Consider the following 64,895-nt stretch of genomic DNA (forward strand, 5'->3'; position numbering starts at 1 on the left):
CTCTCCTCATTCACGCATCTCGTTTTAGATATTTGGCCGATCTATTTCTTCTCAATGGGAAACTATTGACTTTCACTGTTTATGTATATGTCCAATGGAGATAATAAATGTTTTTGATTCAAAAGTACTATATAAAGGAAAGGTATTATTATGGGATTATTACATTATTTTTCAAGGATATCTGCATGGGAGAAGGGCCAGATGCTTCTGTTTCCTTTACCGATTCCCTGTAAGCTATACCCTGTCATCTGTAACCTCCCACTCAACATGCATTGATTTAACATAGAATTGAGCAAGATTGATTACTCCTATAGAGACCCAACCTTAAGTAAATGAAGCTAGGAAGTATGAAATCTGAAGCAGAATGCATCTTTAGGGAGAATCGGAAGGAAATGAACATGAAAAAAAAACTATCAGTGTCCGGCTAGAAGGGCCAGAGGAAGGTCTGTTGCCCCAACAGCACTTATCACTCATCAGATCAGCTCGACTTCAGAAAGCCAGTGAGGTCAAAAGCTACAAGTAAAATGAGCCACAACCACATCTCACTGCATCCGAAATTCTCTTTAGAGAATGCCTCTTTGCACCGATTGGAAATCTCTAGAAATATTGCAGTCCTCTCTATCTTAACGAGGCTTCTGTTGTGCAAGCTACTGTTTCTATAGAACAACTAGAAGTCTGGAGCTCTGTTCAAGACCCCCCCACCCTCCTGAGTACCTCCGTAATCAGCAAAAAGAGAAAAACTATATTCCAAGAGAAGAACTTGGGCTGTGAAAGAACGTGATGCAGCATTTCATGTGATTTCTTTTTCTATGGCCAGGATTTGCATCAGGTCCACAGCGTGGCATGCCTGTTACTTGTAAGAGCACATCACATAAGAATTGGCACAGAATACCATAAACGCGATTCGAATTTACAGGACAGTTGCGAAGTCATAATCATATAACACCTTGTAATAATGTCATTCCTGTCCCTGTAGGAGCCTCTGGAGCCTCATAGACATTTCTCTGTGGTCAGCTCCTGCTCTGCAAACTAGCACTGAGCTTTCTTCACCTCACCTCAGTAGGGTAAGTGAAAGAAATTTTGTCTTCACTATTTTTTTAAGAGATTTTATTTATTTATTTGAGATCGAGACAGAGCACAAGCAGGGGCAGCGGCAGGCAGGGAGAGAAGCAGATTCCCTGCCAAGCAGGGAGCCCGACGTGGGGCTTGAACCCAGACCCCTGGGATCATGACCTGAGCAGAAGGCAGAGGCTTTAACCCACTGAGCCACCCAGGCCCCCAACCCACCCCTGTCTTCCCTATTCTTTTTTTTTTAAGATTTTATTTATTTATTTGACAGAGATCACAAGCAGGCAGAGAGGTAGGCAGAGAGAGAGAGAGAGAGAGAGAGGAAGAAGCAGGCTCCCCGATGAGGAGAGAGCCCGATGCGGGGCTCGATCCCAGGACCCTGGGAACATGACCTGAGCTGAAGGCAGAGGCTTTAACCCACTGAGCCACCCAGGTGCCCCTGTCTTCCCTATTCTTGAGCCAGCCCTCCGGAGCAGAGGTTCTGGTACGAGTTCTCTGGTTAGGTAAGAAATTACCACAAATGGAGCAGCAGCTGAAAACTATGCAAATTTAGTATCTCACAGTTCTGTCGGTCAGAAGTCAGGCATAGGGTGGCTTGTTCTCTGCTCACAGTGTGACATGGTTGAAATCAAGGTGTTGACCTGACTGAATTCCTGTCTGGAGACTCTGGGGAGAAAATCCACTTCTAAGCTTATTCTAACTGTTGGCAGAATTCAGTTCATTGCAGCTTTAGGACTGAGGTCCCTATTTCCTTGCTCATTCTCAAGTGGGGGCTATGCTCCCCTCTTCGAAATTCACCTACATTCTTTCTCACACTGCCCCCTTCATCCTCAAGCCAGCGACGGTGCATTGAATCCTTGTGCTTCAAATCTCTGCCTTGCCCTTTTGAAGGGAAGGACCTGTTTTTTCCTCTGCTTTTAAAGGGAACACCTGATTAGGTCAGCCCTACCCAGGATAATATCGCTTTTGCTATGTGACATAATATCAGCAGGGGCCTATTATCTTTCATTCACAGGTTTTAACCACCCTCCAAGGCGAGAAGATTATACAAAGACGAGGTTCATCGGGAGCCATCTTAGAATTCTCCCTACTTGGGCCCACAGGGACAACGGCGGTGGAAACAGTGGATGTGGGCAAATAGGGGGCATAACAAGCCTCCAAGGTCACTTCAAAGACACGAAGTCCTTCAGCTTTCTCATTCCTCTATGTCTGCTCACCACCCTTTTAAGGGGGCAATACTGAATTCACAACACAGTTCGGGTGGCAATGCTTTCTCTAAAAATTGTGCTTAGTACGGAAACTTCCTCCAAGCCCCCAAATTCAACATAACCTCTCATGTTCACCTTGTCACACATTTAATCACCAAGGGGCTCTGACAGGCTTTTGTTACATTTTCTACAAGATTCCAAGTTACAGGTAAGACTGCATATCTGTCATGGCCGTATCCTCATATCGCTCCCTCACCCCTACCCCCGTGCTTGTAGACAGTAAATTCTGAATGTATGGCTGCTAAATGGACAGTATACATAATGATAGTATTGTCCTGCGATTCCTCCATGACATACTCATGACTGATCGAGTTTACTGGCTTCACTAACCATTGTTTTTGCCAGTCGGTGTGGTATTTATAAAACCCTGTTTCCATGAACCGGCATTTATCAAACGTCTTTTATGTGCAAAATTTCATGAGGGATGCAAAAAAACAATGAATATAAAATCCTTCTCTAGGAATTGGCTCTCTCCTCGGAAAGACTGGCATATAAGCAACTAGAACAATAACATAAATCTGACCGTGCCACTCTACTGATTAAAATTCTCAGATAAACCCCAGCTGTACTTGGGTGAAAATCCAAAAGACTCGTTATGGTATTCAATGCCTTGTATGCCTTGGTCTGCTCCACCCTTCAGTATGGTCCTGCCCTACTAGACTCAAGGTCTTTTTGGACTCAAGGCCTTCCAACTCATGGTATACTGGTTGAATGTTTAACAATTGCCTCTCCAGACAAGCGAAGAAACAGACTCTGAACTCTAGAGGACAGACAGACAGCTGGTTACCAGAAGGGAGGTGGCAGGGGGAACAGGTCAACAGGTGATGAGGATTAACGAGTGCACTTGTCTCCATGAGCACCGGGTGATGTCCAGAAGTTTTGAAATCACTATGTCATACACCTGAAACTAATACAATACTGTATGTTAACCACCTGAAATTAAAATAAAAACTTAAAAAGAAAAGCCTCTCCAAAAGAAAAATAACTAAACCCGATTTGTAGCATTTGGCAGTTTCCATGGTGTAAATATTCATTCCCATGGTGCCAATTTCAAGCTACTGATGCAAAATGAACCAGATAACAAAATGGCTAAAAACTTGACAATCAGCTCTTCCAAGTGGGTTCAAACCAGCTCCAGCACATCACTGCTTCGAATGTATTATATCTTCCAGTCATCTTCTGTAATGGATTGCATAGTGCCTCCCCCATTCATCTCTACTCAGAATCTCAGAGTATGACCTTATTTGGAAATAGGATCTTTGCTGGTGCAATGAGTTAAGGATCTTGTAAGGAAATCATGCTAGATTTCATGGAGGACTTACATCCAGTCACTGATGTGGGATGAGAAGAGAGGACAGAGAAAAGACCACGTAAAGACGGGGACAGAGACTGGAGGGATGTTGCCACAGGTCATTGAGAGCCTGGGGCTACAAAAGCTGGAATTAGCCAGAAAGGATGCTTCCCTAGAGCCTCCAGAGCAAGCCTGACCTTGCTGTACCTTGATTTCTGACTTCCAGGTGCCAGGAGTGTAAAAGAATAAAATTCTGTGTTTTTTAAGGCACCCAGTTTATGGTATGTCATTATGGCGGCCCTAGCAAACTCATACATCCCCCACATTTTATCTTGGATAATCCCTTTTATCCTTCAGGCTTTAACTTAAATATCACTTCTTCAGAGGAAGCCATACCTAATTAAAGTAGATCCCCCCTTTAAATATATTCGTTGTGCCTTTTCTTTCTTTTTTGTAAAGATTTTTATTTATTTATATGACAGAGAGAGAGATCACAAGTAGGCAGAGAGGCAGGCAGAGAGAGAGAGGGGGAAGCAGGCTCCCCGCTGAGCAGAGAGCCCGACTGGGGGCTCGATTCCAGGACCCTGAGATCATGACTTGAGCCGAAGGCAGAGGCTTAAGCCACTGAGCCACCCAGGTGCCCCCTTGCCTTTTCTTTTTTAAAAAGATTTTATTTATTGGGCGCCTGGGTGGCTCAGTGGGTTAAGCTTCTGCCTTTGGCTCGGGTCATGATCTCGGGGTCTTGGGATCGAGCCCCACATCGGGCTCTCTGCTCGGCAGGGAGCCTGCTTCCCCCTCTTTGCCTGCCTCTCTGCCTACTTGTGATTTCTCTCTCTCTCTCTCTCTGTGTCAAATAAATAAATAAATAAATCTTTAAAAAAAAGATTTTATCTGACAGAGACAGAGACAGAGAGAGCATGCACACGCGAGGGAGTAGCAGAGGGAGAAGGAGAAGCAGGCTCCCCACTGAGCAGGGACACCCCCTCCCCCAACACCGGGCTTGATCTCAGGACCCTGAGTTCATGACCTGAGCCGAAGGCAGAGGCTTAACCCAAGGATCGGGCTCCTTGCTTGGTGGGGAGCCTGCTTCTCCCTCTCCCGCTCCCCCTACTTGTGCACGCTCTCTCTCTCTCTCTTTCTCTCTGTGAAATAAATAGATAAAAACCTTTTTAAAAATAAAAATATTTTTTATCGGGGCGCCTGGGTGGCTCAGCGGGTTAAAGCCTCTGCCTTCGGCTCAGGTCATGATCCCAGTATCCTGGGATCGAGCCCCACATCGGGCTCTCTGCTCCGCAGGGAGCCTGCTTCCTCCTCTCTCTCTCTGCCTGCCTCTCTGCCTACTTGTAATCTCTATCTGTCAAATAAATAAATCTTTAAAAAAATATTTTTTTATGATTTTATTGTATTTATTTGAGAGAGAGAGAGAGAAAGATCACAGAGGCAGAGGGAGAGGGAGAAGACTCATTGCTGAGCAGAGAGCCCAATGCGGGGCTCGATCCCAGGACCCCGAGATCATGACCTGAGCTGAAGGCAGATGCTTAACCGACTGAGCCACCCAGGTGCCTCTAAAAATTATTTGTTTTTAGTGAAAAATAATGAACAACAAGAACAACAAACCCCTCCTGATGTTGAGCCCCTCACCTGCTCCCTATTTTCCCCTGTATTTGGCAGTTCTATTTTTCCAGCTGTTTAGGGCAGAAAGTTCGGAGTCAGCCTTGATTTCTGACACTCCATGTCCAATCCATCAATTCTCCCACTCTGCTCTACCTTCGAAATACATCCAGAATTTGACCTCCTCTCACTGTTTCCCAGTGGGAACCACCATTATCTTCTTTTCTCCCTCTGCCTGCCAACAGTCTGTTCGCAACACCATAGTTTTGTCACGCCTCAACTCAACACCTTCCAGGGACTTTGCATTCCACCCTGAGTAAAAATCCAAGTCCTGCTCCTAGTCTGATCTTATCTCCTCCAACTTTCCCCCTCACTCACACCACATCCTTGTTTTTCCTTGTTTACTTCTCAAATATGCCAAGCACAGTTCTGCCCTAGGGCCTTTGTACTTGTTCTTCCCTGGGCTTGAAATGTGATTCCCCAAAAATCATTGCATGCCTCACGCCCACCCGCCCTTCAGATTTTTGCTCAACTGTCACCTTCCCACCAAAGCATTCCCCAGCCACGCAATAAAAAAAAAATAGTAACGCATCTCCCCACCCCCTCTCCAGTAGTCCCTACCTCCCTTACCTAGCTTTGTCTTTCTCTCAATACTAATTCATTTATTGTCTGTCTACACCCACTAGAATATAATCTCCAAGAGACTGGAGGTTTTGTCCCATGTTCTACACCTGGGCCTAGACCAGTGCCTAGCATGTAGTGGGTACTCAACAAATAAATGAAACCCACAGGCAGATTTAAATTAAGCATTGGAGGAGATGTATAAAGAAACAGGTTTAAGAATGTTGAAGGCGTGGGGTGCCTGGGTGGCTCAGTTGGTTAGGCAACTGCCTTCGGCCTGGGTCCTGATCCTGGAGTCCTGGGATCAAGTCCCACATCAGGCTTCCAGCTCCATGGGGAGCCTGCTTCTCCCTCTGACCTCCCCTCTCATGCTATCTCACTCTGTCTCTCTCTCTCTCAAATAAATAAATAAAATCTTAAAAAAAAAAAGAATATTGAAGGCGAAGGAATTTCTTCTGATACCTGTGGAGAAGTAGAAATCAACAATGTCTCATAAAGAAGTAGTATTTGAACATAGTCTGGGAACATGAGTAGGATTTCCATTCTCTGAGAAAGGATAAAAAGCATTCCGTAATTCCTATACGAGCAAAAATAGACTATGACTTGAAAACAAAATCCCGAAATAAATAAAAAGAGAGAGATGGATTGTCTCATATTATAAACCAGGACCTTTCCCTACCAACTGTGAGATTAACTGAAGATACAGGAGAGGGTTCCAGGCTGGCTCTTGATCGGGGGTTGTGAGTTCGAGCCCCATGTTGGGTGTAGAGATTATTTACAAATTTTTAAAAATGTTAAGAAAATAAAGGGTAAAGCCTATGCTGGATTAAACAATCTCAAGTAATATATAACTCTTAATAGAATCTGTTCAAGAGCAAAAAATTCACCAACTTAACCGTCAGTGTAAAAACATGTTAAAATTAGACGAGCAACGCCTCTCAAACTTCAGCTGATAAACCTGCCTCAATCTGGTTTCAGTTTATTCTAAGCCTGTGCCTATAGGAAAACAAGTTTTTTTGACTACTGGGTTGAATTGCAGTTTCTTATATTAAAAGTAGACTTTAAAAAAAAAAACAGAAACGTTGATAAACGTGTCTACTAAGATTTCTAGACCTAACACTATAAAAACTGACTTCTTCAATTTTGTATGTGTTTCATGTGATGTAACAGGTAAATACGAGTGCAGACAATGCAATGTCAACATTTCTTTGCTGTACTACTATTTGTAAGAAAAGGCATAAAATGTAAGACTGAATGACTCTACAGTAGACTCCATTTGATAAATGTTATCACCACCAACTCGAACAGTTAAGGTGTCGGAAGGGAGGGAACACCAAGGAAACTTGTTCAGATGACAAAGCCCTGCTTTCTGATATTCTGGTCTTGGTTTTACCAATTATTAGCCTGGGCAAGCAAGTCACTGGGCCTCATTTGATCTATACTATTTACAAAGTCAACTCCTGCTTTCATGTTCTATCTGTAGGAGATAAATACATTTGGAATTAAGTCAAGCAGGCATCACGGAAGCTCAGATGTTTCGAAATGCTGGTACAGAAAATCACACACTTTCCCAAGGTAATCTGAGATTCAAGAGGAAGTTATTTTAATTAGCACAGATTCTGATTTTGACGTGCCTCTGGCTTACACCATGGGTAATTGTTTCCCCTTCTAAATTCATTCCACCATGAACCATGGAATGTTACCATCCATCATTCAAGTATTAAAATAATCAATTCACAAGCCAGGTAAATCAATTGTGAATCTGAGACATCCTATAAGATCCAAATAAATTACATGATACCAGCCTATACTCAATAAGATCCAAGTAAAATTATGAGCTATTTTTCTTCTAGTCCATTCTCATGTGACAGGAAAGGAGGGGAAAAAAACCCAAAACACCACCACTTCTTCATCTTGTGCCTCTACGAATTCCTTCCTAACTGGTATTGAATCATGGATGGGGGAGCCATTCTTCAAGCCAACAGCTACCATTTCTTTCTCAGTCTGCTTACAGGATAGCACACGCACACCGCCTAAAATCTGACCTCAGACACCGGTCTCTACGTGACCCTGTGAACCTTGCCTGGAACAGTTTGCTTATACACATTCATGAATCATGGCTATCACTTTCCCCTGTCACAGCTGGTTAACCTCAGGGAATTACCATGGGAACCCTCGTGCCCCATCAAGCACTAACAAGATCCGGTGTAGATACCGTGTACCTGGCTGAACTAAGTTCCCTGGGAAGCACTCCTCTTTTCTCCCCCAGCCTCCGTCTCCCCGCAGTGAGAGAAGGACTTATGCTCCCACGGACCCTGAGAATTGCACATCTGTAACAAATTGCAAACCCAGGAGACTGACTCCCTCACTTTCCTGATGTTTATATTTGAACTGGGATCTTTGAAACCTAGAAGTTTCCTCATTATTATATTAGCTCAGGAATTCCAAAGATTTTAACCCAGGTGTAGGGCAGGAGTCATTTGAACATTGAGAAAAGGACTCTCCTGGACGCCAGGGAACCCAGGGTCATGCCAGTGGCTTCAACATGCTTAGGGCTCGTTCTGGAAATTCTACTGGTGCTTCTGGAGGGCTCCTAGTGCAAGAGAAAATCCTGAAGTTCTACAGTTCTCTGACAAATTGCCTGGGTCTGGAAATACTCAGCAGACTTGCAGCCTTTTGCTGTTGGAGTTAAGAATATGCTCAGAAAAGTGCAGCCTTCAGCCCTCAAACAGAATGATGTAGGCTCTAAATAGCTCCCGTGACAGTCTGTCTCAAAAAAAGAATGCATTTCACAGACATATTTGGGGATTCCATTTTAAAGAGTTCTTGCGAGCTGGGAAGAATCACGCACATAAGATATTAGAGAGAAAACAAAGCATGGGAAAATCTCCTTTAGAAGGCACTCCTGAGAAAGGCAATTTGAGGTTCTTAAAAAAAAAAAAATCACTGCTACCATTTGCCAACCAGAGAGCTGGTGGGGAAGAGAGGGTCAGGCTCACAGGGAACTTCAATTCACTTCCAGAACATAAGACAAACATCAATATTAGTAGCACAGGTGTTTGCTTAAGCTCACTGACATCATTGGTATAACACTCACTGAGCATTAAATGCCCACAACAAATATGCAATGGCAACTTTCTCAGCGAGTTGGAACCAAAAAGTACTCAGCTACTGTTCTCACGCTCAAGACAACTCCGAAAAGTCAGCCAAACACGGTGCGCATGGGTTAGGCCATTTCTGAATTCACAGACTTTCACTGCTGCCTGAATCAACAAGGCTTTTTGGAAACCAGAAGAACAAAAGTCAAGTCCAGAGGAGAGCTCCTTATCGACACACAAGTGTCTAACAGCTGTAGGTCACTGGAGAGGGCCTGTAAACTTCTCTGTTCATAGAGAAGGCACTAAACAAAATTATCGTCCTTCCCCCGTGATGCAGACTTCGAGAACAATATCTTGCTGTTCATTCTTAGAAGGCCAGAGAAGAAACAGTGAGGGCAGTTCATGGGTAGGGATGAGGTCTGGGGTGAGAAAGAGAAGATGTGGGTCCAGATCACAGAAGGAACAAAAAAGCATTACCTCTTCTAGAAACTATTTTCACTTATGTCAAGTTTATTAACTCCAAAGCTAGGCATGTGAAAATTCACTCAAAAGGAGAAAACAACCTATTCCCCACTTCATCATAAATTGCAGGAAATGCCAGGCACTTTGAATATTATGGCCCATATGCCATGAATTCATTAAAACACAGACCTGTTTAAGTTACAGGAAACATGGATTTCTGGAATGAGTGCCAGAGCGCGTCCTGGCTGGGCTGTTCTCGTTTACATGATGCCAGGCAATTCGCTTAGGTCTTTTTCTGTTTTCTAACTTGCAAACTGTTAAGAAGTTTCGTGGAGAAAGAGAGAAGGGCAGGAAGGAAAGAAATTCTCCGTTTCTCAGACTTAGCATTCAGAGATGCTGTGAGAATCGATAAATGGCATCCTTAGAACACTGAGGGACTTCTGGAAGCCCCATGTGGGGAATCTCCCAGAGCTGAAGACCTGGAGCATGGCCTCTATCACCAAAGGACTCCACAGTGGCTGAGATGTTGAGAGGTTCATGCTACAAATTTCCTCCTTCAGGAAGTCCCACTTGTAAATTATGGCTCATTTGTATTCTCTGATGTTCCTTGTGTGGGAGGTAGGAACTGACTGCCTCTTTCTAAAATAATTTCCTTCCTAAGAGGGATTTTTTTTAATACCAAGGCATTTTAACTGGGGAGAAAAAGGGAAGGAAATGAAACATCTCATTCAATGGTAAGTGGATTGATTCATTTACTCATTCCACCAACATGGATGGAGCCGCTCCAATGTGTCAGAAATGGGGCTAGACTCTGTGAATGCAAAGCCGAATAAGGCAGGGCTCTGGCCTCAGGGAGTTTATGGTCTCATAACAGAGTAAAATGAAGAGTCTGCGATCTCGTCCTATGTTGAGGGTAAGGCTGCGGGCTACAAACCCATTGCAGCCGCGTCTCAACTGCGGTAGTGATGGACAGTCGCTGGACTGTGAAGACATAGAGGAATTAGCTCAAGAAGAAGAAAAGGGTATTCCAGGCAGAAGGAACAGCACCTGCGAAACGAGGGTATGAGCCAGCTTTCCTACAGTGTAAAGACATAAGACCTGAGATCTGTAAGGAGCACCTAAGAAAAAGTAAGCATTCAACAAATGGGTTAAACAAATAGTGTTGGGCCAGTGAAAGGCAAAAAAGTGTTAACCTTAAAAAGAAAATAGCCAGCTATCTTAGTAGCAAAAAAAAGGGGGGGGGTATTCCAAAGTAGGTGAAAATCATAATTTGGGACATGCAAGCGATGGCAAAACCACAGGCAAGTCCAACAAATGGAGGAGAGAATCCTATTTTTTGGAGAAGGAGGAAATTGGGAGAGGTTGTTTGGAATGAAAGTCCACTGAAGAAAAGCAGGGGTGCAGGGAGATGATGGTTTCTCCTTGGTTGAGTGGCAGGGATAGTCAGTTTCTAACAGAAGGCTAAAGCACATCTTTTCCTCTTGGGGCCTCTAATTGATCATTCTTTCCTGTCGAGGACTCTTCCATTAGGATCTGTAATTGACATTGAGTGGTATGCTCCCCCTTCTAGCTTTGCTGTTTCACTTGGGGGAGGTTTCCCCTTTTAATCTTCACAAGAGTGAAGGCAGCTGGTGCCCTCATGAGTGCCACACCTCATCCAGGAGACCAGTGTTTATAGCTGGTAGGGGAACAAGCAAGACAGATGGAGTAGTGGGCACAGGATTGCAACCTTACCCTCCCACCTTCAATTCCCACCCCCAGACCTCCAACTGTAGTTAAGGTGCTGGCACCATATAGATTGTTAACCTTAAAAATAAAACAGCCAGTTATTTTACCAGCAAAAATAGGTTTATTTGGGAAGAGCAGAGAACTGCAATCCCAAACAAACAAGGTTTGGCAAAGCCATATGCAGGTCCAACGAAGAAAAGAGAAGAACATTATTTTATGGAGAAGAAAGAGGGAGTTGGGAGGGGTTGTTTTGAACAAAAGTCCATCCGAGAGAAGCAAGAGTTCAGGGTGTGATGGGTTTCTCAGGGGCTGAGTTGCAGGGGCAGTCTGTTTCTTGTAAGAGATGCAGTGTACATCTTTTCCCTACTAGAGCCTGTAATTGATCATTCTTTCTTCCCGCAAATTCTTCTGTTAGGGGTCTGTAAATGACAATTTCCTGTAACTGACATTCCTGGTAGGCTTCATCTACCGGTCGCCCCTTCTAGCATCGTGAGTCTGCTTTAATGAGGTTTTCCTTTTATTAATTTTTATAAGTAAATAAAAAGTAGCCATGCCACATATGCTTTCTCAGAATCACCGATTTTTGTTTGTTAAGTTCCTTGAGAAGCTGGGAACTGAATCCCGTCAAATTCACAGCCTTAGAACTATAGAAAAGGTACAGATCTGCTAGACAGTGTGAGTACCCTCAGCTGAAAAGATGCAGGTCCCTCTGGATGCGGTGGTCTGAAAGCTTAGAGATTATGCTTTGTTGAGTTGGAGCAGTTGCCTTCTAAAAACACTAATGACAACCAAAATTTATTAAGCTCTCAGGAGATGCCAGGCTGCTATGATTGCCCTGAGGCTATCCAATGACTGAGAAATAGTCCCTCGCTTTTGGTGACCTCTGAAAAACTAGCCACTTAGGGGGTAAAAATCAAGCTCTTACCCAACCTCTTAATTAACACGTGAGGTCTCTGTTGTTAGTATTTTAAGGACAGTCCTTTCTCTCGCTTTAGCAGTCTGGAAAAGACATTTAAATCAAAGAAAGTCATGTGTATGATGGCTCCATTTACTACGGTTCTAGGCGAGAAAGCTAGAAAAGCTAAGTGTCTGCTGCCCCAGTGTGGCCACAGTACAGCCTTTGCTATCACAACCACATGAATGTAGATTTCCTATACCAACATCAGACATGTGAAATTAACTAGTTTGGGGGAATAAGGCTACAATGTTGGGTAAGGTTGTGGGGGGGGGGGAGGTTCTCCTTTACCATGTCCCAAGGGAAGTCCTATGATAAAAACTGGAAAAAAAAAACATTAAATCTCTCCAGGACAACTTAAGAGATCCCAGTATTAAATTCTGGCTTAACCTTTTTAAATTGAAGACCCTTGTTCTGGCATTCTGATTTCTGTTTCTGCAGTGTCCAAACTGGCAAGAAAAAAAAAAAGGTTCATCCTGGAATTCAGTAAACAAATTTTGGAAACCAATTTTGATCAATGTCTTAGCTATGAGCTGTGCGAATTGTGAGGAATTTCAACCGAATTTCAAACTGGTTAAGTCTTCTTCAACTAACCTCTCCATCTTCCACCCACTCTTTTAAAATCTGCTACAGAATAAGGTTAGCCAAGCAAATGCATTTGTTCTTCTCCATACACAGTCCAACAACAACTGAATCAAATTATTCTCCAATATGTATTTCCCTTTCCTGGAACATTTACTTTATGCTTTTCACCATACCAATTCCTTCCACTCCAGGAAATTTCTACCCGTAAATTCATCTTTTCTGCAAAATGTTTCCAGACTCCACTCAGAAAACTTAGTCAAACCAATCATTTCAGCATCTCCTACTTGGAGGGGGAAAAAAAACCAGAGACTGAGATAGAGACAGAGAGAGAACGGCGGGGAAACCGCTGCTCTTCTCGTACTTAGATATAAACTACCCAGAAGCAAGCATTCCATCTAGTCTTTCCATGTAGTCTTCTACACTATTTCAATGGTAGATAGATAATGGATGGATTAACAGATAGAGGAGAGAGAGAAAGAGAGAGGCTTAATATGAGAGATTTCAGGATGCTGTTATTTAAATCCACCTTTTCCAAGGAGAAGGTTGGACTTTGAGATCAGGTGTGAAATATAATTAGAAAACTATAACGCATTCAATACATTTCTATAAACGAAATTAGCTCAAAATATAACATCTGCAGATGTGTCTGTCTCTTCTGTTAAATGTCAGGCACCCAGCATCTTATGGATAAGAACTGGGCCCACTTTGACTTTTTTTAAAAAAAACAGCTTTATTGATGAATAACTTGTATACCGCAAAACTGGCCCATTTAGAATGTATGACTCGATGATTTTTTTTTTTTAATTTACAGAGTTGAAAAACCATCAACACAATCCAGTTTAAGAACATCTCTGGGGCACCTGGGTGGCTCAGTGGGTTAAGCATCATAACCTACCGTGGGCTCAGGTCATGATCCCAGGGTCCTGGGACAGAGCCCCGCATCGGGCTCCCTGCTCAGCAGGGAGTCTGCTTCTCCCTCTCCCTCTGCCCCTCCTCCCTGCTCATGCTCTCTCTCACTCTCAAATGAATAAGTAGATAAAATCTTTTTTAAAAAGAACATTTCCATCACTCCAAAAATATCCTACATGGTGTGTGCCATCCCCACTCTCACCACCCAGTCCCAGCCAACCATTAAGCTGCTTTCTGTCCCTATAGATTTGCCTCCTCTGGACTTTTCTATATAGAAATGGAATCACACAGTATATGGTCTTTGCCTCCGGCTTCTTTCTCTCAGCATGTTTTTGAGATGTATCCATGTTCTAACATGTATCAGTACTTCATCCCTTTTAATTGTCCATTGAATGGATATAACACATTTTATTTATCCATCTGTCAATTGATGGACATTTTAATTCTTTTCACTTTTTGGCTATTACAAATAGTGTGGTTATGAACGTGGGCGTACAAGTCTTTGCGTATTATGTTTTCATTTCTCTGGAGTAGATACCTCAAGAATTGCGCGGTCTTATCGTAACTTTGCTTATTTAAGAAACTGCTAGGGGCGCCTGGGTGGCTCAGTGGTTTAAGCTGCTGCCTTCGGCTCAGGTCGTGATCTCGGGGTCCTGGGATCGAGTCCCGCGTCGGGCTCTCTGCTTGGCGGGGAGCCTGCTTCCTCCTCTCTCTCTCTCTCTCTCTCTCTGCCTGCCTCTCTCCCTACTTGTGATCTCTATCTGTCAAATAAATAAATAAAATCTTTAAAAAAAAAAAAAAGAAAGAAACTGCTAAACTGTTTTTCCAGAGTGATTGTCCTGTTTTAAGCGTCCCACCAGCAATACATGAGGCTTCTGATTTTCCCACATCTTCACAAACATTCTGGGTAGGAAAGGTGTCACGTTGTGGTTTTTATTTTCATTTCCCTAAAGATGAATGGTGTAAGGCATCTTTTCTTGCACTTACTGGTCATTTGTAGATTTTCCTTGGTGAAATGTGCATTCAAAATTTTTGCCCATCTTCTCTCTGCTCCGCGGGGAGCCTGCTTCCTCCTCCTCTCTCTCTCTCTCTGCCTGCCTTTCTGCCTACTTGTGATCTCTGTATGTCAAATAAATAAATAAAATCTTAAAAAAAATTTTTTGCCCATCTTTAAGCTTTTTGTCACATTATTGAGTTGTAAGAGTTTTTTGTACACTCTGGACACAAATCTTGTGCCAGAAATATGATTTGCAAATATTTTTTCTGGTCTGTGGATTGTCTTTCCGTTTTCTTCACAGTGTGTTTTGAAGCGCAAAGGTTTTATAACTGTGATAAAGATGAACTTATCAATGTGTTCTTTCATGTACTGTGTTTGGTATTACACCTAAGAAATTTTTGCCTAATCCACCATAAACCACAATATGCTCCCATGTTTTTTCTCTGAAAGTTTTATAGCTTTAGCACTTACATTTATTTGGTTTGGTTTGGGTTTTTTTGTTTTGTTTTTAATTTAGTTTTATTTTTTCAGTGTTCCAAGATTCATTGTTTATGTACCACACCCAGTGCTATGAACACTTACATTTAGATCCATGACCCACCGTGAGGGAATTTTGGGGTATGTTGCAAGGTAAGGGTACAAATTCATGCTTTTGCATGTGGATATCCAATCGCCTCAGCACCATCTGTTGAAAAGACTTTCCTTTCTCCACTGGGTTGTCTTGGCATCTTTGCCAAAAATTAATTAACCATAAAGGTAAGGGTTTATTTCTGGACTCTCAATTCTATACCATTCTGTCCTCATGACAATACCACAGTGTCTTCTTGATTACTGAAACTTTGTTTTTTTTATTTATTTATTTATTTATTTATTTATTTATTTATTTTTGAAATCCGAAAGTGAAAGTCCTTCAACTTTGTTCTTCTTTTTCAAAATATTTTTGCTATTCTGGGTCCTTTTGTAATCAGCTTGTACATTTCTGGGGGTGGCGGAGCCAGTTGGGATTTTTATAAGGATTGAGTTAAATCTATAGAGCTATTTGCTACCTATACCAATCTATAGATCTACCTAACAGTATTTGGTTTTCTAATCCATCAACATGGAATGTCTCTTCACTTACTTAGATCTGCCTTAATTTTTCAACGTTTTGTACTAATCTTACATTCCTTTTGTTACATTGACTTCTAAATATTTCATATCTTTGATGCTATTGTGTATGGAATCCTTTCCTTAAATTTCATTTGCAAATTGTTTATTACTAGTATCTAAAAACATAATGGATTTTTGTGTGTTGTCTTATGTCCTATAGCCTTGTTCAACTTGCTTATTAGCTCTAGTAATATTTTGTGTATACCCTAGGAATTTTAAAATAAAATTCTAAAGTTTTAAAATTTTAAAATAAAATAAAATTTAAAAAAATTTTGAAATACAGGTGGATTACCCTAGGAATTTAAAAAAATTTTTTAAATCACATCATCTGCAAATCAAGATAATTTTTACTTCCTCTTTTCCAATCTGGATGCCTTTGTTTCTTACCACCGTGGGCTAGAACATCCAGCTCAACACTGAATAAAGATGACATGGCAATGGGCGCCTGGGTGGCTCAGTGGGTTAAGCCGCTGCCTTCAGCTCAGGTCATGATCTCAGGGTCCTGGGATCGAGTCCCACATCGGGCTCTCTGCTCAGCAGAGTGCCTGCTTCCCTTCCTCTCTCTCTGCCTGCCTCTCTTGTGATTTCTCTCTGTCAAATAAATAAGTGAAATCTTTAAAAAAAAAAAAAAAAGATGACATGGCAAGAGCGAAGATTCTTGCTCTGTTCCCAATTCAGGGAAAGCATTTAATTTTCATCATTAAGTATGATTTTAGTTGTGGCTTTTTCATAGATGCTATTTATCTAATTGAGGAAGTTCCTGCCTATTACTAGTTTCCAGAGAGGTTTTTAAAATCATGAATGGGTGTAAGATTTTACCAAATATTTTTTCTGTATCTACTTGAGATCAAAGTGTGTTTTAAAATCCATTATGCCATTGATATGATTTATTATATAAATTGATTTTCAAATGATAAATCAATCTTGCATTTGTGAAATAAATTCCACTGGGTCACAGGGTATGATATTTCTTATATGTTGCCGGATTTGGTTTGCTAATATCTTGTTGAAGATTATTACACCCATATTCATGAAGAACATGTCAGTTTGTTTGTTTGTTTGTTTTCTTGTGCTGCCTTTATCTGGCTTTGGTATCAGGGCAATATGATTCTCATAGAATGAGTTGGAAAGTGTTCTCTTCTCCATTTTCTGGAAAAATTTGTGACAGTCAAAGTTAATTCTTGTTATATATTACATAGAACTCACCAGTGAAGCCATCTGAACCTGGACTTTTCTTCACAAGCAGAATTTTATTTTATTTTTTATTTTTTAGAGATTTTATTTATTTATTGGTCAGAGAGAGCGAGCGCATAAGCACAAGCAGAGGGAGTGGCAGGCAGAAGGAGAAGCAGGCTACCGACTGAGCAAAAAGCCCGATGCAGGACTTGATGCCAGGACTCTGGGATCATGACCTGAGCCAGAGGCAGATGCTTAAATGACTAAGCCACCCAGGCATCCCACGAGCAGACTTTTAATTACTAATGCAACGCCCTTACTTATTATAAGTCTATTTAAATTCTTTATTTGTACTTAAGTCCATTTTGGTCATTTGTGTATTTCTAGCAACTTATCTATTTTACCGACATTTTCTAATTTGTTGGCATAAAGTTGATCATGATGTTTCCTAACAGTTCTTTTACTTTCTGTTAGACCAATACTGATGATACTTTTTTCATTCCAGATTGGAAATTGTGCCTCCTCTCTTTTATTCTTGGTCACTCTAACCAAAGGTTGTTAAAATGCATGGGACTTTCCCAAGAACCAGCTTCTTGTTTCATTCATTTTCTTAATTTTTTCTTGTTGTCATTTTTCTATTTCATTTATTTGTGCTCAAATTTCTATTACATTCTGTCTTCTGTTTGCTTTGGATTTAGTTTGCTCTTCTTTTTCTAATTTCTTAAGGTAGAAATTTAAGTTTTTGATTTAGATTCTTTTTTTTTTTTACTTTTCTCATATAGGTATTTAAGCTAGAAAACACTCCTCTAAGCACTGCCTTAGCTGCATCCTATAAATTTTGATATGTTGTATTTTCATCTTCTTTCACTTCAACATATTTTTAAATTCCTTTTGCAACTTTTTCTTTCACTCATGAGCTATTTAGAAGTATGTGATCTTAGGGGCAGCCAGCAGGCTCAGTCAGTGGAGCGTGGACTCTTGATCTTGGGGTCATGAGTTCAAGCCCCACATTGGGCATAGGGCCTACTTAAAAAAAAAAAAAGTGTTATTTAATTTCCAAATATTTGGAAATTTCCCAAATTTCATTCTTTGTGGTTTCTAATTCAGGTCTGCTGTGTTCTGAGTATATGCTTTATATGATTTCAAATCTTTTAAATTTACTGAGGCTTTTCATGGCTGAGCACATTGTCTATCCTGGAGAATGTTCCATTGGCACATGAAAACAATGTGTGTTCTACTCCTGCTGGATGGACTGTTTTAAAGATGTCAGTCAGTTCAAGTGTGTTGATGGTGTTGTTCAAGTGTTCTATATCCCTGCTGATATTCTGCTTGGCTTTTCTCTTCATTACTGAGAGATGGGGGTGTTGACAGCTCCAACCGTTACTGTTAAATTGTTCATTTCTCCTTTCAGTTCTGTCTGTTCTTGCTTCATGTATGTTGGGGCTCTGTTGTTACATGCATACAGGTTCAAATTGTTCCATGCGCCTAGTAAATTTACACTTTTATCATTACAAAATACCCCCTTTGACTCTGATATTTTTTGTCTTAATGTCTATGTTGTCAGGTATTAGTATGGCTACCCAAGCACTTTCACAGTTGTCCTTTGAATGGTGTATCTTTCCTCGTCCTTTTTCAACGTAGCTATGTCCTCAAGAATAAGGTGTGTCTCTTGTAGACAGCGTATAGTCAAATCTTTTTTTTTTTTTGAGATTTTATTTATTTGGGAGAGAGAGAGACAGTATGAGAGAGAGCACACAAGTGGGGGTGAGGGGCTGAGGAAGAGGGAGAAGCAGGCTCCCCGCTGAGCAGGGAGCCCCATGTGGGACTTTATCCCAGGACCCTAAGATCATGACTTGAGCTGAAGGCAGACATTCAACTGACTAAGCTACCCAGACACCCCTGAATCTTGTTTTCTGACCTAACAGTCCACGCTTTTTTACCAGAATGTGTAATCTATTCACGTTTAATCTGATTATTTACATGATGAATTTGTATTTCCCATTCTGTTATTTCTTTTCTATATGTTTGGTGTCTTTTTTGTTTAACTCTTCCTTCTCTTTCTTCTTTTGTGTTAGTTTTTTTTTTCCATTATACCATTTAAATACCTTTGTTGAATTATTTTACTGTATTTTTAAAAATCATGTTATTAATTATTGCTTTAGGGATTATAAAATCTATATTGTCACTATCTACTTCATGTTAATACTAACTTACTTTTGATAAAATATAGAAAACTTGCACTAATATAGCTCCATTTCTTCCTTTCCCCTCTTTGTGTCATTGTCATATATATTATATCTTTATATGTTATAAGCTCAGTAACAGAGTTTTATAATTATTATTTTATGCAATATTATATCTTTTAAATCTGTTAAGAGAAGATTTTAAAACATACAGTATTTTAGGGGCACCTGGGTGGCTCAGTGGGTTAAGTGTCTGCCTTCAGCTCAGGTCATGATCTCAGGGTCCTGGGATCGAGCCCCACATCGGGCTCTCTGCTGAGCAGAGAGCCTGCTTCCCCCTCTCTCTCTGTCCGCCTCTCTGCCTACTTGTGATCTCTGTCTGTCTAATAAATAAATAAAATCTTTAAAAAAAAACAAAAAAAAACAAAAAAAAACATACAGTATTTTAAATTTACCTACATATTTACCTTTTCTGGATATTTTAATTTCTTCGAGTGAATTAGAATTATCTAGTGTCATTTTCTGGCAACCTGAAGGACTACTACTTCTAGAAAAACACATCCATCCATGAAAAAAATAAGATTATTTTGGCTTTATAAAATACCAGGTAACCCAAGCTAGAGGCAGGTACAAGGATAAAATAAGAAGAGCACAAATATTTTATTGGTATCCATTAATTCCAGCCATACTCATATTCATGAGGTGTCTACACATATTCTAGAAAATTTAACTGTGAGGTGCCAGCAAGTTCTTGGATTATCAGCCCATCCTCCTCCTCCAGCTGATGTGAGAGCAGGTTGGAGATTCCTTTTTAACAATTTTTGGGGGGGGCACCTGGGTGGCTCAGTCGTTAAGTGTCTGCCTTTGGCTCAGGTCATGATCTCAGGGCCATGGGATCAAGCCCCGCATCCGGCTCCCTGCATCTCCCTCTCCCATTCCCCTGCTTGTGTTCCCTCTCTCACTGTCTCTGTCAATTAGATAACTAAATTCTTTTAAAAAAATTATTTTTTGAGGGGCGCCTGGGTGGCTCAGTGGTTTAGGCCGCTGCCTTCGGCTCGGGTCATGATCTCAGGGTCCTGGGATCGAGTCCCGCGTCGGGCTCTCTGCACTGAAGGGAGCCTGCTTCCCTCTCACTCTCTCTGTCTGCCTCTCTGTCTACTTGTGATCTCTCTGTCAAAATTAATAAATAAAATCTTTAAAAAAAAAAAAAAATTATTTTTTGAAAGGAAATTTTGCAGTAGGAAGCACTTGGCCCCTTTCTTCTGGACCTCTGCACCGCCACCTCAAGCTAAGAGAGGGGGCCCCAAGGTGATTCAGAATCATGGAGGTTGCCTTCTAGATGGGGAGACTAACATCTGATCTGCAGAAACTCACCAACCCATCCGACCTTGTCTCTGTGGCACAGCTTGAGAGTTTTTGGTAAAGCTTGCCCTTAAGATTTGGAGGTGGGAGGCTATACTGATGACTGCTCCCACCTGGATGAACCTGTAAAGAGCAGGCTGGTGTGGCAGCCTGGAATGGCCAGGTGAAGAAAGACAGCGGCATTGTAGACGGTGTGCAGTTCTAGAGTCTGGTGGAGTGAGGGTGTGAGTTTTCCTAGGGGTCAGGCGGATGCCTCAGAAGACAGCCACCCGGAAGAATCTTGAGGGGTCTTGACCTAAGTTGAGAGGAGTGGAGGAGACTGGGGGCTAGGAGTAACCCCTGTGGTAGAAACTGAGGCAGTAAGTAACTGAGCTGAGGGGTGTTTGTATGAATTTAATGTCTTTTGGCATGGGACCACCAGAATGACCCTACGGTCCCTCTGCTACTCTTCTGTATCACTGCTAAGCCTGTGCAGAACTTGCGAAGCTCTTGCTATTGTCAATGGTTTGGTTTCACCCATTTGCATTCCGGGGCTCCTGGGGATGCTTGTCACCTTGTTTTGTTCAAAAGGTAGCCAGTGATTTTTTTTTTCTTTCACGGTAATGGTTCTGTTTTGAGACCATGTTTAGGGAAATCAAAAACTACACTGCCATCAGACCTTCTCTCAACCCGGTTAACACTGACTTTTTGAAGAAAAGCTAGTCCAGTTGGCTTGTAGAATGTCTCACACTCTGTATCCTCTGTTTCCTCATGATGGCACCTAAACTTTTCCTTTATCTCTTGTACTTTCTATAGAATTGAAGTTAGTCTCCAGGCTTGATCAGTTTCAGGTTAAGCATTTTTTAAAATTTTATTTATTTATTTGACAGAGAGATCACAAGTAGGCAGAGAGGCAGGCAGAGAGAGAGAGAGGGAAGCAGACTTACTGCTGAGCAGAGAGCCCAATGCGGGGCTCGATCCCAGGACTCTGAGATCATGACCTGAGCTGAAGGCAGAGGCCCAACCCACTGAGCCACCCAGGCACCCCCAGGTTAAGCATTTTTGCCAAGAATATGTCATAGGTGTTACAGTGCAACCCGCTGTTTGTGATGCTAAGTTTTCTATGCAAGGAGCAAATAATCTTAGAGTGATGTTTTGATTCTACATTTAAGGACCTGTTCTAAAACCACCTTTTATCAAATGCTTTCAACATCTGCTGTGGCATGAATGTTTGTGCCCCCCCTTCAAATTCATTTGTTGAAATCCTAACTCCCAATATGATAGTGTTAGGAGGTGGGGGCCTTTGGGAGGTGATTAGGCCATGAGTGTGGATTCATGAATGGAATTAGTGCCCTTATAAGAAAAGGCCAGAGAACTAGCTCACCCCTTTCCCACCATGTAAGGATACAACAAGAACAGTCATTTGCAACTTGAAAGTGGGCTCTCGCCAAGAAGCCAGCTATATTGGCACCATGATTTTTGACTTCCAGCCTCCAGAACTATGAAAAGTAAATTTCTGCTGTTGATAAGCTACTCAAGTTTATGGTATTTTGTTGTAACAGTTCAAACTAAGAAAATATCCCTTAAGCTTCCTTGCTTGAATCAATTATGATTACATGGAGGTATGTAAAATAGTGATTTTATATTTACATCAATTTTTAATATTTATTAGGTGGCATTCTTATAGAATAGCTGCTGTAGTGAAAGGGGTACCTGGGTGGTTCCATCAGTTAAGCATCTGCTTTCGGCTCAGGCCGTGATCCCAGAATCCCAGGATTTAGCCCCACATCAGGCTCCTTGCTCAGGGACCCTGACCTCTGACCCTCCCCTTCTTGTGCTTTCTCTCACATTCAAATAAATCAATCTTTTTTTTTTCATTTATTATGTTAGTCACCACAAAGTACATCATTAGTTTTTGATGTAGTGTTCCAAGATTCATTGTTTGCATATAACACGCAGTGCTCCATGTAACAGATGCCCTCCTTAAACCCATCACCCAGGTCACCCATCCCACCCCCCTCCCTTCTAAAACCCTCGGTTTGTTTCCCGGAGTCCATAGTCTCTCATGGGTCAGCTCCCACTCCAATTCCCCCCACCCCTTCACCTTCCCTTCCTTCTCCTAATGTCCTCTATGTTATTTCTTATGTTCCAAAATTAAGTGAAACCATATGACAATTGACTTTCTGCTTGACTTATTTCACTCAGCATAATCTCCTCCAGTATCATCCATGTTGATGCAAACCCACATTGGGTATTCATCCTTTCTGATGGCTGAGTAATATTCCATTGTATATACGGACCACATCTTTATCCTTTTTAAAAATGGGTCAGACAATATGCCCTTCTTGGTGTCTTGCTTCTTAATAAAAACATAAAGATTTGCTCTAGTGAACACTGTAGTACTCACTCAGAGCTCCTGTTGAGGGCCAATACATCGTCCCCCCAGCTTCTGGGAGAATCAGCTTCTGACCTCACAGCCGTCTCTTACTGGAAACTGCTCTCAGCCACAGAGAACTGCCTCACTCGAAGTTACACCTTCACCTCCCACCACTGCCCAGGGAGCAGGCGGTAGTCAATGAGTGTCTGATGTAGGAATACAAAAGTCCAGCCCAATCTCCTCAACTTGGGACAACTCTGAAGGGCCATCTCAGCTCCAGAGCTCCCCGTAGGGTTGTCTGAGGCCTTGGTTGCAATTACATTCTGGGCAAATCCTCCCTCTGTCCAATCCTATCTTTTTCATGTTCTTGCAGATGTTTTTCCCCAATAAATCTGTACGCAGTTCCCTCACTATTAAGTTGGAACTCATTCTAAGAATAAGACAAAGAGCTTTGTCCTTTTCTTCTTTTATCTTTTTTGTTCCTTTTTTGTGTATCACGATGAACTCATGGATTTTTATCTATTTATTTAATGTATTACATTAAATTGTAGCCATTACTTTTTGGTGCTCAAATGATCTCAGATGTGGCCAGTGAAGGTCCTTCATGACATTTCCTGCGGCCTTTAGACATGTCCCATCAGGCTTTGAGTCCATCTTTGCTTTCTAGAGGTAAGATCAGCATGTAAGTTACCCAAGCTCACCATGTAGTCTCCCAGCCCCAGAATCAGACATTCCTCTAAAACTCTCTCGTTTCCTTTTAGGGGGAATGGTACTAAAAGTCAAGATCTGGGTACTAGGAGTAAGTTGTTCTTTTAATTTCACTTTCTAAATGTCTTTTGCTGGTATACAGAAATATAATTTACTTTTATACAGATATTTCACTGTGGTCACATCAGATTACAATCAAGTTCTACTGAATATCGTTCTCTATCAGTTAAAAATATTTCCAGCTATAAATGACAGGAAGGTGGCTCATAATCACCTGGGAAAGCAAGATGTTGAGTTTGTTCATCTAATAAGGAGTCTGGTGATAGCTAGTCTGTGACTGACGCAATGGCTCAATGATCCTGTCAGGGAGAGGACATATGACTAGAAAATCTAAATTGTCCTGTATCTATTATACACATTTAATCTGTGATTAAAAACTTTTCCGCAAGGAAAACTCAAGGTTCACATGGCTTGCCTGATGAATGTTATCAGGTGGCTAAGGAAGAACACTGACGTTACACAAACTCTCCCAAAGAAAAAGAACTCTTCCAGAGAAAAGAAGGAACCTTTCCCATCTTGCTCTTTGAGATCAGCATTACTTTGATCCAAGAGCTGACAAGAACGTTACAAGAATGGAAAATTCAGTTTAATCTTTTTCAATATATTCTAAATGAAATGTTAGTACACTGAATCCATAAATACATTAACAAATAATGCATCATTACAAAACTGGGTTTATTCTGGAAATGCAATATTTGTAAATCAACGAATACATTACACCGATAGAATAAAGGAGAAGAATCACATCTCACCAGATACAGAAAAGACATTTTGAAAATGCAACATCCATTCATTTTAAAGCCTCTCTGTGAACCAAGGATAGAGGGAACTTTCTTAAACCGGTAACCGATAGCTACAGAAATTGTATAGAAAGGATACTTCATCCAAATAGGACAGGTTATCTCGTCTCATACTAATTCTTTGGCTGATAAAAACCATAAAAATTAGATAAAATACCCACCAAACCTCAGCTTTTTTAAAGGTGTCAGATATAAACCCAGGAAACGTCTTTAGAGTGGTCTAGATGATTAAATGAAGGGAAACACACTGAAGTGAGGTGCTTCCTTTTCCCTTGATGCATTTGTTAATCCTGAAGCCGTATGGAGCAAAGCTTAAGAGCAGAAAATGGTAATTCAGAGTTTTGAGAAGTCTCATGAAGTAGGGCATAAAAACTGTCTTTACTGCTTCCTGCTAAGGTAACCAGAACTTGAAGGTTAAGATCAATTAAAAAAAAAAAAAAGGCACCACAGAAAATGGAACTCCAAATAGTGGGCACAGTTCAATTTCTAAACTACACAAGACAAGATGTCATGAAGTCAAGCAGAAAGCAGAAGTAGGGGCACCTGGGGGGCTCAGTGGGTTAAAACCTCTGCCTTCAGCTTGGGTCATGATCTCAGGGTCCTGGGATTGAGCCCCACATCAGGTTCTCTGCCAGGCGGGGGGCCTACTACACCCCTGCCCTGCCTGCCTCTCTGCCTACTTGTGATCTCTCTCTCTCTCTGTCAAATAAATAAATAAATAAATAAGATTTTAAGAAAAAAGAAAGCAGCAAGTAACCGCCCTGCCTGCCTCTCTGCCTACTTGTGATCTCTCTCTCTATCAAATAAATAAATAAATAAATAAATAAATAAATAAGATTTTAAAAAAAAAGAAAAGAAAAAAGAAAGCAGCAAGTAAGTGGCCAAAAACTTAAGGAGAGCTTTTAGAAATCTCATAGTGACAGAGAGACAAAAATCAGAGATCAAGGTCTGTCAGGGTTTCAGATAAAAATCCTGAATGGGGGGGGCGCCTGGGTGGCTCAGTGGGTTAAAGCCTCTGCCTTCGGCTCAGGTCATGATCCCAGGGTCCTGGGATCGAGCCCCGCATCGGGCTCTCTGCTCCGCAGGGAGCCTGCTTCCTCCTCTCTCTCTGCCTGCCTCTCTGCCTAGTTGTGATTTCTCTGTCAAATAAATAAACTAAAATAAAATAAAAAAATCCTGAATGGGGAACCAGGTGGTGAGTAATTGGGAGGGCATGTATTGTATGGAGCACTGGGTGTTGTGCAAAAACAATGAATACTGTTACGCTGAAAAAAAATTAATTTATTAAATTTTAAAAAGTTTTCAAAAAAAAATCCTGAATGGCTTTGACCTAGGAGGGGCAAAGCAGATAAAGATGAGGTCTCATAAACATGAAATAGGGCCTCAAATCATCTTATTCCTTGATAGGATCAAGGTTATTGGGTTCTACTCTATTGGGCTGCCAGAAAAAAGGAAACTGTTTCTGGAAGATAATATCATCAGAGAAATCTTTTTTTAATTTTTTAAAGACTTTATTTATTTATTATTTGAGAGACAGAGATCACAAGTAGGCAGAGAGGCAGGCAGAGAGAGAGAGGGGGAAGCAGGCTCCCTGCCGAGCAGAGAGCCCGATGTGGGGCTTGATCCCAGACCCTGGGATCATGACCTGAGCTGAAGACAGAGGCTCCAACCCACTGAGCCACCCAGGTGCCCCAGAGAAATCTTTTAAAACTTTGCATATACAATTTCTGGTGTTTGGGGAAAAAAAAATCACAGGCTGCCATGAGTTAGATGAAGGAAACCAAGATAAAACAGATGATACAAATAAACCCAACAGCAATCCAAATATTTGCATTATCAGACACAAACTTTAAAAAAAAAGACACTATGATTACTATGTCAAGAAATTAGGTGACAAAATGATTGATATCTATACAAAGAATGGAATGGAAATTCTAGAACTGAAAACATAGCTTGAATTAAGCACTAAATAGATGTTAGATGTAGCATAATAGAAACTTGGTGAATTGGAAGAGAGTTAGTAGAGAATGTCCAGGCTGAAGCACTGTGGGGAAAAAAAAAAGAAAAACAATGGAAAGAATATAAGAGACATGGAACACGGTAGAAAGATCCAATATATGTTTAACTAGAAGGGATACCAATTTGAAGAGATATCAAAATTCACAAAAGATAATGAGCCATCGATTCAAAAAGCTCTCTACTCATGCAAAGCAGAATGAATACAAAGGAAATCAGAGCTAGGCAAATCATAGTGAAACTGCTGAAAACAAAAGAGAAAAAGGGAAAATCTAATTGCTGCCAGAGGAAAAGGCATATCACCTTCACAGGAGAAACAATAAAAATGGCAGCTGCCTTTTCAACAAATTCAATGAAAACCAGAATACAATGAAGTGCTATCTTTATTTTCGTTCTTTCTTTTTTTCTGAGAGAGCCTGCGTGTGTGAGCAGGGGGGGAGAGGCAAAAGGAGAGAATCTCTTTTTCTTAAAAGATTTTATTTACTTGAGAGAGGGAGAGAACACGAGCAGGGGGTGGTGGTGGAGGGAATCAGAGGGAGAAAGAGAAGCAGACTGCCCACTGAGCACTGAATGCCATGCAGTGGCTCGAACCCAGGACCCTAAGATAATGACCTGAGCCGAAAGCAGATGCTTAGCAAACAGAGCCGCCCAGGCACCCCACAGAAAAAATCTCAAGCAGGGTCCACACTCAGTGCAGAGCCCACTGAGGGGCTCCTCCATCCCACAAACCTGAGATCATGACCAGAGCAGAAATCAAGAGTTGGATACTCAACTGACTGAATGAAATGGTATCTTTAAAGGGCTGAAATGAAAGTACTGCTAACTTGGAATTCTATTCCCAGATTTTATAAGATTTATTTATTTGAGAGAGTGAGAGAGAGACAGAGTGAGACCCAGCACATGGTGGGGAAAGGCATTGGGAGGGAGGGAGACACTCAAGCAGACTCCGAGCCAATCATGGAGCCCCAGGCAGGGCTTGATCTCATGACCAGGAGATTACGGCCAGGGCCACAACCAAGAGTCTGACACTTAACTAACTTTGCCATCCAGTCACCCTGAGAAAACACCCTTTTAAAATAAGGATGGAATAAAGTTGGTTTCAGAAAAACTGAAACTGATCAAATTAATTTTAGCAACCTACGCTAAAATAAATACTCAAAGATATGCCTTAAAGTTAGAAAATAATGATCCTTTAAAAAAAAGGGGGCAAAAAGGAATGGAGAGGACTGCAAAGAGAAAATAAGTGGGTAAATCTATATAGATACTGAGGGTCTTAAACAATTATAGTATCATATTGAGAGGAATAAAATATACGTAGAGTTAAAATCCAGGTTGACAACAGAACAAAAGGATGGAACTGAGCAACAATTTTTTACATCATTGAATTCGGGAGGAAGTAATGGCATTCATCTACAAAAGATTAATAAATCAGTGGTGTCTGTCATAAGCTCTAGGGTAACTATACAAGTAGAATTAAAAACTGCAAGAAAGCAGACTTGCTCAGCTCCCATGCAGGGCATGCACCAGGCCCTCTGCTCCTCAGCCATGGAAAAGCACTGCCACACCTCCAGGCCTTCCAGATGCCGCTGCTGTGACCCGTGCGTTGCTGAGGGCGGACTCAAACTGGGTTCAGAAGGTCCACATCCTGGGAATGCAAAAACACACTAGAGAGTGAGTAACCATCTGAGCATTTGCAGCAACGGTGTGACGTGGGTCTCCAAGGCTCCCCTCAGGCTCCATGATGCCCTAGGACTCAGAAACGCTGTTCTGCTTCTCAGAAGCCTGTGAGGCATCCTGAGCTGTTTGATGCGTGGTTAGGACTTACTGCAGGGAGAGCATGCAGAGTAGAAGCAGCAACGGGAAAAGGGGTAAGGGTGAGGCCCATTAGCAGCCAGACATGATGCCACAGTGGTGGCCCCCCAAAGGAGTCCCATGGTCACCAATTCATTCTCCCAGGAATGGTGTGTGACAAAACCTCCCACGCACAGCCAGCCAGGGAATTTGGCCCGAGCCTCGGGGTCTGGGGCCTCACTGGGAGGTTGTGCAAGCAAGCAGCATCCCTGTGATTCAGGTTACTGCCCTCCAGAGGCCAAACTAATACAGCACGGCCCAGGGCCTCACGCAGGCAAACCCAGACCTTCACCCTGAGTCACACTGTCTGCAGAGGCTCTCGGGCCACACTGGAACAGCGATGCTCAGACTACAAACAGTCTCACTAGGCAGAATGTGACAGGGGCTTAGCCGTGGTCTCCCAGGAGCCAGACGACGACCAGTGCTCCTCCAACAGGATTTTCTGTGGAATGTACGGGCCTCGAGCAATCCAGGCCACCTGGGTTTACACTTTACAATTAATTTTCACTTCATTAGAAGTCTAGTGGCCGACAGGAAAAAATGTTTTCCGGTGAGTATGAGTGGTGACCCTGGGTAAGGATGGAACCGGGCACGGGCACGATTGCGCAAGAAGGCAGCAAAGGGGAAGCCCACGCTATGCGAAGGTACAGCAACGGCACCAACATGCTACCGAATGTGTGCGAGAGAAGAATGTAAACAGCCACCACAAACCAGGAGCCCGATGTGGGCTTGGGGCTCTAAGATGAGCCCTAGGTCGGTCACAAGAGCCCTTTAGGCAGGTGGTCCTCAGCTGTGACCCAAGGGGCCAGAAAGTGCTGGAGACAAGCCTACTCCCCTACGGACTGATATATCCGAATAGCCCGGACAGAGGACGGACGGGAAGAACACCTTGCATGCTTCTCGGGTCTGAAACGGCGAAGTCACACTAGAAATGCTACAGTTGCGTGAGTAACAAAACACGTGTCCTTCCCCAGGCCCCACGCCAACCGCTCGGTCTAGGCTTTCTATGTGAGCACCCGTCCGTGTCTTATGAGGATCCGGGAGAGTCTGACCAGGGCCGAGCACCAGGGACTTCTGCAGCTGGGGGTTTCTCAGCTGTCCTCGGGACACTAGCACACCAACTCTGCTAAACCTTTCCTGCCTCCCGACGGTGATGGCCGAAAAGGAGGATAGCAGGTCTCCTCTCTAGAAATAAACAGGCGGCGTCTCCAAGCCTGGCCGTCACTTACAAACGCACACGGAATGAATTCAGTGGGCGGCAGTACCCACTCACCGCCTCAGGGAAAGCGGGCTCTTCTCCTGGGATCCTAAAGGCTTGGGCCGTCACTTCCTAGAACTCTGCGCTGTAGCTCCGGGCTAGGAATCCCCCAAACCACCGGGGAACCTTAGTTCACTCCTGGAGGGCAAAGGGAAAGACAGGGAGAAAGCAGTATGTTCCCGTGGAAGCTTAGCTACGTGTACGCGGGACTGCGTGATGGTTTTTGCCACAGGCTTCCCTCACAGTGCGTGGCACCTGTGGCTCGAGCTCACAAGGAGTCGGGCCCATCTGACCTGAGACCGACCACGCACGGCCCAGGGTTCCGCTAGGGTTCCAGGCAATACAAGGGCGCCACACACTTGGCCTCTTTTCCCCACACCCTGACGGAAACAGAAAACTTTCCTCAACGGCACTCACAGGCTTGATTAGCGGCCACGCTACCAGTGGCTGCCACTGTCAGAGACCAAAACTCTCTGCTTCTTTAGGCGGTGCTGTCAGCAAAACCACACTCTCCCAGGACGCCCTGGGTCCCTGAAACTGGAGCAACACGATTTCTTTCAGGAGAATCGGGCAGGGGAATCCTAGTCTGTGGGTGTGGCTGCCCTCCAGCTCCGCGCCCAGGCTCTCCTCGGGGACTCTACCCACGACGGGGCCTGACCCCTGCCCTCTGACCCCCTCGGACCCGGGACCCACAGGGCTCCCAGGGAACGGCCCCGCCCCCAAGATGGCCGCGCCCCTGTGCCGCTGAGGAAGGCAGCAGGAGCCGCTTCGGTTTCTTGTTCCGACGAGCTGAAGGAAGCGGAGAGGGTGCTTTGCGGGGTGGCCGGTGCGATCAGAACGGCGCGGGACATCGCGCCTCAGCCTCCGAGGTAGCGGGAGTGGAGACCCTGAACCCCTCCGCAGGCGCCTCGCCGCCCGGAGGCGCCATTCCCGCCCCGCCCCAGCCCGTCCCGCGCCTGAATGTGCGACTCGTCGCGCAAAATGTTCGCGCGCTCTGGTCGCCGCTTCGCGCCGCAGAGGAATCCCGACAGGATCACTATCCCCGACACGGCCCATCTTGCCCACCGACAGTGTGGACCCGGCCCCCTCGCCCCGTCTCCGTGCGCGTGCGCCGCGCTCCGACCTCGGGCAGCGGGGCTACTAGAGCGGAAGTGCTCGGCTGACCCGAGGGCGGCGCGCCGTCGCGCCGGTTGTTGTTATCTGCCGCGACCGTCGGGTTGCGGGAGTCAAGTACGGGAAGGCGGAGCGGACACGGGCTGCAGGGGAGGGGCGGGTGGTGGGTTCGCGCTTCTGCGGGCTCGAGGCACTGTGCGACGGGCAGAGTGCGGGCATCGGGATGCGGGCGGCGGCGAGTGATACAGGCAGGGTTTGCTGAGTGCCTAGTAAGTGCGAGGCACCTTTGCGGTCCCTGCTCATCTTCCTGACGGCCTGTGAGCAGCTGCTACGATTATCTTCGTTTTATTGCGAAGAAGCAAGAACAGAAAGGCTCAGACACCTGTCCCAAGTCACACAGCTACGCAACCCCAGTGGATCCTTCTGCCTATTTCCCCCCTGCCTAGCGCTTGGCCTTTCTAACTAACGTTTCCGAAATTGACCAAGTTTGTGGTTGCTGTCTGCCTTCCCTGCTCGAATAGAGCTCCACAAGGTCGGGGACCTCTAATGAGTTTGTTCCCTGATGCATCTGCAGCGCGTAGTACAGGCACATAGCGGGCCCTCCCCATTTTCACTGGACGAATAAAAGCGACAGAGCAGGCAGTGAGTTGATCACAGAGGCAGTGCTCAGCGCCCTGTCTGGTGTTAATAGGGTCCTACTAAACATCGCTCTTCAAACTCAGATGAGGCCTTGGGCTTCTTCGCATAAAGTAAAACACTGGAGTTTTCCTCAGCTTCATTCCATCACAGGGGTTGCTGACTGCATCTCCTGTGTGGTCCTTCTTTCCAGGAGCGGGGTGCGTCACTGGGACCACCGCTCACCTACTGCGGGTCGCAACTCACCTGCACCTGGGCTTCTGAGTCTACAGAAGAGCCAGTCTGAGGCCTCAGAAGGTGAGTTCCCCGGGTCAGAGGCACAGATGTGGTGCCGCAGGGATGGTCCCAGCTGAAACGCGTTTGTCTCTGAATCCTTAGGTCCTGCATCCTTAGGAACAAGAGACCTCTCCTGAGGGGCCTGAGAGGAAGAGCCTCAGCCCAGACCCAGAGCCCAGGACAGAGCGATGAGGCTCAAAGGACAGACCCAGAGCTCAGGGCAGAATGGCAGGGACTCAAGACAGAGCCAGAACCCAGTGCAGGGGGTGTAGGCTCCCGGGACAGACCCCGACCGTAGGGCAGGGGGTGGAGGCTTAGAGGATGAGCAGGTCCAAGAAGAGCTGGACCTGCAGTGGCTTCCGTCCCTCCTCCAGCTGAGGGAGAGCATGCCCACTGTGTGATGGTGGGCAGTTGGACCCCATCGGAGGAGAGAGATGAGATGTCCAAGTGGATGGAGGGACGGTGCCATGAGGTAGGGGGCCTGCCCCCGTCCTGCAAGGGCAGGATCAGGGTGACGAGTGACACTGCCAGCCTCGCAGGACTGTCTCCTCTGCTGACATGCCTGTGTGCACAGCATAACGGCCCCCTTTTTTCCAATTCACTCTTTCTGACACCCACCTCTACACAAATGTTGACACTCCCCCTGGTCTGAGTAAAGTGCAGAACACTTTGGTATGGTTTTCTTTTTTCCTTGGTAAAATTTTCAAGGAGTCTGGAGGTACGCTGTCTTCTGGTTCTTCTGCCTCGTTTTGGTGCTGCTGTGACTGGGTCTGAGAGCACGAGACGTTAAGCTGCCTGGAGCTGAACCCTGGCGTCCTGAGGCTGCCCCAGGGATGCGGTGACAACAGCTACTTGGTGCAGAAACTCCTTGTGGAAACTTTGTTTTGAAAACTGCCAAGCAGGTGTGCCTGGGTGGCTCAGGTGGGTAAGCGTCTGCCTTTGGCTCAGGTCATGATCCTAGGGTTCTGGCATTGAGCCCCATTGGAGCTTTCTGCTGGGGGGAGGGCCTGCTTTTCCTTCTTCTGCTAGCAACGTCTCCTGCTTGCGTGCATTCATTCTCTCTCTCTCTCACTCTCTATATGTCAAATAGATAAGTGAAATCTTAAAAAGGGGGGAGGTTCAGAAAGAAAGAAAACTGCCCAGCAGGGAAGAGCAGGAAAGGAGGACATCACCAGCCAGGAACAGGGTGGAGGAGGGCAGTGAAGGGCAGTGTTCACAGGCGGCCAAGGTCAGTGGTTTCCAGCTCCTCGGGGAATGACCAGTGCTGGGCTCTTCACCTCCCTCTCTGCCTCCTGCCCCCCACCCCATTCCCTGCCCCTTCTCCAGCCCTGGTTTGTCTCCCTCCTGCAAACCACAGGCAGGGGTCCCTGTCCTCCAGACTCTGCCCAGGCTCTGTCACCTCTGGGGCTCAGTGTAGTCCATTTCATGAGTGATGATACCCACATTCAAAAATGCAAGTAAACAAAAGAGAACTGAAATCGCTGAAACCACTCTGGGACACTGCCATTCCTCAGTGTGTACATCATTGGGGAACAAATGAGCTTGTGCTGCACCTGCGTTTTTGTAATCTGCTTTTATATATGTTAGGAAGAGAAACTAGATTCACATTGGGCATTTTGGAAGCCCATAGACACAGGTCCTGTGCAAAGCCCACACGAGCTTATCCATGTCCCAGGGACCAGGCTGGAGCTCCCAGGCTCGCTGCACATTATTCTCCCCAGGTGCACAGGTGATTGCTCTCAGGTTGGTGGGGATGGTCTCATGGCTGAACGCACTGATCTCGACCCCCCTCATTCTGTCTTCCTAGATCTCCGCCCTTTGTCCAGGGCAGAACAGGATGGCCACAGCCCAGGTAAGTTCCTTATCCCGCTCCCTCTAGTTTTCAGGGAACTTGAGGCAGCTTTGGGACATCTGGATTGTAAGCTTGACAAACCCCTCTGCTGTGGCTGTTTTCCATTCCAACTGTAATCCAGCTCCGGTTTCTCCAGTCCTTCCCCTCGCCACAAAAACCAACCATCTAAAACGAGAAAAGACGGAAGGAAAGTGACGGGTCTCATCTGCTTCTTCCTCTGGGAAATGCACCTCCTCTTTGTTCTTCTGCTTCTCAGGGAAGCTCACTGAAGCCCAGAGACCCGCTTTTTCTGTGTCTTCGCTTCCACCTCACTGTTTACTTTTCTATCCTATTCAAATAATGAAAGTAAATCCGTGCTTGACATTCTGGGCACTAGGAAGAGTCCCAGCGTCTCCGTTTCTTCTGTGCGCAGTGCCGTGCTTCTCCTCAGAGTGCCCGCTGGTACAGTATGCGGATGGAGTGGCGTGGCTGTGTTTCCGTCAGTTCTGCGAGCTGAAAACGGGTCTGCAGGCTTTGTTGGATGAGTGCTTGCACAAGTGCCATCCGAGTCCCACTGCCATCTTCCTTTTCCCGCCCGGTTCTCTTCTGGGTGGTGGTCCTTCTCAGCGCAGAAAGATTTCCGTTTCGTGCAGTGCTCTGGGTGTGTCATTCACCTGTTGCTCCGTTTGTACATACTCAGCTTTTGAATTTTCTTTTTCTGTTCTATATGGTGGCTCCTGGATGACTCGTTATGTGTGTGTTCAGTAGTGCAGGTGTTTATGGAGGCTACGTCGGGAAGTTGGATTGGGGGGTCAAAGGTATTCACACTTGAATTGGCTGTCCCAGATCCTAGACTAATTATGACTGTCGCAAAATGTTAAAGACCCAGATCCTAGACTAATTATGACTGTCGCAAAATGTTAAAGAAAAGCGTTTAGCTTTTCCAGGCCGTTGAAAGTTGAAAAGGAAACCAGTTGGTTTTAGGGAGCCATTTAACCTTGGATTTGGTAAAGATGCTACAGAAAATAAATGATACACCTGATTGACTTGAGACCCTGGATGTCAAGATCCTGAACACATACTCTGAATACAGGGTTAATATGTTGAATTGAGCACTGTGAAAAATGATTGGTATATATGGTAAAACATTAAACGCTTGTTTAACAAAAGGTGAAAATGAATTCTCCCTGTCACCCCATGCCCCGTCTCCTTCCTTGTTTCATACGATCTTGGAGAGATCACGTGTGTACATCTCTTTCCACGTAAGAGTGCCATTTACTTTGGCTCTCTTCCTTCTTCGTATAGTACAACACATTCTGGACTTTTCCACAATCATTGTATTTCACTGTATGTCTGAACAACCTGTTTTCCCACCTGGGCACGCTTGACATTTGGGGCCAGGCAGTGCTGTGTTGTGGAGGGCGGTTGTGTGCGTTGGAGGATATCTAACTGACCCTGCCATGGACTCCCCTGATGCCAGTGTCCCCACCCCTTGCTCCTTGTGGTGACAACGAAGAGTTTCTACAGACCTTGCCAGCTGTACCCTGAAGGGCTATATCACCCCCTGGTGGTATGCCATTGGCACAAACAGCTCTGTGACATTCCACTGGCTGGAACTACCATGTTATATATTTGCTTCCTGCCAGGGGCGTACATTGAGGATGTTCTGGTCTTTTGATATCATCAAGGATGCAGTGATACTTAGCCGTCTATGGTTCTATTGGTTCCTTGTAAGCGGGTCTCCTCTGCAGGATAGCTTTCCGGGGGTGAGGCTTCTAGGTCAGAGCCTCTGTGCATCGTGAATTTTGACAGCTGAGGGCCTCTGAGCCAGTGGTTCCCCTCTGCTCACCAATGTGGTCATGGTCCCTGACACCTGCGCTGTCCCCTGGGAAGGTGACAGGAGGGGTGGGCCACTCTGAGCGCTCCTCCTGCTGGCGACACCTGCCTGTCACTGTCCTGCCACACAAGGCGTGCCCTGGCTCGTCTCCATCGGCAGTGCTGGGAAACCGGCTGCCCCATGTGGCCTGTTGGGCCCCCGTGGGTGCCACCCGGGCCACCTGGACTGAAGACCAATCAGTGCAGGGGGAACAGGCAGGGTGTCAGGGTGTCAGCGGGGGGGGGGGTGTCTTGCTCTCTCTCTGATAGGACTATGGGCCCTCTGAAAAGTGAGCATTTGTTTGGTGCTGCCAAGACCAAACACAGACCTTTCCTTTTTCACCTCCATCTGCTGCCCATGCAGACTCCCACCCTCCTGCTTGCGGTTACCTCTCAGGCTGGATTAGCCACAATTAACGGTTGGGTGACTGCGGCCTTCTTTTGTATGGAAACAGCCCAGCCCTTCTCTACTGTGTCTTTCTCCAGCGTGTCTCCTCTGGTCTCACGTAAAATACTTTATCTCTGACACTTCTGGTCACTGACATGTGGAAGGTTCCCCCACACCAGACACTCTGCTGCACCTGCTGAGTGTCCTACACATAACGCAGTTGGAATACTGTGTCCTCGGAGATAGCATCGGATCCCGCAGGTTGAGGGTTCCATCCTACCAGACTGCCGCCCCACACACCTCCCGGCAGATGCCAGCCCCCAGTTGCAGGCTTTTGACCCACTGGCCATTGGTCAGAGGTCCGGTGGCCCCCTCCTTGGATTCAACTGTTTGCTAGAGCGTCTTGTAGGACTCGGGGACGTGCTGACTTCTATTTCCGGTTTATTAAAGGATATGAGGAAGGATACACATGAACAGCCAGATGAACATACACATAGGGTAGGGCCTGGGAGGACCCTGAGCACAAGAGCTTCTGTCCGTGTGGACTCGGCAAGCATCATCCTCCCAGATGTGGATGCGTTCCCGCACCTGGAGGCTCCCCGCAACCCATGCTATGGGGATTTTATGGCGGCTTCATAACGCAACGATGATCGGTTGTCAACTCCATTTCCAGCCCCTCTTCCGTCTCTGGAGAAGGTGGTGGGGCTGAAAATCCAGAGCTTCCAGTCACAGCTTGGCCTTTCTGGTCCCCAGCCCCTGCCGTGCACCTCCAGTCTCCTCATCAGAACATGAGATGCTCCTTGTATTCTTTTCACGTGGGGACTTGTAAGGGTTTTAGGGGCTCTGCAAGGGGGACCTAGAGCCAAGACTAGGATATACTTTCTGTCACCTCACAGTCCTGACTGAGGAACTGTGTTTATAACTGTTGTCCTAGCTCTCTGTCCTCTGCGAGGCCTTCTCTGCCCGCCCCGAGCAAAACTGACGTCTTTCTATTCTCTTTTCCCTATACTGCCCCTCCCGTTGCCCTTGGAGGACAGGCAGCCAGCCCTCCTGCCCTCTGTCCCTTTCCTGTGTGCGTTTCTAAATGTGGTGTTTCTCTACCAGACGGACGTGCCTTCAGTTCAGAAAGGGTGTCCGTTTTTATCAATCTTGATATTCTCCGGACTTACCGGCTTGGTCGGTGTTCAGTCAGTGAGCTGAGATTGCCTTTCTGGAGGAAGATATCTTTACCACCTCTTCTGTTTCTTTATAAAGTTTGAAATGATGTAGGTGACAGAAGCATTCCATATACTACATGGTCTCAAATTGAGCAGGGAACAGTTGTGTCGAGAAAGGCACTGCAGTGTCGTGTTGAGAAACATGGGTGTAGAATGCAGAACATACGCATCTTCATCCCTCTTTCCTTGCTTTGTGACCCTGGGCAAGTGATCTTCTGCTCCTCGGAAAGCCAGTCTGCCCTCCACTGTCTGGGGTCTCCTGGGGCGGGCGCCGGATTGAATCTCTGCCATGTGTGGAAGACTGTGGATGGGACACAGTGTCCCGCTCCCTGAGCCCAGCACTCTGGGCTCATACAGAATGTGCCGTTGCAGGAATCCTTGACCTTCAGGGACGTATTCGTGGACTTTACCCTGGAGGAGTGGCAGCAACTGGACTCCGCTCAGAGGAACCTCTACAGAGATGTCACGCTGGAGAACTACAGCCACCTGGTGTCCGTGGGTGAGGGACAGCTGCGCAGGGTGACCGGGACACACGCGTTTGGCTCACCTCAGCTGCTACCCGCTGAAAGATTCAGCTTCGCTGAAGCCCAGAATGAGCCAGGGCCTCGGGTTCGCCACTAGGAAGTCACAGTCCCACCTGGGGTGTCTGTGCTCTTGTCCTCTTGGTGAATGTTCTGCACTGAGGGGCACAGGGCTGTCCTCATGGGGCCGCACCAAGGCCAGACTGTCTCGGTTCCGGAACACCTCCGGCATTACTAATGACGTCCTGTGTCCTTTTCCTTCTTCAGGATACCTTATTGCCAAACCAGATGAGGTCTTGAGACCTGGACAAGGAGAAGAGGCCATGGGGGCAGAGGGAGAGCTGCTGGCCCAGAACCATCCAGGTGAGCACGCACAGGGCCCGTTGGGCCAGGGCCAGGGACCTAGAAGGTCAGCAAGAGCTGGGTGTCAGGGGCAGGCCTGGGAGTGCTTCTGAAAGCCCCTAGGCTTGGGGATATGACTTGGGTTCACAGAAACCAGCCACCATGGTATCCACATGATGCCCTGCCCAGCACCCTTCTGCAGCCCCCTTGTCCTTCTTGGGATTCCAACTGCGCCGCCACCGCTGCTGTTCAGATCCCGTTTCCAAATCCCGGTGTTACTTTCCTGCTCCTCCTTTTTTCTGGAAGCCTTGAGGGTGTTTCCCTTCCTTGGGCATTGGCCTTTTCCTCAGAAAAGATGTGGTGTCAGTGTGACACGTCCTCTTTATGTGCCATCCTGTGGGCCCTTTACAGCTGACGCTGGGGTTCCTCTTCAGCCTCAGGAAGTCATCTTGCCTGGCTTGCTAGAGCTGGTGGGGACCAAAAGCTTTGCTGGCGGCCTCCAGCTTGGCCAGGCCGGGCAGCCCCCATGCTCTCTCTGTGCTCCTGTCGTGCTCGACAGCATCAGCATCCATGGGATCGAGTCCCCGCTTCTCAGTCCCTCCGTCTCTTGTAATTGTAGCTCCACTCCGCCTGTCGTCAGCTTCCTGCTCTTACCACACCGCCTCCTTCCCACTCACCTATTCTGTCTTCCATGTCTTCTCTGTCCTTACTCAGAACACAAGGGACCCGAGAGGACATTCCTCCCAGGCGGCCTGCTCCAGGGAACACTGCCTCCGTCCTGGGTACTGCGACTCGTTCCTCATTCATGGGTTTGGTTGGTTTGGCTCTGGGCCCCTTGTGGGGATCCACACACCCTCACACACCTGTCGTCCTCGTCTTCTGGTGTCATTACGGTGGCCACTCCGGGCGCCCACTCTGGAGGGCTTCCCTAGAGCCCGCCTTTGCTGGACCATGTACCCTATTTCTCTCGGCGCTTACCTGGGCTTGCCTGCACCGGCCTCTCCCATGACTCTTCGGGAGAACAGTGTCCTCTTCATGCTCCATCAACCCCACATCCGCTGCCTTGTTCAGATTAGAGAGCATTGCTGCTCTGCTCGTGGCCTGCCTTTTCCTACCTCCAGGGTTTTCAGGAATCGAAGTAGCTGAGCTGCCTTCTCGGTTCAGTGGTGGCCTGGAAGGAGGAAACGCCAAGTCAGAGGCACAGTCCTCGAGTCCAGTAACCGCACGTGAAAACCTGTTCTGTCAGAAGAAGCTGTCCCCACGTTTGGTGTCCTGTCTGCACATTCCCAGCCCCACCTCCAAGTTCTGCCTCTTCTCGGGGTTTCTCTTTGTCATTCTGTGGATGGCCACCTCCTGGGTCCCAGGAATCCCTTCACACCTACATTTCTGGAGATTGCTAGTTTATCTCCCTCTATGAAAAGTCAGGATTTATCTCAAGTACACCTTGGCCTTCTCCTCAGCTCTTCACAATGCTTGTTAAGTTATTTGTAGTTTCTCTGTTGGTTACATTAATGTGGAAGTAACAGAGCTAAGCTTCTATTTCTGCATTCCATTTGATAACTTTAAGTTTTTTAATTTTTTTAATTATTTTTAAAAGATTTTATTTGGGGGGGGCGCCTGGGTGGCTCAGTGGGTTAAAGCCTCTGTCTTTAGCTCAGGTCATGATCCCAGGGTTCTGGGATCAAGCCCCGAATCGGGCTCTTTGCTCAGCGGGGAGCCTGCTTCCTCCTCTCTCTCTGCCTGCTTCTCTGCCTACTTGTGATCTCTGTCTGTCAAATAAATAAATAAAATCTTTAAAAAAAATTTTATTTGGGGTGCCTGGGTGGCTCAGTGGGTTAAGCCACTGCCTTCGGCTCAGGTCATGATCTCGGGGTCCTGGGATCGAGTCCCGCATCGGGCTCTCTGCTCAGCAGGGAGCCTGCTTCCCTCTCTCTCTCTCTCTCTCTCTGCCTACCTCTCTGTCTGCTTGTAATCTCTCTCTGTCAAATAAATAAATAAAATCTTTAAAAAAAAATTTTATTTGGGACACCTGGGTGGCTCAGTCGGTTAAGCCGCTGCCTTCGGCTCAGGTCATGATCCCGGGGTCCTGGGATTGAATCCCACCTTGGGCTCCTTTCTCGGCAGGGAGCCTGCTTTTCTCTCTGCCTCTGCCTGCCTCTCTGCCTGCTTGTGCGCTCATTCTCTCGCTCGCTCGCTCTCTGACAAATAAATGAATGAATAAAATCTTTTTAAAAAGATTTTATTTATTTATTTGACAGAGACAGGGAGAGAGGGCACACAAGCAGGGGAAGTGGGAGACAGAGAAGCAGGCTTCTCATCAGACCTGACGCGGGGCCCAATCCTAGGTCTTCAGGGTCATGACCTGAACCGAAGGCAGACGCCCAATGACTGAGCCATTTATTTCACAGAGAGAGACACAGCAAGAGAGGAAACACAAGCAGGGGGAGTGGGAAAGGGAGAAGCAGGCATCCTGCTGGGCAGAGAACCTGACTTGGGGCTCCATCCCAGGACCCCAGGATTATGACCTGAGCTGAAGGCAGACACTTAATGACCAAGCCACCCAGGTGCCCCTGGTAACTGTTTTTAAACCTGCCTAAGTGTCTGTGGCTTATTCTCTGCCGAGAACACAAAACCTAGAGAGAACGCCTGCATCTTCTTACCTACGTGGCTCTGGTGGAACATTCGATAGATAATCTTCCCTTCTGGAGGAGGGCTGAGTGAAGAGGTTCGGCGTTCATCCACAGCTGGTGGTCACTAGCTCTGGCTTTGGAGCCACAACCTAGATTGCATTTCTGGCATCTTCACTCGCTAGCTGTCCCTCTGCACACTCGCCTCGGAGCCCCTTTGCCTGTTTGTAGAATGGGGCTCATGCTAGAACTTATGGGATTGCCAGAATTTAATGAGGGGATGAAGTAAAGCATCACAAGAGGGCACCTGGCCCCCAGGAGCTTTCCGGAGGTGTTACCACTGTTTCTATTGTTGTTGATGGTAAAATAAGTCTTACCACCATCTTTGTTAACCCAAGGCATTCATGTAGTGACCTGTGGACCTCTCAGGATCCTCACGGTTAGGCCCCATCCTGTGGTAATTGTTCCAGAAAGCCCAGGGTGGTTCTGGTTCTGTGCACTGAATCACACTGTAGATAGTCTGATGCCCATGGCCATGTAGGATCCACCGGTTTAAATATCCCCTGGGAAGGGTTCAGAGGCTCAGGAGACACAGCCAGGCCTCACTCAGGAGCATGGGATCAGGTGGGATGAGACGATGGGAGCAGGTAGACTCACTACTGGAAAGCATTTTCTCTTCTCTCATTCCTCCAGACTTTAAGCTACCTCAGACTGCCTATTCCCCTAGGCACTGGAAGAAATTTCTGGCAGGTCCCAGGAATTCTCTGGTTGTTCTGATGGGACTTCTGAGTGGCTCAGCTGGTTGGGTGTGTGACTCTTGATTTTGGCTCAGGTGGTGATCTGGGTGTCCAGGCCTCGAGCCCTGCATTGGGCTCTCCACTCAGCGGGGAGTCTGCTCATCTCCCTCTGCCCTACCCTCTGCTCCCTCTCCATCTCTCTGTCTCTTTGTCTCTCCCACTCTCTTTCTCTCAATAGATCTTTAGAAAAATTCTCTGGTTCTTCTGAAATAAGAGAAATCTTCTAGAAATGGTTAGTCCCGGGAGTGGCCTCACTGTAGTAATCCGATTTGTCTAATCCCATGTAGTGAGATTCACATGTACTGTGAAGTCTGAAGTCCATCAAAATGTTGTTGAGCTTTTCACAGAAAAGTCTTTGCCTTTCTGAATTGTACCTGTCTTCTGTTTTCTGTTTTGTTCACTTCTCCTTTTACCTTATTTCTTTTTTTTCTACTTATTTTGGGTTTACTTTTGCTATTTTTTTAAAAGATTTTTATTTATTTATTTGACAGAGAGAGAGAGAGAGAGAGACAGTGAGAGAGGGAATACAAGCAGGGGAGTGGGAGAGGGAGAAGCAGGCTTCCTGCTGATCAGGGAGCCAGATGTGGGGCTTGATTCCAGGACCCTGGGATCATGACCTGAGCCAAAGGCAGACGCTTAACAACTGAGTCTCCCATGAGCCCCTTACTTTGGTATTCTTTATCTAGCCTTTCCCCCCAACACTCTATTACAAAAATTTTCACAGCGAACATGTGAAAGAATTATAGCTTGAACACCCACAGAATTCCCCCTAGATTCTACAGTGACCATTTTGCTGTATTTGCTTTGTCTTCTGAGTACTAATTCCTCTGTGCTTTCATCAGTCCTCTTTCTTTTTGTGACGACTTTCATAGTAAGTTTCAGAGATCGGTACACTTCACCCCTAAATACTTCCACAGGCATATCATTAACTAGAGGTCACAACTTTTTAATGTTGTTTAGTCTTAATGCTTAATAGGTATTTTAATAAAAGGAAATTCATAAATAACAACATATGGTATTTGGTTATATACAATAATGTTTTAATATAATATACATATCTTTCACATATTTTCATTATATATTTATGCAGATAATGACTGCTCTTTTTTTAAGTGAGGTTTATTGAGGTGTAATTTATATGTCCTGAACTTCACCTTTGTTAGGTGTATAGTTCTGTAGATTTGACAAAGATTTAGTCATGTAACCACCAACACCATCAACATATTAGACCTCTTCATTCCCCTAAAGCATCCCTTGTACCCCTTTGTAATTAAAAATTCTTTCTCACTCCCCTATCTGGGATTTGGGTTTGGATTCTTCTCATTTATATTCTTCTAGTTTTATTCTTTCTACACTACCGTATAAATGCATTTTTTTTTAAGATTTTATTTATTTGTCAGAGAGAGAGAGCACACAAGCAGGCAGAGGTGGAGAGAGAAGCAGGCTCCCTACCAAGCAAGGAGCTCGATGCGGGACTCGATCCCAGGACCCTGGGATCATGACCTGAGCTGAAGGCAGTGGCTTAACTGACTGAGCCACCCAGGCATCCCTAAATGCATTTTATTGTAAAAAACTTCATGTGTCTTGCTTCTTTCACTTGATGCTTTTTTAGGTTCATCCATGTTTGAGATATATTAGCATTTTGTTCCTTTTCGAAGGTAAATTATGTTGTATTTGTTTATTCACTAAGCAGTTCGTGCATATTTGAATTTTTTGAATTTTTCGTTATTATGAAAGAAACTGGTATGAAATTTCATGTCCAGATGTTTGTATGGACACGTATTTATCTTCTTGGGTAAATACCCAGACTGGGATTACTCGGTCATATGGTGGACGTTTGTTTCGCTTCACAGGACCTCACCATACCATTTCCCAGCGTGGCTGTACCATTCGTGTCGACCATCAACAGTGCGAGAGTTCTAGGTGTTTTGCGTCATTGCTAGCACTTGGTGTTATGAGCACTGTTAGTCTTTCTAACTAATGTTCAGCATCTTTTCAAGTGCTTATTTGCCATCTCTATGTCTTGGGCGAACTGTCTGTGGTAACGTTTTGCCATTTGGGTTACTATCAAATGGTTCCGAGTTCTTTATATATTCTGCATGCATGTCCTTTAGCGCCTCTGTGTTTTCCATGCATTGACTCCCAGGCTGTGGCTTGTTTTTATCTTCATATGATCTTTCGAAAAAAGACGTGCTTTATTTTGATAATGGCCAGTTTGTCAAGCTTTGCTTTTATGATCCATGCCTTTTGTGCCCTATTAAACAATTCTCATTCTAATCCATGGTAACAGAGTTTCTCATGTGATTTAATTCAGAAGATTTACAATTTTAGCTCTTATATTTAGGCCAATGGACATAATGGAAGAAGTATGTTTTACCTGGCGTGAGGTAAAGATCAGTGTTCGTTCTTTTTGCCTAAACATATTCAATTACTCCAGCAGCATTTTTGAAAATACTGTATTTCCTCTATCGGTTTACCTTGGTCCACTTGTTGAAAACAGTTGAACACATATGTGTTGGTCTGTGTGCCTATACCACACTTCTTTTTTTTTTTTTTTACACTTCTTAATTACTGTAGCCTTACCTTAAGTGTTCATATCAGCTGGTGTAACTCCTCCAGCTTTGTTCTTCCTTTTCATAACATTTTGGCTATTTTAGATCCTTGAGAGTTTCATATAAATTTTAGAATCAGCTTGTCAGTTCCTGCATAATAACCTCCGGGGATTTTGTTTAGGATTACATTGAATCTGGATCATTGAAATGCTAACAATATTGAGTCTTCCAATTTATGAACATAATGTATCTCTTTATTTAGGTCTTTTAAAATCTATCTCAGTGATATTATAGTTTTGTATGGGAAGTACACTTGTAATTTATTCTCTTTAATATATTTACTTTTTGTCAATATCTCATTGTTTTAGTTCAATAGTTGCTCTAGGGATTAAGATACATAGTTAACCTTTTATAGTCTACTTAGACATGTATTTTAGTTTGCTTTGTTGTTTTCATAACTTTCAGTTTTGATATAGTTTGAAATTTACAGAAAAGTTCAAAATCAATACCAAAGATTCCTGTTGATTCTGCCCAGATTCACCAGCAGGTTGCATTTTGCCCTGTTTGCTTTGCTGTGTCCTGTGTCCATGTCTGTTTGTTATCTATAGGCATATATTTAAATGCACTTTTCTGAACCATTGAAGACTGGAGGTCCAATGTCCCTTCACCCATAACACATCACTGTTCATTTTCTAAAAACCGGGATTCCCACAATTGGGAACTTTCACATTGATACAGTACTGGTATCTAACACACTGTCTGTATTCAAATGTCACCAGCTGCTCCAAGGATGTCCCACTGGGGAGCCTTGGTAACCTAGCAGGTTGCCATGGCAACAGATTCTGGCAGGCTTAGCAGCAGCCAGCAGCTCACAGGAGCATGGGCCATGCCTCCTCCTGGGACGTAGCCTGGGGGAGGAGGGTCCAGAGGGGGCAGGAAGGCAGCCCCGATCAGGCTTGGAGATGGTCCTTGCCCCAGGGTTAGAGTTAATGGAGCCTTCGGGACCACACACAGTGAAGTTCCTCCTGGCTACTCAGGCTTATGTTTTAACATTTCAAACAATATGTGGAAGTTCTAATATAGGTCCCTTTGCCTTATCTCCTCTTTGTTATAGTTTTCAAATGCATTATATTTATATGCATTTTAACCCCCCCCCAGACAATGTTATAATTTTTGCTTCCAACTACCATACGTATCTTAAAGACTTCAAAAGGAGAAAAGTAATCTGTTATGCTTATGCAGATATTTTATGCTTTCTGCTGCTCTTTATTTATTCCCGAAGTTCTATGCTTCCCTCTGATATTATTTCCCTTCACTCTGAAGATCCATCATTCCTCTTAACAACAGATCTACTGGTGACAATATCTCTTCGCTTTCCTTGTATGAATTTTAAAATTTTATCTTCATTCTTGAAGGATATTTTTGCTGGATATAGAATTCTGTTGACATTTCTTCACCTATAGTATTTTTAAGATGTTCCTTTATCAGTGTGCCTCAGTGGCTCAGTTAAGCGTCTGACTTTTGATTTCGGCTGAGGTCATGATCTTGGGGTTGTGAGATCAAGCCCCACATGGCACTCCATGCTGTGCATGGAGCCTACTTTAGATTCTCCCTCTCCCTCTGCCCTTTCCCACCCTCCCTCTCTTAAAAAAAATTCTGAAAACAACAAAAAAGATGTTCCATTATCTTCTGGCCTCCATTGTTTCTGATGATAACTTTACAGTCATTTGGATCATTGTTTCTTCATATGCAGTTCCAGGTTTTGTTTTGGTTTTTTTTTTTTCAACTTTCCTTTACAGCAATTTGATTATATTTTCTTCTGGGGTGCTGAGCTTCTTTTTTTTTTTTTGTAAGATTTTATTTATTCATTAGAGAGAGAGGGCAGGGGGAGGAGCAGAGGGAGAGGGACAAGCAGACTCTGGCTGAGAAAAGGCCCAGTGTGGATCTGGATCCCATGACCCAGAGATCATCACCTGAGCTGAAACCAAGAGTCAGACACCCAACCGACTGAGCCACCCAGGTGCCCCTGTGCTGAGCTTCTTGAATCTGTAAATTTATGTCTTTCTCCAAATTTGGAGACTTTAAATTTTTTTTTTAATTTTTAAGTATTTTTTTAAAGATTGTATTTATTTGAGAAAGAGTGAGAAAGCTAAAAAGAGAGCACAAGTGGGGATGGGTTCTGGAGAGGGAGAGGGACAAGCAGACTTCCTGCTGAGCAGGGAGCCTGATGTGGGGCTTGATCCCAGGACCCTAGGATCATAACCTGAGCTGAAGGCATATGCCTAACCAGCTGAGCCACTGAGGTGCCCCCAAATTTGGAAATTTGGGGGCCATTATTTCTTCCAATTTATTTTTTTTCTACACTAGTCTCTTTTCATTTGAAAACTCTAATTGCATGAATATTGGACCTTTTGATATTGTCCTATAGGTATCTGATACCGTTTTTCCTTTCTTTTGTTTTTCCCAGTCTTTTTTCTCACTTTTCTGCTGGTTGGCGGGTTGGATCATCTTTGTCAGCTTAACTCCAAGTTCATTGACTCTTGCCTTTGTCACTGTCATTCTCCTAAGTCCATCCCATGAGTTGGTTTCCTAATTTCAGATAATTGTGTCTTTTAGTTCTAAATTTTCTATTTCTTCTTTACAGTTTCTATAATCTTGAGAATTTCTATTTATCCATTTATTTCAGGTGTATTTACCTCTATCTCATAGAGCTTGGTTGTAATTGTTGCTTAAATGTCTTTGGTGATTCTAGTACCTGAGTGATCTCAGGATTGGCATCAGTTGATTGTGTTTTCCCTTAAGAATTGGTCAGACTTTGCTGATTGGTTGTTACATTGAATAATTTTGGATTCTGTCTTGAATAATGGAGATGGTTTTGTTGTTTTTAACCTTTGTTTACTACATAATACACCTGGTTAGATTCAGACCACCAATTTTATCTCACCTTCTGTGGGTGCTAATTCCATTCAGTTCAGTTTTCAAAGACTTTTGCCATGCTTGTTTGGATCTTTCCTATGTATGCACCATTCAAGGGTTAGTGTGAAACTTGAGTGGTGATTTAAGTCTTTGTGCAATTATCAAAGACTTTGCTGTCCTGCGTTGGGTCTGTCTCAGGCATTTTTTACTCTGGTGTTACTCTCAGACTTGAGCTGTGGGTTTTATAATAATAATAATAATTATTATTATTATAATTATTATTATTATTATTATTATTCTTAGGGACGTTACTCATTTATTTGTCAGAGAGAGAGCACGAGCAGTGGGAGCAGCAAGCAGAGGGAGAAGCAGGCTCCCCGCCAAGCAAGGAGTCCAATGTGGGACTTGATCCCAACATCCTGGAATCATGACCTGAGCCGAAGGCAGATGCTTGACCGACTGAGCCACCCAGGTGTCCCTGGAGCTGTGGTTTAAATCTTAGTTTAGTTCCGTTCTTAAAGCTTTGGTGTAAGGCTTTCCTTACCCCTGCACGTATAACCTTTGGATGAGCTCATATGCCATGAGGACAGAGTCTTGCAAAAATATGAGGGGGGACAAAAAGGAAACCCACTGTATGAGCTGCTTCTCTACCTTTTGACTCCCCCTCAGAGTGTCGACGATGTTTAATTTTTCAGAATCGTCAAGAAGTTGCTTTACATATTTTGTAAATATGTAAAGAGTTATTCATTGCAAGAATCAATAGGAAAGAGAGGCTGTGGTAGATCTCCTCCATTGTGGCCAGTAATGGAAACCTTGGTTTTATTCCTTCTTGCTTTTATCTTTGTTATTTTTGTCCTTCTGCTAGTTTGAATTGAATTTTTTCCTTTCCTGGTTTCATACGGTAGAAGCTTAGGTCATTGCTTTGACAGCTTCCTTTTCTAATGTAAGCATTGGGAAACCTTTGACTGTCTCTGAGTACTGCTTTAGCTGTTTTCACCCCTTTACTGTGGTATAATTGACATACAAGAAATTGCACATCTTTATGTTGTACAACCTGGTCAGTTTTGACATGTGCACACATGAATCCATTACCACAGTCAAGTTAATGAAGTCATGGGTGCCTGGGTGGCTCAGTTGGTTGAGCAATTACCTTCAGCTCAGGTCGTGATCCTGGAGTCCCAGGATCGAGTCCCACATCGGGGGAAGATTTTGCTTCTCCCTCTGACCTTACCCCTCTCATGCTTGTTTGCTCTCTCTCTCTCTCAAAGAAATAATTGCTGTCAAAGCAATGACCTCTCTCTCAAATAAAGAAATAAAATATTTTTTTAAAAAAGATAATGAAGCTCATAGAATGAGCTGGGAAGGATTTCTTCCCTCTTCAGTTCTTCAGAAGAATTTGTATAGAAGTTGGTATTATTTCTTCCTTAAATGCACAATAGAATTCCCCAGTGAAGTCATCTGGGCCTGGAGTTTTCTTTGTGGAAAGGCTTTAAACCATAGTTTCAATTTATTTAATGGATATTGGTTTATTCATACTATTTCTTCCTGAATGAGCTTTGGTCATTTGTGTCTTTCAAGGGGTTTGTCTGTTTCACCTAAGTTGTCAGATTTCTTAGCATAAAGGTGTTCATAATATTCTTTTACTCTCCTTTTAATGTCTGAGGGTCCCTGGTAGCCTCATTCTCGTTTTAAAGGTCCAATGACATGTAATAGTGAAAACTGTGAACTTCTTTGAAAAGGAAATCTCTCCCCCAGCCGATGCCTGCTTCACTGCTTTGGGTGAGCAGTTTTTGTGGCAAAAGAAGCATGCTCAGCTTTGTCTTTCTTTACTCTCCTCACTAGCTCTTCTCCCTTCTCATCCCCGACTCCACAACTAGGCCATCTCTGGCTTCCTGGCTCACTGGCTGAAGCAAGCGTGGAAGGAAGGAGGCACAAAGGACAAAAATAGTTTGACCTGACTGATAAAGATGTAATCTGATATTGGTGCCCTCTGCACACGGCACATTCCAAAGACCAGTTCTTCTTCCTGTCCTTGGCACTTTTGTGGTTTCCTTGGAGATGCCTTGGCTAGGGCCCTGATTGCAATTTTCTCCTTATAGGTAGTGTCTCTACTCCAGCAAGGCATTTAGCATATCTCCTCCCCATTTAGCAAACCTCCAGCCCCATGGCACACCTCCAGTGTCTCTTTGCTGAGGTCACTTGATGCTAGCAGGAAGCCCTCTTTCCAGAGTAACCCGGCCCTGTTCACATCCCGAGGGGTCACATCAGCCCTGTAGTGTGTGTCTGTGTGTCCATCCATACGTGTCCAGCACCTTGATCTCTTTAGCCCCTATGCAACCTCTTTGCTGCCATGGACTGCCTGGGCCCACCAACACTTATAGGATTTCTAGGAGCAAACTAGGTGCCAAGTCCTCTGTGTCCCCCAAACTCTCGCCGACATGTGTCCAGCACATTGTCTACTTGAAGTCCTTACTAGACTCAGGGTCAGATGAACATACTCCTCCCACCCCTAATGTTGGAGAGAGAAAATGCTATGGTTTTGCCACAGCTCTCCCGGAAGCAGTCTTCTTCCTCAGCTTCTTTGACCTTAACCTCTTGAGGTATGTTAGTGCTGAGGGACATGAAGTGGTTTTGACCCACTCCCGTTAGGTCCTGCAAGGGCCTCTGGACTGGAGAAGTGCTTGGTAGAATTGTATTACCAGCCTTTGAAATAAAAAGAGTGTGTTTTTTTTCTTGTGATGAGAATTTTTAAGATTTACTCTCTTAGCAGCTTTCAAATACATGATACAGTATTATTATTCATTATAGTCACATTGCTTTACTTGGGTTTTAATACCATGTTAAACCAGTTCCCTAAGAGCATGGGTTGCAGCTGGGTGGGCAGACAGAGCTTCCTGAAATGTCTGCAACTTGAGGTTTGGAACAGGAAGCATCGATGTTAAATTGCAAAGCTCTGTAACTTTATGTGGCTGAACTGTTAGTACAGACAGGGAGTGATTTAGACAAGTGCCACCCAGTAGAACTTTTTGCGCTGATGGCAGTGTTTCCGCTCTCTATATAAAGTTGTAGTGTGGGCACACTCTTTCCATTTTAGTAATCTGTTCAGTGTGAATTGGTATCTTATTGTAATTTCCATTTTCCATTCTAGTAGAGGTATTTATCATTTAAATGGCATTGACTGTTTGGATTTCCTTCTTTGTGGCTTCGCTCTTCATATCCTGGGTGTTCTGTTGGGGTGTTTGTCTTTTTTATTGATTTAAATGGCTTCTTTATATATTCTAGATTCCAATTTTGTGTGTAGTCAGTATCTTAGTTTGGGTTATTGATGGTGTTTTTTGAGAAGTTTTCATTATAATGTAATCAGATTTCTCAGTTTTTCATTAGTTGGTGCTTTTTGTGTAAATTGAAATAATTTTTTTTGGTTGCGGTCATAAAGATATTGTTACATAGTATTCTTCCAACACTTGAAATTTTTGCTTTTTTACTTTCTTGCAACTTCCTGGAATTTATTTTTATGTAACTTGTGAGGAAGGAGCCCTTAGTTCACCTTTTTTCACCACATGGACACCCACTTGTATCATGCCACATATGGAACTCTTTCCACGATGGTATGTGATGCCTCAGTCAGAGGTCAAGTTCCTCAGAGGCATGGGTCTGTGCCCTGGCTCTCTATTTTGTTCCATTGGTCTGTTTGTCCTTCTGCCACTATCATTATTCTAATGAGTTAAAAAAAATGTGAAGCCCTGAAAACTGCTTGGCACTTAGTGAATGGGACATAAACGTCAGCTGCCCCGTCATTCTTACCATTACTGATGTTGGTAATAGCTGGTCGGATGACTCCCCCTCATCTCCTTTGACTTGTTGGTTGTCCATATAGGAATTTAAGGATTAGTTTCTCAAGTTTATGGAAAACCCTGTTTGGGATCCCTAATGCAATTGCACTGTGTTTAGAGACGAGCTGGGAGTGGGCCGGGGATTGGTGTCTTGACGCTATTGAATTTTCCCATCAGTGAACTCTTTTTTTTTTTTTTTTTTAAGATTTTATTTATTTATTTGACAAAGAGAGACCACAAGCAGGCAGAGAGGCAGGCAGAGAGAGGGGAAGGAAGCAGGCTCCCCGCTGAGCAGAGAGCCGGATATGGGGCTCGATCCCAGGACCCTGGGATCATGACCTGAGCCGAAGGCAGAGGCTTTAGCCCACTGAGCCACCCAGGCGCCCCTTTTTTTTTTAATTAATTAATTTATTTATTTATTTGACAGACAGAGAGATCACAAGTAGGCAGAGAGGCAGGCAGAGAGAGAGGAGGAAGCAGGCTCCCCGCAGAGCAGAGAGCCCCCATCAGTGAACTCTTAACTCAGCTTCTCTTTTCTGCCATTCAGTAATGTTTTGAATTTGTCTTCAGGAAGTGCTTGCACATCTTTTGTTAGATGTCTTTTAGTTATTATAGCAATTGTGATTGGGATCTTTTTTTCCCTGTAACAGTTTCTAACTGGTAAATACTGGTACATGAGAATGCTAGTGATGTTTATATATTCAGCTTGTGAACAGAAACCTTTCTAGATGTTTTTCTTAATAATCGTAGTTTTTAGATTCTCTTGAGTCTTCTGTGTAAATACTTCTCTTCATAAAAACAATCTTGTCCTTTCCTTTCCAATTATATATTTTCCCATCAACTGATGAGTGGACAAAGAAAAGGTGGTAAATATATAGGTACAATGGAATCCTACTCAACCATCAAAAAGAATGAACTCTTGCCATTTGCAATGACATGGATGGAGCTAGATTGTATTATGCTAAGTGAAACGAGTCAGTCGGAGAAAGATAGATACCATATGATTTCACTCACATATGGAACTTAAGAAACAAAACAGATGAACACAGGGGAAGGGAAAGAAAAAGAGGGGAAGGCAAACCATAAGAGACTCTTAATTACAGAGAACAAACTGAGGGTTACTGGAGGGGATGTGAGAGGGGCGATGGGCTAGATGGTTGATGGGGTTTAAGGAGGGCATTTGTTGGGATGAGCACTGGGTGTTGTATGTAAGTGATGAATCACTAAATTCTCCTGAAACTAATATTACACTGCATGTTAACTATGATTTAAATTAAAACTTAAGAAAAACAATTACACATTTTCTTTCTTTTTCTTATGTTAGTCAGGGCCTGTAGTGTAGTGTTTAATAGATGCAGTGATAGTGAATTCCTTATTTGTTTCTGATTTTAATGAAAATAGTGGGACAGTGACAGTAATATAATGATAGGCAGTATCTGAATGTTTCCTATGTTCTGGATACATTGTACATACTTAATCCTCTGATCAACTCTATTAACTAGGCTAGTTGTTATCCTCATTTTATAGATGAGAAAACTGAGGCACAGAGAGATGAGAGAGCTTCTCCAACTGACCATTAAGTATATTTGCTTCGGTATTTTGAAAGCTTCCTTTCACCAAAAGCTTCTTTTATATTCCTAGTTTGCTAAAACTTCCTAAAAAATTGTGAGGGGCACCTGGGTAGCTCAGTTGGTTAAGCATCTGACTCTTGATTCCGGCTCAGGTCATGATCTCGAGGTCATGAGATCAAGCTCCAAATCGGGGTCTGTGCTCAGTGCAGAGTATGCTTGTCCTTCTCCCTCTGCTCCTCTCCTGCTCGTGTGATCGCTTACTCTCCTTCTCTCTCAAATAAATAAATAAAATCTTTTAAAAAATCATGAATGGATGTTGTATTTTCTCAAATGCTTATTTTCTGCATCTATTGAAAAGATAATTTTTTCTCCTTTGATCTGTTCATGTGGTGGATTACATTCCGAGAGTTTCTGATATTGAACTGTTCTTGCATTGCTGTGCTCAACTCTAATTAGTTGTGAAGGATTTTTTTTTTTAATTCATTGAAGTTGGTCTCCTCACGTTTAAGAGTTTTGCATTAATGTTTAGAAAGGAAAAGGAGCTAGACTTCCTTTCCTTGTGCTGTCCTCGTACTCTGCTATGCACAGTTATATGGGCTGCATAAAACATGCTGGGTACTTTTCCTTCTTTTTCTACTTCCTGAAACTGTATTGACTGATATATATCTGTTCTTGTGAGGGGATATCATCTACAAAAATATCTAGATAGGATGCCCTTTTTTAGGGCAAGACTTTTGATCACAGAGTATATTTTATCATTTTTAAAATAATTGCTGATTTATTCATGTTTTATACCTCTTCTGCCAGTTCTAGTCACTTTTTTAGCCAATTATGTTTTGTTTGAGATTTCTAATTTACTGACTTAAGACAGGATTCCCTTGATGAAAAGAAAAATAGATTTGATTTTATCAAAGTAAATCATGGCCAAGGTTTAAAGAATAAAATAAGTGTGATAAAACTATAAGGAAAGTCAAAGGCATATAAACATAAAATTCAGGATAGTGATTGCCTGAGAAGAAAGAAAATGCAATGGGCACATCAACTTCAAAGGTAACAATAATTTGGGGGTTTTTTTGTTGTTTAAGTAGGCTCCATACCCAACTCATGGGGCTTGAACTCATGACCCTGAGCTCAAGAGTCACACGTTCTAATGATTAAGCCAACCAGGCACCCCGTGATATTTTGTTTTTTAACGAGTGGAGGATAGGCAGATTTTTTTTTGTATCACTATAATTTACTGTATCTTCAAAGTTATGTAGAATTTTCTGCTGCAGAAGATTGAGACTTAACTCACCTCATTGCTCCTGCCACTCACACACATACTCACACACAGAGACTTTTGGTTCCCCCAATATTCCCAGTATGATTATACCACAAATAGAGTTTCCAACAGTACTGTTGCTTATGGCATTATGACTGTGTAAACACTGGATGCAGTTGAGCCATGCAGTAATCTAGGATTCATTTGGCTTTACTGCATAACTTTTTGTTTCTTTGGGTTGATAATTGTTTTGTTTCTTCCATTTGCTTCTGTCTCTATGTCCTTACCGCCAGTTCAACTCTAATACTCCCTTATGCAGCTGTCTAGAGTGACTCTGAATGGCACTCCCCCCAGTTTGTCCGGAGCCATTTGACCCTCTCCCTTCTGGATGACTTCTCCTTACTCCTGCTTATGCAGCTGCCATCCTCACGTCCCTCACCATTATTCTGGGGATTTCCTCTACTTTCTGCATCGTTTGATTTCCCCATTTGCTTTATGGCATGCCTTCTTCCCCATGTCCCTGGAGCATTCTGCCAGCACCTAGCTAAGAAAGAATGTAGGTCCAGGGGAGGTAAATTTTTTGAGATTTTTTTTTAAAATATCTAGACATGTTTGTTACCCTTGTCCTAGATGGAGAGCTGAGCTTGGGGTAGAGTTCTAAGATGGACATTTCTTTCCCTTAGACTTTTGAAGGCATTAAATCACCATTGTCTTCTGATTTTCAGTGTTCCTTTTGAGGGCTCTGAATATATTCTGATTATTGATACCTGGTATCAATTTTTTTTCTCTGTACATTTCTCCCTTCACCCTTTATCTCATGCCCTCTGACATTTCTCCATGTGCCCTGATATGGGATCCTTTTCACCAGTATTGCTGGGCATTGGGGTAGGAGATAAATCCCCACAGGCATAGGCTCCTTTCTAGTGCAGAGAGCCAAGATGCTGAAGAGCTAGACGGCTACATTTCAGGTCTAAGTGGCAAACCTGGTTTTTTGTTTTTTGTTTTTAAAGCCCTTTTCACTTTGTGGAAGATTCCAAGGTGACCCAGTAAAAACAGTTACCTTGGGTCAGAAAATCATCATCTTCAAATCAGCCTCTAATGGTCAGGCATCTAGGCTCCCAGAAGAGCAACAGGTGTCCGGTGCCCCCAAGCAGGCAAAATGGTCATCAATATAGGGAACATTCCAAAAGCTGAATTCCTGGACTTGAGCCAGGAGCCAGGACTGCTGTGTGAGCACTCGCTTGCCCACTACCTTTACTGGTGCTCTTCGTTTCTTCATGTGGCTTTGCGTTCCCATATCGTGTCCTTTCCTTCTTAGAGCTGAGCTCCAAGTTAGGTCAAATGGCACAGCAGGTGTGCGGATGGGGCCTTGGTGGAGATCCAGAACAGGTCAGCCTCTCAGGCTGCTGTGAGGCCACCAGTTTTCACTGCTTACGGGCTAGACCTGGGGAGCTAGTGGCTTGGGTGAGACGAGGTGAGGAGCGCCAAGTGAAACACCACAGATTTGGCTGTTCTCACCCAGGTTCACTGGTTCTTCTTGAGTAAATGCTTCTTAATTTGTTGTATGCTTTTGGTCAATTTCCAAAGTCTTGAAAGGATGGATATTGATTATTTTGCCAGTATTTCCATTGCTTTCATGGGGGAGATTTACTGAGATCCTCACTGCCTTTCCAGAAGTCCTGCCTTAGGGCATTTCTCTTAAAACTATAGAAAAGTACAGAAAATCATCATTGTAACTAATACCCTTGTACTTGCCTCCCAGAATTAGCAAATGTCAATATTTTGATACTTGGTGGTGGTATTTTTTTTAATTGTAGAAATAGAGGTTTACAAATAAAGGTGAAGGCCTCTTTTCCTCTCCTGAGGCCTGTTGCCCTTATTCACTCCCCAGGCAAACAGTATTATGAATTTGGTGAGTATCCTTCTCATCCATGTTTTTATACTTGCAGAACATATATTTGTATCTGTAGTCAGATTAGCAGACTTGAACTATAAGGTTCTTTCTAAAACTTTCTTTCTGTATTCAGCATTGCCCTTTGAGTCTTATCTATACTGATACATTACATGTAGTTCATTCATTTTAACTCTGGTATAACATTCCGCCATCTGACTGTTGCAGTCCATCAGTCCATACCTCCATTACTGAGAGCTTCATTGTTCCTTAGAATTGTTGCCATCCTTGTACATGTACCCCAGCTCACACCAGCAGAATTTCCTCTGTGGTAGAACTGCAAGTAGAATATATAGTAGGGCATGTACCTTTTCACCACTACTGGATGATATTCCATAGAAACAATTTGCCTTGTATATTTAAGAGTTCTTCATCTGTTTGGGGACCTGCCCGGCCCAGTCACTGGAGCGTGTGACTCTTGATCTCAGGGTTGTAGGTTTGAGCCCCGTGTTGCAAATAAAATCTAAAAAAAAGTTTTGCATCTATTTAAGTGAAATTGCTTTAAAATATTCTCCTATTCTGTCCTTATTTGCTTTTGGCATCAAGGCCAATCTGTTTTATGTAACATAAGCATTGTTTTACCACCTGTGTTTTGGTTATTAAGTACCAGTACGTCTCTTTCCATAATTTTATTTTCAACATTTCTCTCTCAGTTGGCTTTTCTTGTCTCTGGAAAACATAAAGCTGATTTTGAAAAATATAATTTGGGGCGCCTGGATGGCTCTAGTCCTTAAGCGTCTGCCTTCAGCTCAGGTCATGATCTCAGGGTTCTGGGATTGAGCCCTGTGTTGGGCTCCCTGCTCAGCGGGAAGCCTGCTCTCCTTCTCCCACTCCCCCTGCTTGTGTTCCCTCTCTTGCTGTGTCTCTCTCTGTCAAATAAATAGATAAAATCTTTTTAAAAAAGAAAAGTATAATTTAATACGGTTGCCCTTTAATGAATGGGGTTAATATATATTGTGCTATTACTGTGTTAGTATTTCTTCTTGTATTTTCTACATATCCTACTTTTCCTTTACCTCTTTTTTTAGAAGACTTTATTTTAGAGAGAGCGAGAGAGCAAGCAGGGGTAGGGGCAGAGGGAGAGGGAGTGAATCCCAAGCAGACTCCATGCTGAGTACAGAGCCCAACACGGGGCTCCCTGGGACCCAAGCCAAAATCAAGAGTCAGATACCCAACCTACTGAGCCACCTAGGTGCCCTCTCTTTACCTCTTTTTTCCTGCCCTTATTGCATTTTTAACCCTCTCCCCAACTTTTTCCCTTTGGTTATTTTCCTCCTGAAAAATTTAAGTATCAAGCATTATTGTTAGCCAGGCTTTGTGGTGTGGTAAGTTCCCTACCTTCTCTTGTCCAAAAACACTTTTATTTTATCATCTTTCTTTGAGATAATTTATCTGGGGATAGAGTTCTAAGATGACATCAAGCTTCTCTCAGGACTTTGAATACATTGTTTAATCTTTTGGCACCTTGCTTTTGAAATCTAATGTTGATCTCATTGTTTCTCTATAGGTGATTTAAGAAATGTCTCCATGGTAGCTTTCCATACTTACTTTCTGACTTAAAACTCTTGTCGTTCCGGGGCGCCTGGGTGGCTCAGTGGGTTAAGCCTCTGCCTTCGACTCAGGTTATGATCCCAGGGTCCTGGGATCGAGCCCCACATCGGGCTCTCTGCTCAGCAGGGAGCCTGCTTCCCCCTCTCTCTCTGCCTGCCTCTCTGCCTACTTGTGATCTCTCTCTTTCTGTCAAATAAATAAATAAATAAAATCTTAAAAAAAAAAAAACCTGTCATTCCACTAAACTATGCCCAGGTTCAATTTTCCTTTTATTTACCACACTCAGGACTCTGGACATTCAGTGGTAGGATGTACCTTTTTTCCATCTAGAAAACTATCAGTCATTGTCTCTTCAAATATTGCCCAACTCAGGCATCCCTGTGACCACTACCAAATTCAGAAATTTTTGAGAAGGACTCTTGGGACTCCACGTATCATTGTATCTACAGCTATGCTTCATTACAGCAATGTAGTAAAGATAGTCTACTAGATCACAAGGGGGAAAGACACCAGCAGAGTCCGATTGAATCCATGTACAGGATTCCTTGTTCTCCCTCCCTCATCTAGGGCACACTTCTCCCAGCAGAGAAAATGCAGTAACATGTGTGCGCACGGAAACCCATTAGAAACTTAGCACCCTTGGTTACTTGCATGGCACATACCAAAACTCCAGACTCACAGAAGGAAAGGAAATGTTCAGCATAAATCTTATTATTTGTACAAGCAGCATTATCAGTTAGGGAATGGTGGAGACATTCTTGAACTCCAAATTACCAGATGTCAGCCAGGGCCCAACCTTGCAGGCTAGCCTTTCTTTTTATTTTTTTTAAAGATTTTATTTATTTATGTGAGAGAGAATAAGAGAGAGAACATGAAAGGGGAGAAGGTCAGAGGGACCTGCTGAGCAGGGAGCCCAATGTGGGACACGATCCTGGGACTCCAGGATTATGACCCGTGCTGAAGGCAGTCGCTTAACCAACTGAGCCACCCAAGCACCCCAGGCTAGCCTAAGTATGGCAGTCTCAGGGCTGCTCTATTAATCCTTTCCTTGGCATATTGCCCCGGCCCTTTCTCTCTCTTCTTTCCATTTGGATTTTATATTAAATCTGTGTTGGAAATTACGTTTTTCTATTTGTCTTACCGTATTTTTTTTAGCTCTTTATATTACATTCTGGGTGATTTCCCAAGATCTGTCATCTGATTCATTAAATCTGTTAATCCTTAATTTGTGACTATTCTACCGTTCAATGTCTCTATTCATAGTTTCAATAATGCTTATAATTTCTATTTACATGTTTCTTTTTTCAAATGTTCCTTTTTTTACCCCATAATGTAGATCTTATGCTATTTCTTTGAATATTTGAAATTATAAACTCTAGATTGTTCTGTCAGCTACAGTTCTAGGAATGGGGTATCTTTAAATGTATCTGCTGATTATCTCTCAAGATGGTTCATCTAAATTACTTTACTGTGAACTCTTCAGTGAGAATTGGTTTTCCATAGAAGTTCTGTGAGTCCTTAGCTATAAAAACATAAGAATATATCTTTCGAGTTTGCTACTGCTAGGAATCAATGAATAATAGGACCAATTTTTATGTTAGTTTTTCAGCTTGTGGGCTGTGTACTATTACTATGATGTTTTCAGATTGAGTTACATTACTAGGCTTTTGCTTTCTTATATATTAATAACCTTTCTTTCCAGTTTCCTAGACCAGTGGGGAGTCTTTCTAACTCCCCATTAGCAAACATGGAAGCCCCTTGTAATTCCAGCTGTAAGTGGGAATTATATACCAGTTTCCTGAGCATTTTTACCCTGTGGTCTGGATTTTTCTGCAAATCCTCAAGCTTCAGTTTCTCTTCACCTCATCGCTTTCAATTTCTGCTTCACTTTTTGACACCTAATACATTTCTTGGTTTTGAGCTTGACTGTGTATTAAATTACTTTTGTTAAATGTGGGCCAGCATTTCCTTGTGTTTCCAGTCAGAGGAGGTGGTGCTAGTGAGGCACCGAGGGAGCCCACCCACATCAGCTCATATCCTGCTGATAGGAGTTCACAGCAAGACATTTATGAACTTATTTTATCCCATAACATCGTAGTAGAAATGTTTACAAGTTTGATGAGTTCCTTGCATTTTTTTCTAGAATTCCGGCAAGTTGGAGACCGGATAGACGACCACAAGGAAAGCCGAGACCAACCTCAGTGGCACGCTGCATTAGCAGACAAGGAAGCACAGAAGGATCAAAGTGGCCAAGAACTCACAACCTTGAGGAAAATCGTTTATCCAAACACAGACTTTGTTTCTATAAGACAAAGACTCCCTAAATATTGTTCCTGGGGAAAGTGTTCAAAACATAACTCAAACTTTCTTTGTCAAAATAGAAGCTATGTAAGAAAGAAAGATGGTGAATGTCCAGCGCATTGGAAATTACGCTTCCATTCTAATCTCGATAATGCTCAACCTGCAGAGAAATTTTTTGAGCCTAATCAACATAGAAGAACCCTCCACCAGAAGCAAGCACTTAATAAAACTCAAATATTTCAAACTAGGGAGAAACTCTATGAGTGTTCTGAATGCGGGAAAGTGTTTATCCAGAAAGCAAACCTTGTAGTACATCAGAGAACTCACACAGGAGAGAAGCCTTATGAATGCTTTGAATGTGCAAAAGCCTTCAGCCAGAAGTCAACCCTCATCGCTCACCAGAGAACTCACACAGGGGAGAAGCCCTATGAATGCAGTGAATGTGGGAAAACCTTCATCCAGAAGTCGACTCTGATTAAACACAAGCGAACTCACACAGCAGAGAAACCATTTGTATGTGGTGAATGTGCAAAAGCCTTTAAGAGTTCGTATCACCTTATTAGACATGAGAAAACACACATTAGACAAGCATTTTATGAAGAAATTCGCTGTAGTAAGTCCAGCCTTATGCGTCAAAGTACTCACAAGGGTGAGAAACCTGAGTGCAATAAACACGGGAAAATCTTTGACGAGAAAGCCAACCCCATTAAACACCGGAGGTCTCATACAAAAGAGAAACCTTATGAATGCAGTAAATGTGGAAAAAGCTTCAGGGGAAAGTCACACCTCTCTGTCCATCAGAGGATTCATACAGGGGAGAAGCCTTACAAATGCAGCGTATGCGGGAAGACTTTCAGTGGGAAATCACACCTCTCTGTCCATCATAGAACTCATACAGGAGAGAAGCCTTATGAATGCAGAAGATGTGGGAAAGCGTTTGGTGAAAAGTCAACCCTCATCGTACATCACAGAACTCACACAGGAGAGAAACCCTATAAATGCAATGAGTGTGGGAAAGCCTTCAGCGAGAAGTCACCGCTGATAAAACATCAGAGAATTCATACAGGAGAAAGGCCCTACGAATGCAGTAACTGTGGGAAGGCTTTCAGTAGGAAGTCAACTCTCATTAAACATCAGAGAAGCCACACAGGGGAAAAACCCTACAAATGCAGTGAATGTGGGAAAGCTTTTAGTGTGAAATCAACTCTCATTGTACATCACAGAACTCATACGGGAGAAAAACCCTATGAATGCAGGGACTGTGGAAAAGCCTTCAGTGGGAAGTCAACTCTCATTAAACATCAGAGAAGCCACACAGGAGATAAAACCTATTAAGACATTTGAGCGTGAGATAATGTCACTATTCGTTATATCTCATTATGTATCCATTCATCCCGGTCAGTAACCTTATAAATGTCAAGAATGTCAGAAACTCTTAAGATATCATTTAATGTTCCTTTAATATAATAAATGGTACAAAAGCATAATTCCAGAAGCATGCAGTAAAATGTGACCAGACTTTTTTTTTTATATATTACATTTTATTTATTTGACAGAGAGAAATCACAACTAGGCAGAGAGGCAGGCAGAGAGAGAGGAAGAAGCAGGCCTTCTGCAGAGCAGAGAGCCCGATGCGGGGCTCGATCCCAGGACCCTGGGATCATGACCTGAGCCGAAGGCAGAGGCTTTAACCCACTGAGCCACCCAGGCGCCCCGAAATGTGATCAGACTTTTACCCAGAATTCTTACCCGTGAGTGGAAAATTATATATCAGAGAATTCCAAGGTGGCAAAATTATGAGTGTATTGATGTGAAATTACCTTGAGAAAGAATTTAAATGTCATTGCCTGTGAGGGTATTTATACTGAGGAAGAACTAAGAATTGAGTGAGTTTAGAAAACCGTGTTAGCAATTATGAAAGAAACATGTTCCATAATTTTTAAAAAGATTTTGTTTATTAACTGAGATAGCATGTGCATGAGTGGGGGGAGGGGCAGAGGGACAAGCAGACTCCTTGCAGAGCCTGGACCCTGAGATCATGCTCCGAGCCAAAACCAAGCCAGTCACCCAACCAACTGAGCCAGCCAGGCACCCCCATGTTCCGTATTCTACACCAAACATTTTGTGGGAAAGGTGCAGAGGTTGCAAACAAGCACTTAAATATAAAAAGTGAGGTTCACCGTGGAATAGAGTATGACATTTTGAAAGAACAGTACAGAGCATAAACCATTAATCCCAGCTGGGGCAAACTCCCCCATGTTACTTCTTAAATAGAAAAATTGCTCCCTTAAATAGCGTGAGAGAGGATGAGTCATCAGGATCCCTGAAACAAAGGGGCTCGAAGAGATCTTATACATGTTACTCATCATCTTAAGTGCAAAAATGCACATCCCTTACAGAGAAGGCCCACCTCGCTTAGAAACAGTGCTTAGAATTCAATATTCTTTGTCTTTTAAGGTAGAGTAATCACTCTATGTTGACACAATAAGAGATTTTTAATTTTCAGAGTATCTCCTGTAACAGCAATATTATTTAAGTTGAAAAACAAATGACTATCCTATAATGGCCAATTGATAATATGGACCAATTAATAATCATCTTTTCTTTATTATGTTTGAGGATTTGGGGAATGTTTGTGGTAATCTGTTAAATGAAAAAATGGGTTATAAAACAATATACCATATGGTTAATGTGTAAAAAAAAATACATAGAGAAAGGATATGCACCGTTGTATCAGTGATTCTGAATGGTAGAAATATGGCAACTTTATGATGAATAAAATTATATGCACATATATTATTTGTATTTATATCTATTTAGGTGTGTGTATGTAGGTAGTAGACACATAGAACAAAAATCTAGGAAGGAAATATACCAAATTATTAAGCAAATTATCATTTGGGTGTTGGGAAATTGGTTTTTAAATGTTTTGAGCACAGTCTCCAGAAACTACCAATAAATTATTTACAGTAATCCTGTCCATACTTGATTCTTTCTTCCCATCCATTTTCCCTTTCAGCTTTGCCTTTGGTTTTGCATATATAATATTAATATAAATATATATATTTATATAAATATATTGCATATATTTTGCATGTTGAGAATGGGTATCCTGTGATTTTAATATCTATATGTGATTTTTTAAATAATTTTTTTAATATTTTATTTATTTATTTGACAGAGATCACAAGTAGGCGGAGCGGCAGGCAGAGAGAGACCGAGAGGAAGAAGCAGGCTTCCCGCGGAGCAGGGAGCCCAATGTGGGGCTCGATCCCAGGACCCTGGGATCATGACCTGAGCTGAAGGCAGAGGTTTTAACCCACTGAGCCACCCAGGCGCCCCTCTATATGTGATTTTTAAATAAAAATAAAAATTCCTTCATAGTTCATCAAATCCTGTGACCTAAGTTATCGGCTAACAGATTTTTACAGATGAGCTGTAGTGAATGGTCAAAGATAGCACAAGTGATGAGACAAAACTGACTTCTGACACCAAACAAAAAGCTTATTTCACTGTGATATCTGTGAATGTTACTTGCTCACATTACTTCCTTTTCTTCTTGTCCTGTTATCGGCACTTTCCAGGTGACTCCAATGAACTGTGCCGTATGGAATCCTCTCCCCTTGTGTGGGCAGAACTGAGACTTGCTTCTAGACAATAGATTATGGCAAAAGTGATGCGATGTCACTCCTGTGAGTGTGTCATATGAGACTCCATCTTAGCAGACTGGAAACTTTCTTTGCTGGTCTGATGAGGTAAGCAGCCATGTTGAGGAAACCCATGGGCCAAAGAACGGCAGCTGGCTTCTAGGACCTGAGGGAACTCTGAGCTAAGACAGTAGGACCTGAGTGGCAAAACCTTGGAGACAAGAGAAGTGAAGAAAAGTAAGCCAAGTAGAGCTTTGTTTCCCACAAGGAGCAGACCAATAAATGGCATAAGATAAATCATGAGAGAGATACACAACAGCCATGTGCCTGAGGTACCGAGGAGAGCTTTCAGCAGAACCATGTACCAAGATGATCTAATGTGGACTTCAGATCCCACCAGTGATGAAGGGCCCTGGTAAATACCACAAGGCTCCCAGCTGGAATCTCTGAAGGACTTGAGGAATTAAGAGGAGGTAAATATAAACCAGAGCTTTAAAAGATTGATACCACGGGGCATCTGGGTGGCTCAGTGGGTTAAGCCTCTGCCTTCAGCTCAGGTCATGGTCTCAGGGTTCTGGAATAGGGGTCTCTGCTCGGCAGGGAGCCTGCTTCCTCCTTTCTCTCTGCCTGCCTCTCTGCCTACTTGTGATCTCTCTCTGTCAAATAAATAAATTCTTTTAAAGAAAAGATTGATACCCCAACTTGAATTAGCTCACTAGCTAACTGAATCAAGGTAATTTATACAACTGCCCATCGGGAACTAGAGTTCATCTAGAGTTTATACGATTTCTCATACACCATGGTATTTGGCGGAAAATTGCCAGGCACATCCAGAGTCAAGAAAAAAGTAGACAGTAGAAACAGACCCCCCAAGTAATTCAGACAGGAAACACAAGTCATGGTTGGTTTGTTTTTTTAAGATCTTATCTATTTATTTATTTGACCGAGAGAGAGCACAAGCAGGCAGAGTGGCAGGCAGAGGGAGAGGGAGAAGCAGGCTCTCTGCTGAGCAGGGAGCCTGATTTGGGGTTTGATCCCAGGATCCTGGGATCATGACCCAAGCCAAAGACAGATGCCCAACTGAGCCACCCAGGCACCCCAAGTCATGATCTTTAAAATAACTGAATAACATGAACAAGAAAATACAAGATGAAATTCTTGGGAAAATGCAAATTATTTCCAATAATTATTTACTTTTTTGCCTAGTGCTTTATTTTCTTGGCGTTTCTAAATGTCCCCCACTTTTTTTTTCATGTTTCCAGGGTCACAAACTTACCATCCAATCTATGGAGGTTCTCCCTCTGGTATTAGACTTTAGGGTAGTTATAAACTGAGGGGGATGGCTGAGAAAGGGCAGAGGGAGGAGCCTCAAAGCAAGCTAGAAACTTCTCCAAAGAATAGTTATCTGCAGAAGTGTTGCTATACTCCCAGATCTTCATGGACGGTACTGTGACTCTCATACAGGGACCTTCCAAAGGCTCTACCCATAATTTTTGTCTGCCACAGCCACTTCAGGCACCATAGGATAACGCTAGGTCATGTAGCCGAGGAGACAGTGCACGCGGTAGGCCAGACCTATTTCAAAGTACATTCTTGGGGCGCCTGGGTGGCTCAGTGGGTTAAGCCTCTGCCTTCCGCTCAGGTCATGATCTCCAGGTCCTGGGATCAAGCCCCGCATTGGGCTCTCTGCTCCGCGGGGAGCCTTCCCCCCCCCACCTCCCCCTCCCCGCCTCTCTGCCTGCTTGTGATCTCTCTCTCTGTGTCAAATAAATAAATAAAATCTTTTTTTTTTTTTAAGAGAGGCAGGCAGAGAGAGAGGAAGGGAAGCAGGCTCTCCGCTGAGCAGAGAGCCCGATGTGGGACTCGATCCCAGGACCCTGAGATCATGACCTGAGCCGAAGGCAACGGCTTAACCCACTGAGCCACCCAGGTGCCCCAAATAAAATCTTTTTTAAAAAAAGTGCTTCCTTGCTTTGGGCCACACTAAAAATTGGCAGTTTTGTATTATGCAGTAAATGATCTACCACAGCGTGACAGAAGTGTCTAACAGTCCAGCAGTGGTTCCTCAAAAGTAGTGTTCCCTATTGCGGATTCCGTGGCCTCCCTCCCAGATCTTAAGGACCTGAGACTCACACTGCAACTTTCCCCACCACTGACACCCTTGATGCCATAGAGTC

The 64,895-nt window shown here is 43.7% G+C and overlaps 1 protein-coding gene across 3 annotated transcripts; it reads left to right on the plus strand.

Moving 5' to 3' along the window:
- The first annotated feature begins 30,277 nt into the window (after window positions 1-30,277).
- Window positions 30,278-60,573, plus strand: ZNF674 (zinc finger protein 674). 3 transcript variants are annotated; one of them, XM_045994556.1, is made up of 7 exons: window positions 30,278-30,381; window positions 31,455-31,558; window positions 32,246-32,458; window positions 33,345-33,389; window positions 37,221-37,347; window positions 37,637-37,732; window positions 58,914-60,573. In XM_045994556.1, exons 4-7 carry the CDS (start codon window positions 33,375-33,377, stop codon window positions 60,404-60,406), a joined length of 1,731 nt encoding a protein of 576 aa, XP_045850512.1. In that variant the 5' UTR covers window positions 30,278-30,381; window positions 31,455-31,558; window positions 32,246-32,458; window positions 33,345-33,374; the 3' UTR covers window positions 60,407-60,573. The 3 variants fall into 3 exon arrangements, with proteins under 3 accessions (XP_045850512.1, XP_045850511.1, XP_045850513.1); XM_045994555.1 differs by lacking the exon at window positions 30,278-30,381 and adding an exon at window positions 30,625-30,742; XM_045994557.1 differs by lacking the exon at window positions 30,278-30,381 and adding an exon at window positions 30,820-30,894.
- The last annotated feature ends 4,322 nt before the right edge of the window (window positions 60,574-64,895 follow it).

This window comes from Meles meles, chromosome X, assembly GCF_922984935.1.
Source record: "Meles meles chromosome X, mMelMel3.1 paternal haplotype, whole genome shotgun sequence".
NCBI lineage: Eukaryota > Metazoa > Chordata > Mammalia > Carnivora > Mustelidae > Meles > Meles meles.

Bases quoted from the DNA above. Each gene is read 5' to 3' on its own strand.
- ZNF674 (XM_045994556.1), top strand. The intron at 37,348-37,636 runs GTGAGGGACAGC...TTCCTTCTTCAG, and splicing joins CAGCCACCTGGTGTCCGTGG to GATACCTTATTGCCAAACCA. The intron at 37,733-58,913 runs GTGAGCACGCAC...ATTTTTTTCTAG, and splicing joins GCTGGCCCAGAACCATCCAG to AATTCCGGCAAGTTGGAGAC.